The sequence below is a fragment of the Musca domestica genome, unplaced genomic scaffold (genome assembly GCF_030504385.1).
Source record: "Musca domestica strain aabys unplaced genomic scaffold, Musca_domestica.polishedcontigs.V.1.1 6, whole genome shotgun sequence".
Classification (NCBI taxonomy): Eukaryota; Metazoa; Arthropoda; class Insecta; order Diptera; family Muscidae; genus Musca; species Musca domestica.
The window spans coordinates 22,849,815-22,921,903 of NW_026712363.1; the positions used below are offsets into that span (position 1 = coordinate 22,849,815).

Here is a 72,089-nt window from a genome sequence, read left to right on the forward strand (position 1 = left end):
GTTACCCGTTCCAATGTTGTATTATCGTCTGCTGGTCAATAGTCAGCGTAACCAGGGCATCGTCTTGGTCGGTGTAAATAATCCCCATGCCAGTTTAAATGAAATCAGCTCGGAGTATGTAATCTGTGACGATATACAAGAGCAGGTTGCCTGGTTGCGTTGGATGAACAACAATAACAACAACAACAAGGACAGGCGGAATTTGAAAAAGGGATATTTGTATGCCTGTCATGTTGGAGATTTTGTCAAAGCTGTTGGCCACTTACCAAGTGATCTATTAAATGTTAGCGAGATATTAGCTTAATTGTAAATGACAACAAGAAATGGGAAGAGTAGAAAATAAAATTATTTGAGAGAGGGATGAGAGAAGAGAAGGATGGTAGAAAAGTATGAAATTTGTATTTAAAAATATTTTATATAAATTCAATATATTTTGAATTAAAAGAAAAACAATTGCTGCATTACTTGGTATACAATATGTGGGTGCTTGGGCGCCACTGGGAACTTTATGAAAAAATCGGTATAGCTTCTAAGCGACCCACTTACTTTAAGCAGGCTTGACATCATTCGAATATTACATGTGTTCATTTTTTATAGTTTAAAAATATACAGGGTGAGATAAAAAAAACTGCAACAAAGTCAAACGGCGTAATTTTTACATTTTTTTTAAATTTTATTGGATGAAAGCAAAAAAAAGGTCGGAAATACCATCAAATTTTGGAATAAGTTTAGATTTGTTTGGAATTGGTCACCTTTGGCACGAACTATGGCCTTCAACGAGTCAATGAAACCGTCACACGCAGCCCAAATATTGCTCTGCGGTATTTTGACCCATTCCCGGCGAAACGCTTGCTTGAGGAGATCGACACCTTGGTATTTTTTAGAGCCAACCTTGCTTTTCAAAATACTCCAGACACAATAGTCCAACGAATTGGTATCTGGAGATTTTGGTGGCCATTATGCACTGGAAATGAAGCGAGGAATCTCATTTTGTAACCATTCATGGGTGGCGAGTGCTGAGTCCTGTTGGAATGTCCAAGATCTGCGGCCAAAATGTTTGCGTGCCCAAGACATTAATACACCCTCCAGAATATTTTCACGATAATATTCGGCATTTATTCTCATGCCACGGTCAATTAATATGAGCGGAGAGCGACCTTAGGCTGTTATGGCGGCCCACACCATCACCATGGCCGGCGCTTGAGTTGTGGTAGCCAATCGAAAGTGCACATTTTCAGCTGATCTCATTTTGCTGGACAACGAATGTTTTTTCATCGGTGAAAACTAGATTTGGCATTTCACCACTTTCGGCCAAGCGCGGCTACTCTTTAGCTCTTTTGAGTCTATTTTCTTTCTGTTGCGGTGTAAGTTCTTGTACTTTTTGGAATTTCAATGGCTTTACCCTGAGCACATTTGTGAATATTTGCCGAATGGAATATTGCGATATATTCAGCTCACGAGGCATTTTTCGGCCACTGCGACGCCCGTTTCGATCAAGTCGCTTCCTTACTTTTTGAACCATTTCTGCTGATGTTGCTGTATTCTTCCGTCCACTTCCTTGACGTAAGGGCTATGCTACCAGTATCACAGTAACGAGCGATGGAACAAGCCACAAAAGATTTATTCACATTTAATAGCTGGAGTGCTCCGACGAGAGCTACTTGTGGTTTTCCAGCCAAATATATAGAGAAATCACACTATCACGCTTGAATTCCATCACGAATATCGTTTTTTTTTCCTCGAAAATTCTCAGCAAAATGCTTTTGTACGCATGTAAACAATATAATGAGCTGTCACTGGAATAATTTTACTAGCTGTCGGACGAGTGGCTTAGAAATGACAGCAGTCTGAAGTTGGTTGCAGTTTTTTTATCTCACCTTGTATATGGGAGCTGTATCCTTATCTCATCCGATCTCGATAAAAATTGTCAGATGTATTTTTGAGCTCCATAAGTTATCTGGTACCAAATATCATTCATGTCGAGTGCATATTACGCATGCGAGGGTCTTAAACCCCCACATCGGGTGAAACCTATATATAGCTATATATTAACCAAAATTCAGGAAATTTAGACTGATTTTGGTCATTTGGTGCACAAGCAACCCGAAATCGATTGGTAGATATATATGGATGGCTACTTTTGAATGTGAATCGATTCCCACCAATTTCAATAGGGTTCGTCCTTGGGCCAAACATATATTGTTTGGAAAATTTCATCTCGATCGGATGATAAATGTGACCCTCACTTTGTTCACAAAAATACATGGACAGATGGACGGTAGGACGTACTGACATGCATAAATCGATTCAGAAAGTGATTCGCTTACTTCTCATAATACCCTTACCACTATGTGATATCGCGTATAAACAGTAAGTTCCAGTAATTTGGAGATTTTCAAAAAAAGAACGTTAAACCAGTAACGAAAGTCTTAAAGTCGGGCGGTGCCGACTTTATGATAACCTACACCACTTTGCTAATTTAATAGAGCTCCGCATAACAATTGAAAGTTCTTATGGGAGAATTCAATCATACACGCTATGATTATAATCATAATTTAAAGTTTAAAAGACTAAATATGCCGAAGCATTTGTATCTTTTAAATTCGGACTTGTATTGGCAATTTTATATATGTGGGAGTTATATCTAAATCTGAACCGATCTTGATAAAATTTGGCAAAGATATTTCCGAGCTGTATAGCTGTATATTTCCCTGTATATCGTTGTTACGGAGTGCATATTACGGCTGTGGGTAACAAATATAACAAATCGGATGAACAATACATATGGGAGCTATAGCTATATCTGAACCGATCTTCACCAAATTTGACATTCTAGCTTCTAGACTTAATTCGGTCGTAAGTGTCAAATTTCATCCCATTTGGGCAAATATTAGAAGTTTGGTGCACAATAAAAAGTAAACCGGACGAAGTTATATGCATATTACGGGTGCGGAGGACTAAAATAACAAATCGGATGAACAATGTATATTGGAGATATAGCTATATCTGAACCGATTTCGATCAAATTTGGCATACTTATTTTCAGGCCTAATTTGGTTGTATGTGCAAAATTCCATAATATTCGGGCTAATATTACACGTTTGGTGGTCTATCTCGTTTCCTTTTGCCTGTTACAAACAAATGCACAAAGACATAATACCCTGACCACCTTGTGGTGTAGGTTAAAAAATACTGTTAAAATCATTAAAATACCGAATATAGGAAGGTACAGCTGTATGGTGGTGGTCATGCATACGCACTTTCTGTCTCAGACTATAGTATACACTACGAAGTGCAAATACGAAACATGAAAAAATGCCGGTTAATAATGCCGTAAAAAATCATCAAAATACCGAAAACAGGGAGGACTATATGTAAACGTGGGCCGAAATGACCCATTACGAACTTAATCTACTGCCTACTGGCAAAATACACACGTTTGCAAATTTTTAGCCTTCTATCTCAATTCGTTCGAAAGATAGCGTGATTACAACAGACAGACGGACAACGCTAAATCGACCTAGAATCTTACGCTGATCCAGATAATATATACTTCTTTGTAGGGTCTGTCATGAGTAGTTCGAGGAGTTACAAACGTAATGACAAAGCTAATGTACCTTCCATAGAATGGTGGAGGGCATAAAAAGGAATTAAAAATTACATTCAAAATCAATTTTCGACTTGAAAAATTCAATATTTGGAGTATGACTTTCACACACACACACACACACAATTCAAGCTCACAAATACACATATATACAGCAGTTTTATATTTCCTGCCAAAAATTTGCTGTCATATCATTTTCATACAAAAAAAAAAAGTCATTAGAACACCCTCAACCGAAAGAGTTACCACCTGAACCAATTTATGACCTCAATAAACCCATTCAAGTACGGGGTATATAATCGAATAGCCTTGCTACTGATTAGTCAAACGACAGCTGGTCTGGTGAAATGGGGATTTTTACTTTCAATAAAATTCTAAGAAATGTCAATTTATCAAATTGTCAAATCAAAAATTTGCAAATTTGATAATGACATAGTCAGTGGCAGTTGATAATCGCTGCGATTAACATTTAGTATACTGTAAGGTATAAGGAATATATTATTTGATACGTCCAAAATGTTACTCATCAAATAATGGTTTAGACCCCATGTGGCCTTGGGTGAAATTGATGTTGGCAAACTAAAGTCAATCTAGGCAAGTTATTTTAATATTTTTATTAACGTTAGATGGAGTTCCAAAATGAGCAATACAGGTACACTCGTGGTACATCCCTCTCGTCCCTCTCCCATACTAGCAAGTGCCCCCTAATTCGTCAGCGAAAAGTCGCCTGAAAATGTTGGGTTCGTTCCAACAGTTCTTTTTAGGACATTATATGACGCCCATAATAACTCTTTCATTCCGTTTTTAACTCCTCGAAATAATCTTGATAGACCCAACAAAGTAAATATATTATGGATCCGCGTAAAATCATAAGTCGATTTAGCCGTTCGTCTATTGTAACCACGCTGTCTTTCGAACGAATTGGTATAGAAGGCTAATATTGCACAAATGTGTATTTTGCCTGTAGGCAAGATAAGTTCCTAAATGGACCATGTCGGTCCTCCTTTTTGTATAGGCCCCATATAACGGTACCTCCCAAATTTCGTTTTTGAAGATCTTAATGGGTATTTAAGCCTATGACAAAAAATCACATACTTCGTATAGCCCCCATAAAACGATACGTCCCGATTTCGATGTTTTGATTATTTTATCGACATTATTCACATGAATTTTTAAAATTTTCATATTTGATGTTTGCAATAGGTACTGCAAGCTATGACAGAAAATTTTCTATGTCCACGTTTTTGTACAGCTCAAATGAACCGGTACCTCCCTTTATAGGTATTTTTATAATATTAGCGACATTATTCATCGGAATTGTTTTAAATATCGTATTCGAAGTTCGGAATCGGTACAACAGCATATGACAAAAACAGCATATGACAAATTTAGTACCATTTAGTACTTTTCGTACAATTATAGCACACATTTTCCAAAACACCTCTATATCTCTGTCCCAGATATCATTTCCACGCAACCACTGCCAAATTTCAAACACAGATACAATCAGTTACCTAAAGATTAAATTTCAGAATTTTATCTCTATCCCTTCACTCAATACCAAATATAGCACCATTTAGTTCTTTTCGTATAGTTATAGCACACATTTTCCGAAACAACCTCCATATGCGCAAGCTACACATGAACAGCGACCTTAATACCAAATGTCAGATTTCAAGCCCTCTCTGTTCACCCAATATCAAATTGTGCCAAATGAAGTACTATTTAGTAAAGTTCGTGTATACGTGTATATATACCCTTCATACTAAGAATCGTGGAGGGTATAAAAATGTCACATTGTTTTGATTTTGAAAAACAAAAAATTCGTAAAAATTGTTTAAAATCCACGTCAATTGGCCTTGCATAATTCCTTGAAAAGTCATGTTTTTAGGTTATGAATAATTCTTCAAAATATGTTCGTTGGTTGGTTCTTGGATTTTTCTTTTGAAACTCCAAAAGAAAATTCCTGAAAAAATTGTTGAACATTTTCTTAAAAATCTTAAATTTCAGACATTGAAAAGTTCTTCAAAAAAAAAAAAAAAAAAAAAAAAAAAAAAAATAATAATAATAATAATAATAATAATAATAATAATAATAATAATAATAATAATAATAATAATAATAATAATAATAATAATAATAGTAATAATAATAATAATAATAATAATAATAATAATAATAATAATAATAATAATAATAATAATAATAATAATAATAATAATATAATAATAATAATAATAATAATAATAATAATAATAATAATAATAATAATAATAATAATAATATAATAATAATAATAATAATAATAATAATATAATAATAATATAATAATAATAATAATAATAATAATAATAATAATAATAATAATAATAATAATAATAATAATAATAATAATAATAATAATAATAATAATAATAATAATAATAATAATAATAATAATAATAATAATAATAATAATAATAATAATAATAATAATAATAATAATAATAATAATAATAATAATAATAATAGTAATAATAATAATAATAATAATAATAATAATAATAATAATAATAATAATAATAATAGTAATAATAATAATAATAATAATAATAATAATAATAATAATAATAATATAATAATAATAATAATAATAATAATAATAATAATAATAATAATAATAATAATAATAATGTTGCTTTAAAAATGTTTCCTTTTGTTTGTTTTTCGAGGAAGATCCTCTCCATCGTTGGTCCTTAGAAATTTCTCCAAAAAATCCTGGAAAACTCCCTATAAAATTAGTTGTCGAATCTTCAACAACTTTTCAAAAATTTATAACCCTTGAACAACTTCTAAAAAGCTTAATTTTTTGTTTCTGAAATGTCAAGGTTTTTTGTAGCAGAGCCACGTCGAAATAAAAAAAAAAAAACTAATTACAAATATATTTGACTTTGGAAAAAATCATGAATCATGAATTGAATGCTGGCTGTCCAAAGATCCCACCTGCTAGCACAATACCTTTGCATGGAAGTACTTTGATCATTTAATGTTCCATTTATGTACCTTGACATTTTAAGACGAAAATAAATCAAAAACCTCCAAAACAAGTGACACGTGTGTGTGTGTAATCACACGAATATTAAATATGACCATTGATTATAGACTGCACTTGCCGAGAACTTAAGTTCTTCAAATTTTAAAACAAAATCAAATCAGCAAATCATCATTAGCTTTGATAATGTCAACATTAATGAGAAAATATGTCTGTGACATGGAGAATTGACTAAATTTGAACTGAATTCGAAGAATAGGTACTTATAATATTTTGATGTGTATTTTAATAAAAAAATTGAAGGGGGCTACTATCTGACAGAATATTTTAAAGTGGGAAGAAGGTTTCTATGAACTAGGTTATTGTTCTAAGACGTAGTTTTTTTTTAATTGCAAGTGATAACGGATTTTTGCTCAGAAATGTGTGGGACAGTACGCTGAACGTAGTATCATTACAGTGGCGCCCGAGCAGGGACCCGAGTGAGTACAACCAGATTTTAAGATTATTAGAAAGATTGGTCTGTAAAAATTAAGATACCGCCATCTTTGTGAGTTTCCTGGGAGTATACCCTATGGACGGAAGACGTACGACCTCCGGCACGGTCGATCAACTGAATATTTGAATATTTGCTCAATTTTTGGCAGAAGAACATGGCCCAGAGCTACTAAAGAGGATGCTTATACTTTAAGAGCAGCACGAGAGGCCGTCGACGAACCAGGAAAAGAAAATTCTTAAGCCCCTTAAGACAACTTTACTCTCGGTAACTAGCCCCAGCATGCCGTCCCCCGAAATCCATTGCCGGTAACTCGTGTTTTGACCTCTGAGGTGTTCGTAACCCTGGGTCCACATACTTAATCGTCTGAGGTGTTCGTAACCCTTGGGTCCCATACCCAGTACCTTGTGTTTTGACCTCTGACCTCTGAATCGACGTGCTTAACCATTTGAGGTGTTCGTAACCCCTGGTTGCACATAACCAATATCGTTTGTTTCGATCTCGGTGGTGTCCGAAACCCTGGGTCCACGCACCTATCCCTTTGAGGTGTCCGTAATCTTTGGGTATCAGTAGCCTATGTCACGTGTTTAACCCTCTTAGGTGTTCATAAACCGTGGGTCAACGCGCTTAACCCTTTGAGTTGTTCGTGACCTTTGGGTACCAGTAGCCTATGTCCCGTGTTTAACCCTCTGAGGTGTTCGTAACCCTTGTGTCCTCGGGTTTAACCCTTTCAGATATCCGTATCCCTGGGGTCCCAATAGCCTATGTCTCGTGTCTAACTCTCTGAGGTGATCGTAACCCTTGGATCCACGCGCTTAGCTCTTTGAGGTGTCCGTAACCTTTGGGTCCCAGTAACGTATATGGTTTTCGTAATCCTTGTGTCTACGCGCTTATCCTCACGGGATCGTAGTTAATTCCCTATTCCGCCCCGTATTACTTATCTAGGTCTCCATGACTCCAACAAGGAAGACGCTCAACCAAAAGTACTTATACAGGTCTTGAAGGATATATTTTTTTAGAAAATTGGCGACGAAACCTTTTAAATATCGGAAATCAGGATATATGGTGATATAGGGACAATTCAAAAAGGGATCATTCGCGGAGTTCTACTACTAAAGAGAACTCGAAATGTCTGATTACTGCTGTTTTGGTTAGAAATTTTGACCAAAAAGAAGGTATCGCTGTGCCAGGAAGTGGGACTACAAAGAATATCTTTGCCGGACGTTGGTGGGAAAATGAAGTCGAAACCCTTAAAAATGTCGAAAAACAGGTGGCAGCATTAAATGGGCTTATATGAGAATATATGGGAATAGTGCTAGCTCGATTGTGATTCAAACTATGTATGGACATGGCTAGATCGAATATTTCAAAGTGTTCTAATGACAAATTTCGGAATGACAAATTTAATATACCTTCCAATTTTAGGTAGAGGTTGCAAAAATGCCCAATATATCGAGTGTAATCGTTAAAATCATCACAGATTTTGTATCCAGAATAGACATATATCCTGAAATATACCTACATCCCGACTAGGAAGTGGCCTCTATTTCTTCAACAAAAATCCACCTTCTAATTTTAGATTATTTCCACTAGTTAATTACAACCTCAGTCATATGGCTAGTGAGAGTATATATCATTCGATACAACCAAAACGTACCTCATCGAAATAACGGATTTAAGCCCTAGGTCTCTTTGGACCAAATCCATTTCCGGACATTTGAAGTCGATCTAGCGATGTCCGTCCGTCCATCTGGCTGGCTAGTGCGTACGATAACTCTCGAAGGGAGTATCCGATTTGATCTAAATTTGGTACATCGTAATATTAGTGTCATACTTAGATCGAGTTCGGGTATGGACAATATCGGACCACTCTTCTGGTACCTCCCACACAAAGCGCCAAAATTTTGAATATCCATATCCAAAATCAGCTCATTCCCTAAAGCAATATCACATTTAGTACTACAGAGTGAGATTAAAAAAAAACTGCAACAAAATCAAACGCCATAATTTTTAGACTTTTTTTTTAAATTTTATTGAATTAAAGCAAAAAATGTCGGAAATAGCATCAAATTTTAGAATAAGTTAAGATTTGTTCGAATTGGTCACCTTTGACACGAATTATGGCCTTCAAACGGCCAATGAAACAGTCACACGCTGCCCGAATGTTGCTCTGCGGAATTTTGGCCCATTTCCGGCGAAGCGCTTGCTTGAGGTGATCGATACTTGGGTATTTTTTTAGTGCCAACCTTGCTTTCCAAATTACTCTAGACACAGTAGTCCAATGGATTGTTATCCGGAGATTATATGGTGGCCATTGTGCGCTGAAAATGAAGCGAGGAACCTCATTTTGTAACCGTGCTGAGTGCGATGGTGCTGAGTCGTGTTGGAATGTCCAAGGTCTGCGGCCAAAATTTTTGCGTGCCCAAGGCTTTAATACACCCTCCAGAATATTTTCGCGATAATATTAGGGATTAATTCTGATGCCACGGTCAATTAATACGAGCGTAGAGCGACCATCGGCTGTTATGTCGGCCCACACCATCTACATGGGCGGCGCTTGAGTGGCTAACCGAAGGCCAAACTCCAGGACAACGAATTTGTTCTCTTCTAAGAAAACCAAATTCGGCAGTTCACCACTTACGGCCAAGCGAAGCAACTCCTTAGCTCTTTTGAGTTTATTTTCTCTCTGTTGTGGTGTAAGTTCTTGAATTTTTTGGAATTTCAATGGCTTTACCCCGAGCTCATTTTTCAATATTTGCCGATTGGAATATTGCGAAATGTTCAGCTCACGAGCCATTTTTCGGCCACTGCGACGCGGGTTTCGATCAAGTTGCTTCTTTACTTTTCGAACCATTTCTGCTGATGTTCCTGTTTTCTTTCGTCCACTTCCTTGACGTCGGGCTACGCTACCAGTATCACGGTAACGAGCGATGACACGATATACAAACGATTTATTCACATTTAAATGCTGGAGTGCTCTAACGATAGCCACTTGTGGTTTTCCAGCCAAATATAAAGAAATCACACTATCACGCTTGAATTCCATCACGAATAACTTTTTTTCTGGAAAACTCTCACCAAAATGTTTTTGTACGCTTGTAAACAATATGTCACTGGAATAATTTTAACAGCTGTCAGACGAGTGGCTTAGAAATGGCTGCAGTCTGAAGTCGGTTCAATTTTTTTCATCTCACCCTGTGTTTAGTATTTTTCGCACAAATATGGGACAAGTTTCCAAAATCACCTCCATATCTCAACTCCAGATACCAACGGAGACCTCAATATCAAATTTGAGGATTCCAAACCTATACCTTCACCCAATTCTAAATTAAGTACCACTTAGTACTTTTTGTACAATTATAGTACACATTTCCGACATATGTGCAGGCTACATGTGAGCAGCAGTCCTCATACAAAATTTCAGATTTCAAGCACTATCTGTTCACCCAACGACAAATTGTGCCAAATATAGTACTATTTAGTACTTTTCGTGCACTTGTGGTATACATTTCCGAAACCACCTACTCATCACAAACCTACAACCGACAGGGACCCCAATAAACAATTTCAAAATTTCAGCTTCATCTGTTCACACTAAACCAAACTGTTCCAAAATTAGTTGAGTACAATTCGCATACTTAGAACACATTTCCAAAACCAACTTCATATATCAAACATACTTACGAAAGATCAAAGGACGATCCATGTAAGATATTTTAAAATAATTTTACTTTTAATGGTAATAGAATATTAAAGATATTCCAATTACTATTGCATACTTTCAGGAGTAATTTAAGATTATGCCAATAACTCTCTTGCACACAGAACTAGTGGCTTGTTATGTTTTACGTTACAGCGACAACAATAAAAACAACATGGATTCGCCCTTTTCCCATCGTTTTCGTGGGACAATCAAAGCCCATAAATATCTAAGGAAAGACTATCTTGCATTTCTCACACACACACATACACACAAGAGGTTCTCTAGTTTACGCTCAATTTTTCCTGGTAATATTTTCCTGTCTTTCGCCGTTGTCAACGATGACCAAAAGATTAACGGTCTGAAAACTGGCAGCAGATCTACTCAACATAACGTTACGCAAATTGCAAACCAAACCAAAGGATGTTGCAAAAAAAAAAAAAATAAATAAACACACGCATTTAGGCAGTTGCCTCTATTGAAAATAGCCTTTAAGTTGTCAACATGAATGGCCATGTAGTTGTTTATTGGTGTGTGTGTGAGTGCAGCATTGGCTTGGTATTCGTAACGAAACGGAAATATGCAAATTTGTTAAGAAGCTGCGGGAGCTAACGATGAAAACAAAGACCCAAAGTAGAAACAAAGGAATGAAAGAGCAAAAAAAAAAAAAAAATAAACGAAAGTTGCATCCAAGTGTATCGCCATAGGGCTTTGTTGCCTATCTTCATGTCCTGACTGCCTTGTGCCTTTCGGCAAGGCATGGCAAGACAAGGCTCTGCGTTACAATGTTGCTGTTGCCTGGGAGGTAACGTTGTTGCATTGGTAAACAAGTGGGCATTTTTAGTTTCTGAGCAATCACTGTAGGCTTTTTTCTTTGTTTCCTCCTTTGGCAAGAGGAGGAAAAACGCACTGCCATCACTCTTCGACCACCCAATAACGAACGACAGCAGAAAATTTGCAAGTGGACACCAAATCACTACTAAAACTCAGTAATGTTTCCTGAGTTTTATAAAGGATAAAGCTTGAAGGTGATACCGTGGTTTCGGAGGGGAAAAACATTTTCAGAATTTTGTTTCGATGAAATAACAAATAGGGGTTCTGTGTTATATAATTCTCCAATCGATTTATCTAAAAAAATTAAAACTTTTTATCCTCGGCCATATGGCTACAGAGGGTATATAACATTTGATACGGCGAAAACGTGCCTCATCGAAATAGCGGTTTTAGACCCTAGGTCTCTTTGGACAAAATCCGTTTCAGGACATTTGGAGTTGATCTAGTAATGTCCGTCCGACCATCTGCCTGTCTGTCTGGCTGGTGCGTACTATAACTCTCGAAGGGATTATCCGATTTATTCCAAACTTGGTACATCGTAATATTATTATCAAACATAGATCGAGTTCGGAGATGGACAATGTTGGCCCAACCCTTCTGGTACCTCCCCCACAAAATTTCGATATTTCAAAAAAAAAAAAAATATTTTACTGTACAAAAAGAGAAAGGATAATCCGATTTTGCTCCAACTTTGCAAATCCTAATATTTGCATCAGTGCTAGGTCAAGAGCGAAAATGGACAATATTGGTCCATTCCATTAATTACCTCCCCCACAAAGGGTCAAAATTTGAATAATTATAACACCTATAAAATGCTTTGTATGTGTCCGATTGTCTTCAAATTACTCACATCACAATATTTTTATTATCTCAAAGTCTGTTGTGAAGATGGAATGTATCGGTCTACTCCTTCTGGTACCTCCCCCACAAAAAGGGTCAAAATTTTGAATATCCATGAAGCTCATAAAACGTGAAATTAATATCCGATTCCATTCAAGACTTGGTACATCTAAATACTTTTATCAACAGAAGATCTGTTATAAATATGGTAGAGTTCGTACCATTCCTTTTGGTACTTTCCCCACAAGGGGTCCAAATTTTGTATAAGCCAAACGATTATAAAATTCGAAATAAACAACCCGTTCTCTTCATATTTTACACATCCCATTATTTCTACTAACACAAGATCTACTGTGATGATGGGATATATCGGTGCACTCCTTCTGGTACCTCAACCACAAAGGATCAAATTTTTTAGTATCCATGAGGCTCATAAAACGGGAAATCAACGTCCGATTTTATTCAGACTTGGTACATTTCAATATTTCAATCAACACAAGATCTATTATAAAGATGGTAGAGATCGGACCATTTCTTCTGGTACCTCCCCCACTATCGGTCAAAGTATTAAATAAAACAATAAAAATATAAAAAATAAAATAAGCATCAGGTTCTCTTTAAATTTTACACATCGCAATATTTTTATTAACCCAAGGTCTGGTGTGAAGATGGGATATATCGGTCCACTCCTTCTGGTACCTCCCCACAAAGGGTCAAATTCTTTAGTATCCATGAAGCTCATAAAACAGGAAATTAACATTCGATTCATCAGACTTTCTATATTTCAATATTTCAGTCAATACAAGATATGTTATAAAGATGGAAGAGATGAGACCATTTCTTCTGGTACACTCAAAGAAAGCTAAATAAGTATCCAACTCCGACAACGAGTCACAATTTGTAATACTTTTATCTGTCATATCTTGCGAAACAAGTCAGCGATTCCTTACAACTTGTTTTATCTAAACATTTCTCTTTTTGCCACATTTTCCCACCAATTTGTCTAAAAATCGGTACGTGTAGTTCGTGATGGGTATATATAGGTCCACGTTTTAGTATAGCCTCCATAAAATGGTACCTACCGATATTCGGTGTTTTGATGATTTTTCCAACATATTTACACGGATTTTACAAAAATTGTATTTGTAGATCTAATGGGTTCTAGCTAATGTGTCTGAATATAGTATGTATAGGTCCACATTTTCGTAGAACGGTACGTACCGGTATTTCGATGATTTTTGACACATTTTTCCACGGATTTGTCTAAAAATTGGTATTTGTAGTTCGCAATGGGTTCTTGCTTCGGTGGAGGAACATATTATAAATAGATCCAAGTTTTGGTATATACCGCATGTAGTGGTACCTCCCAATATTCGGTATTTTGATTATATTCGCCAAATTTTATCACGGATTTATCTGAAAATTGGCATTTGTAGGTCATGATGGGTTCTAGCTTCGGTGGCGAAACTTTGTATGTATAGGTCCATGTTTGTGTATAGCCCTCATATAACTGTTCCTCCCGATATTCGGCATTTTGATGATTTTTGCCACATTTTTCCAAGGATTTGTCCAAAAATTGCTATTTGTCGTTCGTAATGGATTCGAGCTCCTGTTGCGGAACATAATATGTATAGGTCTACGTATCACCGTATATTTTGATGATTTTTTGCCACTTCCGAAATGAGAACAAATTACTAGATTTTTTCCATGGCGACATCGGCAACACAAACACTTACGAGTTGAGACTGATCACTTGATTACTTCGAAGTCGAGAGCATCTTACGAACCTACCTACAAGTCAACGGCTTCCCAGATACATCCAAACCGAGAGCATTTTTTTATTTTCCGAGCCGTCAACAACACCATTTTTGATGAGCTGGAAAAAATCACCACCAGTTTATCTCCCATCCGAATTACGACAATTTCGATTTTTGAGCCGTAGCTAGTATCAGTAATTACCGCTCTCTATAATGTGTCATTGACTATAAATTTTTAAAAAAGTGAAGTAGTTCTTCCGGAGAGCTACCATACACCTATTTGAAATTTCGTCCTAGATTTGACTCATTCTGCGAGAGCTCTTGCATTCTATGTTCCATTTGTTCATTTTAGGCGCTCAACGATGTCCATACGACCAGAGTTGGCATCATTACATTCCAACCATATTTGTTTCCAATTGGTCATACCAAGACGATAAGCAGACGCCTATTTTCCTCACGAATTTCTGCTTTAGACCGGACTTTGGATTAGTCGACTTCAGGAATGTAAGATCCTAAGCAATTAATTTTGGTCGTTTAGTTTGAACAAATTTTAAAGTTAATTGTATATAGTCGTATTACGAGCCCGTCCCTGCAGGTTATACATTATTTTGACAATTTTTGCTTTACATTTTCCAATCCGAGTCCCCTGAAGGTTGTCAAGGTTATTATATATATTTATACCTAACACCACAGGTGGTCAAGGTATTATGTCTTTGTGCATTTGTTTGTAACATGCAAAAGGAAACGAGATAGACCCATAGTTCCTTTTGATGATCTGCATAGAATCACTTTCTGAGTTTATTTATGCATGTCAGTCCGTCTATCCATGTATTCTTGTGAACAAACTGCAGGTTGAGATGAAATTTTCCAAACAACATTTGTTTGGCCCAAGGACGAACCCTATTTAAATTGGAGATAATCGATAAAAAATTAGATATAGCTCCCATATATATCTTCGTCCGATTTGCCTTTTATTGTACACCAATCGTGTAATATCAGCCCGAATAGTATGGAATTTTGCACATACAACCAAATTAGCCCTAAAAATAAGTATCCCAAATTTGATCGAAATCGCTATAGCTATAGCTCCCATATATATAGTTCATCCGATTTGTTATTTTTGTCCTCCGCAGCCGTAATATGCACTCTGTAACAACAATATTTGGGGAAATATATCAAATGCAGCTCAGAAATACCTTTGCTAAATTTTGTCGAGATCGGTTCAGATTTGGATACAGCTCCTATATATAACTTCGTCCGATTTACCTTTTATTGTGCACCAAACGTCTAATATTTGCCCAAATGGGATGGAATTTGGCACATACGATTGAATTGAGTCTAGAAGGTAGTATGCCAAATTTGGTGAAGATCTGTGCAGATATAGCTATAGCTCTCATATATATTTTTCATCCGATTTGTTGTATTTGTTACCCACTGCCGTAATATGCACTCCGTAACAACGATATTCAGGGAAATATATCAAATACAGCTCAGAAATATCTTTGCCAAATTGTATCGAAATCGGTTCAGATTTGGATATAGCTCCCATATATATTTTTATCTGATTTCTAATTAATTTTGCACCAAATTGGCAATACAAGTCCGAATGTAAAAGATACAAATGCTTCGGCATATTAAGTCTTTTCAATTTTAAATTATAATTATAATCATGGGGTGTATGATTGAATTCTCTCATAAAAACTTTTAATTGTTATGTGGAGCTCAACTAAATTAGCAAAGTAGTGTAGGGTATCATAAAATCAGCCCCGCCCGACTTAGGACTTTCTTTACTGGTTTTCATTTTTGGCGCCCAACATTGTCCATTTGTCCATACGCCCTGAGTTGGCATTATTCCATCTCCACCGTGTGGGTTTTCAATTTGTCTTTTCAAGATTACAACAGTGTCAATTGAAAATGTCATCGGCCCAATTAAAAGCGACTTCTGGAATGAAAATCCGAAGCAATAGCAATATGCTTTCAGTTTACAAAATTTTAAGGCTAATTGCATATAATACGGCTATACGAGCTCATTTCTACAGGTGATACATTTTTTTCCAAATTTGTCTTTACTTATGCACACCACTGTACTTCTAAGAATTCTTGCACTTTACGAATGTGGTGGTGGTAAAATAAAGGACAAAGGATAGGGGATGGTCTTACCAAACGGATAACAAAGGACATTTTATGGCTACATTGGATAGAAACGAAGCATTAAATGCTGATTCCCACTACATGGATGGCAATGACGATGATGAAGGTAGTTGTTGCAGTTGTTGTGCTGTATTGCAGTTAGCTTTTGTGTTTTGGTTGTTGTCGTTGTTCTTCTCGAGAAATAAAAGAAGCTAAGGGTCTATTTAAGCCTACGTACGTACACTGATTACACATTGTTACGGGCAGTAAAGGTATTGTGTTCTGCTGAGGTATATAATCGGCGGTGTAATTTGAAAAAGGATTAAACTTGGTTTCAGACAATTTTTCGAATGATGTTCTGGGAACATTGATCTCTTCAGTTTTTTTCTTGATGTTGATGAATGAAGTTATGGAAACATTGGTGGTTCTCTTGGTCTTTTAGAAGGTGAAAAATTATTTTTTAATGTAGACTTAATCACTTTTATCGTGTAATCATCGAAATATACACTTTTCCAAGCCATGACAAAAAAAAAAAAAAATCATAAATTGCAAAGACGTTACTGTCGCTGCCATGGAGAATTGTCCATGCCATGGTATTATGTAAAACGACTAACCAATAATAGAAAATTAATTCAAATTAAAATTGTCGAGAAGCAGAAACGGAATATTCTTTTCGTTTTGAATTACAAACTCCGATGGGCAACTCAATTAGGTGTAGGTTGGATGATTAATGGATAGCGTAAGCTTGATTCGAAAATCGATCCAATTAGGAGTTTAATTTGTTGATATTTAATATGAAAAAAAAAAAAAATTAGTTCAATTTGTGCTTATATTACACATATGGGGAGCAATGACCATAAAATCGGACGAAGATGTATATCGAAGCTATGGCATGTAAGGGATTTTGACTCTATAGCTATATCTGAACCGGTTTTCATTCAATTTTATAAATAAATTCAGTCGGATGTGCCAAAATACAGTACAATTGGGCTGATATTAGCCATTTGGGACACAATAAACGTCAATCGAATAAAGATATATGGGAGCTCTATCCAAATCTAACCCGATCTCGATAAACAAATATTGTTTGGAAAATCTGAATTGGATAATAAATGCGTCCTGCATTTTGTTCACAAGAATACATGGACAGACGGACGGACGGGCGGACATGCATAAATCGACTCAGAAACTGATTTAATGATGATCCTCAAAAGTAACTGTGAGTCTATCTCGCTTCCTTCTACATGTTACAAACAAATGCACAAGACATACCACTATGTGGTAAAGGGTATAAAAAGGAAAATTCTAACGAAAGTTGCAAAATGTTCGAATGTGTGTTCCGAAATTGGGAAAAAATTTGTTCTATTTTATTTATCTGAAAATCATTCGAAAATCGGAGAAATATTCTCGGATGTTTGATTAAAATTTTCGGATGTTTGATTAGAAATTCGGAAGAAATATGGATATTTTTGATAGTTTTATTCGAAAATCGGAAAAAATTGATAAATTGGATTTTTCCGAAATTGCTTCATGTTAATTTTTATAGTGCTTTCTATAGTTCCAGAAGTATGTTCCAATAAATAATAAAAATAAAATTGTAAATTAGAATAGAGTCCAATCTCCCTCTTCGATTGTCAACTCTATTCAGTTTTCAGTGAGAAAAGAATACAACCGCTTCGCTTGGGTGTAGATTCAATTCTATTTTGGATCCTGCTCGGAGGATCAATGTTTTTAATGACAAGAATAGAGTCCAATCTCCCTCTTCGATTGTCAACTCTATTCCGTTTTCGGCTCGACTGGAACAATATTTAGTGAGAAAAGAAACACCAACCGAAAGGTTAGGCTGTAGATTCAGTTCTGATTTTATTTCTAAATATATTCCTTACGTACTACTGGAACTAATCTAACTTGACCTAGTCGCAGCCACACAATTGTTCTTATCTATTCTAATATTGAATGGAGAACATTGCAGGGCTGCTTGTAATTTCATTCAAGTGGTCTTGTGCATCTACTGAGCGCATCGATATCTGTGCCTGTGGGTCATAACCTTTATTATCTCACACATTATCGTATGCGTCAGCGCACGAGATCACTGAATTCTTCATATGTGATATTTTATGGCGGCTGGGAAATATTTAATTTTAGAACATTTATTTTTTATTGCTACATTTTCCCAGCGCCTCAATCGCACTCAAAAGTATGTACAAAGTATTTTGTACAAAAATAAAAATAATTTACACTTTCAACTATTCTTAAACAAAAGCAAATACACTTTTAAGGAGCCTTATTTACGGCACACGTGTTCCTTTGAAATGTTGAAAAAAAAAAAAACTGATCATAAATAAACAAGTAAAAAAGCAGTAAGTTCGGCCGGGCCGTATTTTGAATACCCTCCAACGAATTTGAAAATTTTCGAAAAAGATTACATTTACAAAAAATTCTGTTAACATTTTAAAAATACCGAATATAGCCGTTATATTAGGGCCTGTACGACGTGTACCTACATAGGCATTGATTGTCACAAGCCATTACCATATTCAAAGACCTGGACCTGTAGTTCTCATTACGAACTCTAAATACGTAATTTGAAACTACTACGGTGAATAATGACGCTAAAATCATCAAAATACCGAATATAGGGAGGTGCAGTTATATGGGGGCTATACGAAGACGTGGACTTGCACAGATAATTTTCTGTCTCAGGCTGTAGTATCCATTTCGAACTTCAAACAACAAATTTGAAACAATTCCGGTGTCGCTAAAATCATCAAAATACCGAATATAGGGAGGTACCGTTATATGGGGGCTATATGAAAACGTGGACGTACATGGCCCATTTACGAAAAATGGAATAACGTGGATGGTGGGCTTACTGACGTCGGCGTTCGAGATTTTGCGATTCAGAGGTAATCGGAAATGTTAGTGACTTGTCATCGGGCTTGGAATGTTGATGTCCAGGTCTTCGAAGACGGGTTGAGGTCACGGTACTTAGAGCCTAGGAACAGCGAGCTGAAATTCCTGCGGAACAGCGAGCCGAAGTTCCAAGTGAATGCTATTAAAGCATGTTCTCGTTGGTTTTACTGTTGTCGCTGCTGTTCATGTTACTATCGCTGGAATGATATCGGTTATATTTATATATTTTTTTTATTGTTATACCCTACAACACTATGTGTTGAGGGTATTATAAGTTTGATTGGGTCAAAAATTATGTCACACCTCGAAATATTGATTTCCCACATAGGAAATTTTATATGGACCTTCCTATCTCACCGAGCTGAGTCGAGCTATGTATGTCCGTCCGTCCGTCTGTCTATGTTAATTTGTAACCACTCTACAAGTCGCAATTATTGCCCAATCTTCACGAAACTTAGAATGGAGGTGGGGCTAGGGCCAGAATAGAAGCCTATTGCTTTTGAAGATGATCGCATAATATTTAGGAGTTGAAATGGACCAAAAATGGACCAATAGACCAATCGAAGTGGAAGTTAGCATGGGGCTAGAGCTTAGGGCTGGGCAGAAGCCTTCCAATTTTGATGGTCATCGGGTAATATTTAGTGTCTGAAATAGACCCTAACATTTGAGATAAATAAATGTCAAATTTTTAATTAAACCGCGAATATTTTTAATTCAGGCGAAATCACAATTAGACGAACAGGTCAATTCTGACCGTTACATAAATGCCGACAGAAAATATATCCGATATATATATATAGCGAAATAAATACATTGCATATATGCAAAGGAAGGGAATCTTAGCTATCTAATGGGTGGACCGATTTTGACAAATTTTGTCAATTCAGAATGCCCTCTTGGCATAAAAGAATAAAACCTTACAATACAGGTTGGGGACAGATTGCAATTATCGTCCGATCCTCACGAACGTTTGCATAAGCGTAGGGTTAGGGTCAGAAGGGCTAGGTCTATTGTTTTCAAAGATGTCCCCAACATATTTAGCTGTTGAAGTGGACCCACAACTAAAAATATTCCTGATTTTGCAGCCTTTATAAACGTCACAAATAGAAACCGAAGGACACGAAATCTCGCACGAACTTAGAGTTTAGGACAGCGGGTAGAATGGACCACTACTTTTGTGTGAAAAAATACTAACATTACTTATAGGCGATATCCGTAATACACAAAAGGCGAACTTCAGGCTTTCTTATGCTGATTTCGTTGACGAATATAGCCAAATATCGTAGACAAGCAAATCATATGAATGAGTCTAAATTTGGAAATACAAAGGGGCCTCTTGCTTTTGGAATTTATTGGATCAAATGAACCAAAAACAGAAAAAATTTCCTGATCACACAATTGAAGCCAATCGACATGCCTGAGAAGGGAGTTAAAGACAGGCAAGAATTCTAGCATTTTGGATGACCATTGCATTATATTCAGCTGTAAAATGAACCACAACGACTGACATCACGACTGAGTGCGAAAATATTGGGCAAATGTCCCGGTTCAAATTGGTTAGGGTAATATCTGGGCTGTCCTCCGTGACATATTTTCAAAAGCGAAATCATCCAAAATGGATTTGGACATAAGGGGGCTTCTAATATATTGTAGTGTTGTAGGGTATTACATGGTCGGTCCTGCACGACTATAGCCTTTCCGTACTTTTTATGTTTTTATATTTAAACATATATTATTTATCTCTTAACATATTTTTTACAACGAGTCCTTCTTCTACTTTCATTCCAAAAATTTGCGTTCGGAGGGAATTTCAATATTGCTTTTACACACAATCTGTTTATTTTTATACCCTACACCACATAGTGGTAAGGGTATTATGTCTTTGTGCATTTGTTTGTAACAGGCAAAAGGAAACGAGATAGACCCATAGTTCCTTTTGATGATCTGCATAGAGTTACTTTCTGAGTTGATTTATGCATGTCAGTCCGTCTGTCCGTCCGTCCGTCTGTCCATGTATTTTTGTGAACAAAATGCAGGTCGCATTTATTATCCGATTGAGATGAAATTTTGCAAACAACATTTGTTTGGCCCAAGGACGAACCCTATGGAAATTGGAGATAATCGGTAAAAATTTAGATATATCTCCCATATATATCTTCGTCCGATTTGCCTTTTATTGTGCACCAAACGTGTAATATCAGCCCGAATAGTATGCAATTTTGCACATACAACCAAATTAGGCCTGAAAATAAGTATGCCAAATTTTATCGAAATCGGTTCAGATATAGGTATAGCTCCCATATATATTGTTCATCCGATTTGTTATTTTTGTCCTCCGCAGCCATAATATGCACTCTGTAACAACAATATTTGGGGAAATATATCAAATACAGCTCAGAAATATCTTTGCTAAATTTTATCGAGATCGGTTCAGATTTGGATATAGCTCCCATATATAACTTCGTCCGATTTACCTTTTATTGTGCACCAAACGTCTAATATTTGCCCAAACGGAATGAAATTTGGCACTTACGACCGAATTGAGTCCAGAAGCTAGTATGTCAAATTTGGTGAAGATCGGTTAAGATATAGCTATAGCTCCCATATATATTGTTCATCCGATTTCTAGTATTTGTTACTCACAGCCGTAATATGCACTCTGTAACAACGATATTTCAGGAAATATATCATATACAGCTCAGAAATATATTTGCAAAATTTTTTCGAGATCGGTTCAGATTTGGATATAGCTCCCATATATATCTTTATCTGATTTTAAATTAATTTTGCACCAAATGGTCAATACAAGTCCGAATTTAAAAGATACAAATGCTTCGGCATACTTGGTCCTTTGAACTTTAAATTATAATTATAATCATAGCGTGTATGATTGAATCCTCCCATAAAAACGTTTAATTGTTATGTGGAGCTCTACTAAATTAGCAAAGTGGTGTAGTGTATCGTAAAGTCGGCCCCGCCCGATTTTAGGACTTTCTTTACTGGTTTAATTATGAAAATATAAAATTTTCCAACAAAACTTTCCAAGGATCTGAACCATCTTCCCTTTTGAAAAATTTCGGTCTTACAATTATTTCCGTTTCACGTATTGTCATGCTCTGGTCATGACCACTGTTAAAAATCGAATTCCATTCCACTGAAAATCCCAGCCTATGTTTCGTTTGTTCGGTATCATTTTTCAGTTATTTTTCTCTGCTACAGGAAATTAAAATGCAAATGAATAATAGCGAATTCAGTGAGATATGAAATGAATTCGAAAACGAATAAACATAGAAATACAATTTCCCAATATATTTCCTGATATTAAATACAATATTTCCATAATACGTGATGTTATTAACGAGGATAATGATGACGGTGATTATATTAACGAGATGATGATCCCAGGACCATCATTGCATAGAGGTTGACTGATTTATTTTGTGTGGGTGTGTGGTTCAGATCCTTGGAAATACCACACACCCACACAAAATAAATCAGTCAACCTCTATGCAATGATGGTCCTGGGATCATCATCTCGTTAATATAATCACCGTCATCATTATCCTCGTTAATAACATCACGTATTATGGAAATATTGTATTTAATATCAGGAAATATATTGGGAAATTGTATTTCTATGTTGGTTAATGATAATGTTTTATTTTCGAAAATAAGAAATTTCCTTAAAGTGGGAAATAAAAGAAGAAGAATTACACAAATAAAGTATATTTGGTTATGTTTTCAAAATATCCCAGAAAAATATAAAAAACCATTAAGGAACCGTGAATATATAAAGTATATTTGGTTATGTTTTCAAAATATCCCAGAAAAATATAAAAAACGATTAAGGAACCGTGAAAAGTCGGGCGGGGCCGTTGGTATAAAAAATATTTTTTATTTTCAGAAATTTTTTCCGAATTTTGATGGAAATTGTACCATTATAGGGAAGCTATGTCATGTTGATCCTCATTACTTCCACTTTATATGCAGAAGCACTGACTAAAGACACGGCCAGGGACATGTTTTCAAATGAGGTTGGGAACAAGACTTTGTTGATGTACCGTAACATGTGAAGGCATACAGAGGCAGAGTGAACCATTGCCGGCCCTCCTTGAAGAAATCAACAAGAATAGTGTGCCATCTGGTTGTGGAAATGACTCGCTTTTCTGATGAGGAACTCGACGTTGCCGTCATACCCTTATCTTAAAAAATTGAGTCGAGCCAAAAAACCATTGGAATTATCCCAGTTTAATATCATCAAAATACCGAATATCGGGAGGTACTGTTATATGAGGGCTATACCAAAACGTGAACCTGCACAGACAATTTTTTGTCATAGGCTGTAGTATTCATTACGAACTTCAAATCTCAAATTGAAACAATTCCGATGAATAAGATCGCTTAAATCACCAAAATATCGAAAATAGGGAGGTACCGTTATATGGGGACTATACGAAGACTTTAACCTGCACAGACAATTTTCTCTCTAAGGCTATAGTATTTATTACGAACTTCAAATGCCAAATTTGAAACAACGCTGGTTAATAATGTCGCTAAAATCATCCAAATATCTAATATCGGGAGGTACCGTTATATGGGGGCTATACGAAGACGTGGACCTGCAGAGACAATCTTATGTCATAGGCTGTAATACCCATTCCGAACTTCAAATACCAAATTTGAAACAATTCTTGTGAATATTGTCGCTAAAATCATCAAAATACCGAATATCTGGAGGTGACGTTATATGAGGGGCTAAACCAAAGCGTGGACCTACATGGCCCATTTTCAATATACCAAAAGTCCTGCAGACATAATATGCATTTTGGTAAAATTTTATCAACCTACTTCATTTCGTTCATTTCGACATCGCTAAATCGACATAAAATTTTATGCTGATCAAGAATATATATAGCTTGTGGGGTCTAAAGTGTATCTGTCGAGGTGTTACACACGGAATGACAAACTCGAAATACCCTCCATACTATGGTGGAGGGTATAAAAAGGGGGAGCCCGAGATAATTAATGCCTCGCTGGCTCCGAAGGATACCGAACCTACTTCTGGTCTAACAATGAATAGTGGATTGTCCAGGAAACTAACTGCAGGTCAATGCCGCCTGCCACCATCTGCGTTTTCAACCCCTACCGTCAACAAGGGAATTGTGACTGGTCTTGTCCCTAAAGGCCCTAGGCCTAATAAAGGCAAAAACAAAACCACCAAATTTCAATCCTCAAGCCAAAGCGGCAGCAGGAGTCTCAAGACCGTCGGCATGGGTTCCACCAACCTTGGGACGGACAACTGGCGAAAAGTCAGTTCAAGTACGGAAGGTAGGGGCCTGGTAAAGTATGTATCGACACCGCTGGCCAGAAATATCTTCAAGAAGGTGGGGGAAAATTGCACTTCGGAACGGAATGGATTTGACTCCGTCTAACGCCGCTGTAGTAGCATAAAGGAAGCAACAGCTATTTAGCATCATGCAGATTAATCTGCATCACATCAAAAAGGCTGACGCCGAGCTTATGATATCCCTCACGAAGGCTGAATTTGACATAGCTCTAGTCCACGAAACTTATGTCTACAAAAATAAAATGTCTGGGCCGGGGAGTTATCGGTACATCACGTATGTCACCTCCAACGGAGATTAGGTAAGGGAGTGTATCGACGTTAAGAAGAATTTAAACTTAATCTTCCCTAATAATTTTAGTGGAGGAGATGCTACGGCAGGGAGAATGGAGACGTATTCCGGGAGAGTTATAATCTTAATCTCTATTTACCTGTCGCTTGAGCACCACGGCCCTCCAGGCCAAGTAGAAACTGTTAACGAAACTAGGAAACAAAGGTAATTTCATTATTAGATGTGATTCCAACTCTCCCCATTTTCAATGCTGCAGTAAGGACACACATGCCGGAAGTGAGTCCATTTTTGATTTTATTCCTAAATATATTATTATCCTCCACCATAGTATGGAGGGTATATTAAATTTGTCATTCCGCTTGTAACACCTCGAAATACACATTTTAGACCCACAAAGTATGTATATTCTTGATCGGCATAAACTTCTATGTCGATTTATCAATGTCCGTCCGTTTGTCCGTCTATCCGTCTGTGGAAATCACTCTAGTTTCCGAACGAAATGAAGTAGGTTGACAAAATTTTACTCAAATATGTATTATGTCTGCAGGACTTTTGGTATTGAAAATGGGCCATGTAGGTCCACGTCTTCGTATAGCCCCCATATATCGGTACCTCCCGATATTCAGTATTTCCATGATTTTAGCGAATTTATTCACCGGAATTGTTTCTAATTTGAAGTTCGAAATAGATACTACATCCTATGACAGAAAATTGTCCGTCCAGGTCTACGTGTTCGTATAGCCCCCATATAACGGTACCCCCGATATTCGGTATTTTGATGATTTTAGCGACATTATTTATCGGAATTATTTTACATTTTGTATTTGAAGTTCGTAATGGATACTACAGCCTATGCCAGAAAATTGTCTGTTCAGGTCCACGTTTTATAACCCCCATGGTACCTCCCTATATTCGGTGTTTTGATGATTTTAGCTACATTATAAATATTTTTTTTTCAGGTTTCGCATTTGAATATTGTAATAGCTTGTGACAAAAGTTGCCTATGCAGGTCTACGGCGTCATATAGACGCTAATATACAGCTATATTCGGTATTTTTAAGATAATAACAAAATTTTTAATGGATTTTATTTTTTTGAAAATTGCCAAATTTGCACCATATGATGGAGGGTATTCAAAGTTCGGCCCGGCCGAACTTACAGGTTTTTTATTTTTTTTTATAAGAACTTCAAAGATAATATTAAGAATTTCATTTTAAAGAATTTTATTTACAAAATATTAAGATCGAAATAAAACAAAAACAATAAGGTAAGTACTTTAATACAAACTTTGTAACAAAAATTAGTCATTTAAAAGTCCAAGGCACCGCGATTCAAAAGCCATGGCAGTATGACATTGACATGTTGGATATAACGTTTATTGGTGAACATCATCAGCTTGAATTTATCGCCATCATCACTGTCACCCAAAAAGTTGTCAAATGTGGACATTTCTGAAGAATCCAGTAGGGCAACAGCCAAGACACCAACTGTGGTGCAATAACCTGAAAAAACAAAATTGAAAAAATATCAATAAATTTAAATTTCTACTTCTTTTACAACTAATTTACCCCAAATCCGATATTTATGCAATAGAATATGAAGTTCTTTAAGCGTTGGCTTGGCCTTTGGATATTTAAGTAATTCTAAATTTTCCACCAGATTCTCATGATAATATTGGATCAAATGGTCAAATTGTTTAATTTTGATATCAGCTTGCAATGATGAGAGTATAAAATAAATTAAATCCTGGGCAGGACTGCCATATTTAGGCATGGCAAGATCTACAAAATAGGTATCCAACAATTGGCCCGCCTCGCCATATTGGAACATAATATTGTTGGTCCAGCAATCACAGTGATTCAAAACATTGAAATCCGCATCATCCACCTTGGTTGCCTTCCACAGCTCATCGATGACTGAGTTTAATAGTTTTTCCTAAACGAAAAAATTAGAAGTTTTTCAAAATATTTTTTAAATGTGGTTTCCTCTTCCTTACAATTTTCTCCTTATAATCCTCGGAATTTTCATACAAATGCAAGCAGCGCAACATGTACTTGGTCATGCCCTCAAAGAATGTCGTAATGCCTTTGCGCAATTGATCGTTGTAGGCCCCAATGATTAACGCCTCATCATATTTTCCAATATTTTCTTTGTGTACCGCCGATACGGCATGCCATTCGGCCATTTTCTTAAGTACCTGTTTGGCATGTTTCATATCGAGGCACTCCAAACGATTGGCATTCTTAAAGTTGCGTTGACACAAATCCTCCAACAGCAGATGACCTCGGCTAATGGGCAATTTGTAGTATTTAGCTCCAAAGCTGATTTCTTTGCCAGCCTCATGATATAGTTTTTCAAAGGCCGGAATAAGTTCCTCATACGTTACATGTTCGAATTTGAAGCAGTCAGCTCCCTCCGTTAGTTCTTTGTAGAGATCTGATTCATGCTCCGTTTTGAGAATAAAGAATTTTTTGACTGTGGAACCATCTGGGAATAGAAAGAGGGAATTATAGGGTCAAAAAGGGCTTCACACAATTATTAATATTAGTATTACGAAAGTAGAGCTTGAAGAGAAGTGTATTGACGTATTAATAGATAAATCAAAGGATCCCTCCTCTTCAAAGAAATTATTTACATTGAAATTCTACTATGGGTCCCAGAAATCATCAAAACTCTTGACTTCATATAAAATTATCCCACAAAACATCATTTTAGAAGGAAGTTCGGCGGTTCATACGATTTGGTGTTTGTGTCCCTTACATTCGCAATATCCATTCGACAACAATGATATTTCGTACCAGATATCTTATAGAGCTCGGAAAAGCCTCTGCCAAATTTTATGAAGATTGGTTCAGATTTGGATATACCTCCCATACACAGGGTGAGATAAAAAACTGCAACAAAGTCAAACGCCATAATTGCATCAATAGCATTTTAGAATAAGTTTAGATTTATACAAATTGGTCACGTTTGACATGAATTATAGCCTTCAGACGGCCAATGAAACCGTCACACGCTGAATGTTGCTCTGCGGTATTTTGGCCCATTCCCGACGAAGCGCTTGCTTAAGGCGATCGACACTTCGGTATTTTTTAGTGCCAACCTTACATTCCAAAATACTCCAGACACAATAGCCCAACGGTTTGGTATCCGGAGATTTCGGTGGCCATTTTGCGCTGGAAATGAAGAGAGGAACCTGTGTACCTATTGTAACTATTCTTGGGTGGCACGGGCTGAGTGCGATGTTGCTGACTCCTGTTGGAATGTCCAATGCCTGCGGCCAAAATGTTTGCGTGCCCAAGGCTTTAATACACCGTCCAGAATATTTTCGCGATAATATTCGGCATTTATTCTGATGCCACGGTCGATTAATATGAGCGGAGAGCGATCATCTGCTCTTATGGCGGCCCACACTATCACCATGGACGGCGCTTGAGTTTAGATTCTAAACAAAACAAATGGTGAAGAGAAAGAGAACAAGAGAGCAAGCTGATGTTTTTTTTATAGATGAGCGCAAAGTTTAAATGAGAATGGGCTCCCAAATGACGCTATCTTTTCTATGCTTGAATTTAGTTTTGTTTGTTTAATTGATAGATTAGCGATATTAGCTGTGTTCCGGTCCACGTAAGAATAATTTTAGACCCAACAAGGTATATATATTCTTGATCAACATCTTGATCGTCCGTTCGTCAGTCCTTCCGTCCGTCTGTTGTAATTACGATAGAGTAAAAAAGAATAGAGATGGGAAACTGAAATTTTTGCACCTATCTGCCTTTTGTTGCAGGCAGATCAAGTTCGCAGATGGGCCACGATATCGTATAGCGCCCATATAAATATACCACCGATATTCGGTACAAAGAGTTCTTTGTGACTACTTTACCACCTGGAAAAGAATTGTTTATAGGTCCACGATATGGTATAGCCCCATACAATGGTGCCCCCCGATATTAAGCATTTTGATGATTTTAGCCACATTTTTCAATAATATTGGCTTAAAATCCACAGAAGGAGTTCCTTCTGAGTACTTCATCCCCTGGAAGAGAATTGTCTATATATGTCCACGATATCGTATATCCCCCCATATGACTGTGTCTCCCGACATTCGGTTTTTTGATGATTTCAGTCTCATTTTTCAATGAAATTGTCTGAAATTTTACATAAGGAGTTCTCTGTGAGTAGTTTACCACCTGAAAGAAAATTTTCTATATACGTCCACCGATATTGGGTATTTTGATGATTTAGCCACATTTTTCAATGGAATTTGAATAAATAAGTACAGGGAGTTGCTTTATGAGTACTTTATCCCCTGGAAGAGAATTGTCTATATATATGTCCACGATATCGTCTATCACCCCATATAACTGTGCCTCCAGACATTCGCTATTTTGATAATTTTAGTCACATTTGTCAATGAAATTGTCTGAAATTCTACACAAGGAGTTTTCTGTGAGTAGTTTACCCACTGAAAGAGAATTTTCTATATTGGTCCACGATATCATATAGCCCCCATACAATGGTGCCCCGATATTCGGTATTTTGACGATTTTACCAATATTTTTCAATGGAATAGTCTGAGAATCCACACAAGGAGTTCCTTCTGATTCTTTTATCCCTTGATAGAAAATTGCCCATACAGGCCTACGTTTTAGTGTAGCGCCCATATAACACTACCCCGAGATATTCGGTATTTCCAGGATTTTCGCGAAATTATTCACCAGAATTGCGTCCAATTTCGTATTTTAAGTTCGTAATGGGTAGTACAACCTATGACGGAAAATTGTCTATGCAGGTACACGTCTTACAACGGTAGCTCCCTTTATTCGGTATTTTGATGATTTTAGCGTCATTATTCACCGGAATTGTTTCGAATTTCGCATTTTAAGTTCGGAATCGTTTCTACAGCCTATGACAGAAAATTGTCTGTGCAGGTCCACGCCTTAGTATAGCCCACATATAACGGTAACTCCAGATAATAATTTTAGCGACATCATTCACCGTTTCGAGTTTCGTATTTTAAGTTCGGAAACGTCTCTACAGCCTATGACAAAAATTTATTTATCCAGCACTACATCTCCGTATAGCCTCCATATAAAGGTTTTCATTTGAGCGGTATTTTTAAGCGGATTTTTTTTGTTGCAAAATGGTCAGGCTTAATCCCTTTATTGTTGTTTTTATAAAAAACAACGTTTGTTTATTAGTGGAACGATGGTAATGTTTACCAGGGGGTAAGGCAAGGAATACCTAGGTTTCGGAACGAGCCACCAATCCTATTCAGTTCCTTTGTTTTTTATACCCTACACTACATAGTGGTAAGGGTATTATGTCTTTGTGCATTTGTTTGTAACATGGAGAAGGAAACGAGATAGACCCATAGTTACTTTTGAGAACCTTCATAGAATCACTTTCTGAGTCGATTTATGCATGTCAGTCCGTCTGTCCGTCCGTCCGTCCGTCCGTCCGTCCGTCTGTCCATGTATTCTTGTGAACAAAATGCAGGTCGCATTTATTATCCGATTGAGATGAAATTTTCCAAACAATATTTTTTTGGCCCAAGGACGAACCCTATTGAAATTGGTGACAATCGGATCAAATTTAGATATAGCTCCCATATATATCTTCATCCGATTTCGGGTTAAATGTGCACCAAATGTCCACTATCAGTCTAAATTACCTGAATTTTGGCACACCCAACCGAGTTCGGCCTAGAAGCAAGTATATCAAATTTGGAGAAAATCGGTTCAGATATAGCTATAGCTCCCATATATATCTTTCATCCGATTTGATCTTTAAGTCCCTCACATTCCTACTATGCACTCCACAACCGTGATATTTGGTACCAGGTATTAGATGGAGCACAGAATTAGCTGTTTTAAATTTTATCGAAATCGGTTCAAATTTGGATATAGCTCCCATATATATCTTCATCCGATTTCGCGTTAATTGACCACCAAATGGCCAATATCAGCCCAAATGGCCCGAATTTTGGCACATGTGACCGAGATTAGCCTTAAAGCAAACACAACAAATTTGGAGAAAATCGGTTCAGATATAGCTATAGCTCCCATATATATCTTTCATCCGATTTGATCTTTAAGTCCCTCACATTCCTACTATGCACTCCACAACCGTGATATTTGGTACCAGGTATTAAATGGAGCACAGAAATAGCTGTTTTAAATTTTATCGAAATCGGTTCAGATTTGGATATAGCTCCCATATATATCTTCATCCGATTTCGGGTTAAATGTGCACCAAATGTCCACTATCAGTCCAAATTACCTGAATTTTGGCACACCCAACCGAGTTCGGCCTAGAAGTAAGTATATCAAATTTGGAGAAAATCGGTTCAAATATAGCTATAGCTCCCATATATATCTTTCATCCGATTTGATCTTTAAGTCCCTCACATTCCTACTATGCACTCCACAACCGTGATATTTGTTACCAGGTATTAGATGGAGCACAGAAATAGCTGTTTTAAATTTTATCGAAATCGGTTCAGATTTGGATATAGCTCCCATATATATCTTCATCCAATTTCGCGTTAATTGACCACCAAATGGCCAATATCAGCCCAAATGGCCCGAATTTTGGCACATGTGACCGAGATTAGCCTTAAAGCAAATACAACAAATTTGGAGAAAATCGGTTCAGAAACAGCTATAGCTCCCATATATATGTTTCATCCGATTTAGTGTTTTAGTCCCTTACATTCGTAATATTCACTCCACATCCATGATGTTTGGTACCAGGTATTAGATGGAGCACAGGAATAGCTGTTTTAAATTTTATCGAAATCGGTTCAGATTAGGATATAGCTCCCATATATATCTTCATCCGATTTCGTGTTAATTGTGCATCAAATGGCCAATATCAGCCCAAATCACCTTAATTTTCGTACATAAGACCGAATTCAGTCTAGAAGACGTCAAATTTGGAGAAACCCGGTTCATAGATAGCTATAGTTCGTAAAATGCACGATAGGATTAGATAGATTATGATTTTGTACCAAATATCTCATAGAGCTCTGAAATGCCCTGTATAAACCTTTTTACGAGAGCTCTACTAAATATGCATAGTGGTGTAGGGTATCATATAGTCGGCCCCGTCCGACTTTTGAGCTTTCCTTACTGGTTGTGTCTGGGATATTCTCCCCAGAAGTTATTGCAAAAATAAATTCTATGACAAAAAAAAATTTTTTTACCCAAGTGACAAGATCGTAAGCTCAATAGAAGAGGAACCAAAGAATAACATTAAATTAAAATTCTTCTAAATCTTACAACCGAGCTTATAAACATTTCCATCTTTCTCCACTTGTTATGCTTTCGTTTTACATGAACGAAGTAGCATAACCATAAAGGTAGGTTTTGTCTTCTTCGACCGGGCCTTGTCTTTTAATAGAACAGTATTGGCTTGTCACTTGGGTAAAAAAAGTTGTGTGTTATAGAAGTTATTTTTAAAATAATCTGGGGAGAAAAACAACAAGGAAACAGATGAGGATTGGTGGCTCTTTCCGAAACCTAGGTAATCGCTGCCTTACCCCCTGGTAAACATTACTATGGTTCTCTGCTAATAAACAAACGTTGTTTTTATAAAAACAAGAATAAAGATATTAAGCCTGACCATTTTGCAACAACAAATACTATGGTATTCCGAACAAACAAGCCAACACTGTTTTTATAGCCTTCACCACAAGGTGGTCAGGGTCTTTGTGCATTTGTTTGTAACAGGCAAAAGGAAACGAGATAGACCAATAGTTCCTTTTGATGATCTGCATAGAATCACTTTCTGAGTAAATTTATGCATGTCAGTCCGTCTGTCCGTCTGTCCATGTATTCTTGTGTACAAAATGCAGGTCGCCTTTATTATTCGATTGAGATGAAATTTTGCAAACAACATTTGTTTGGCCCAAGGACGAACCCTATTGAAATTGGAGATATTCGGTCAAAATTTAGATATAGCTACCATATATATCTTCGTCCGATTTGCCTTTTATTGTGCACCAAACGTGTAATATCAGTCCGAATAGTATGGAATTTTGCACGTACGATCCGATTGTATCAAAATAAGTATGCCAAATTTGATCGAAATCGGTTCAGATATAGCTATATCTCCCTTATATATTGTTCATCCGATTTGTTATTTTTGTCCTCCGCAGCTGTGATATGCACTCTGTAACAATAATATTTGGTGAAATTTATCAAATACAGCTCAGAAATACATTTACTAAATTTTATCGAGATCGGTTCAGATTTGGATATAGCTCCCATATATAACTTCGTCCGATTTACCTTGGATTGTGCACCAATCGTCTAATATTTGCCCAAATTGGATGGAATTTGTCACATACGACCGAATTGAGTCTAGAATGTAGTATGCCAAATTTGGTGAAGATCGGTTTAGATATAGCTCCCATATATATTGTTCATCCGATTTGTTGTATTTGTTACTCACAGCCGTAATATGCACTCCGTAACAACGATATTCAGGGAAATATATCAAATACAGCTCAGAAATATCTTTGCCAAATTTTATCGAGATCGGTTCAGATTTGGATATAGCTCCCATATATATCTTTATCTGATTTCAAATTAATTTTGCACCAAATGGGCAATACAAGTCCGAATTTAAAAGATACAAATGCTTTGGCATATTTAGTCCTTTGAATTTTAAATTATAATTGCAATCATAGGGTGTATGATTGAATTCTTCCATAACAACTTTTAATTGTTATGTGGAGCTCAACTAAATTAGCAAAGTGGTGTAGGGCATCATAAAATCGGCCCCGCCCGACTTTAGGACTTTTTTTTTACTGGTTTTAAAATGAATTTATGGCGAATGTTATCTTTTTCGAAAATTTTCAAATTTGTTCTAAATGGTGGAGGGTATTCAAAGTTCGGCCCGGCCGAACTTACCGCTTTTTTACTTGTTAAATTTTCAAGTTCCTTCCAAATGGTGGATGGATGCAAAAATAGCGTTTTCGACCAATTGTACAACCATAGACGAAGAGCTGCTATATTTCACTTTTGTGTTTGGAACACACCCATTGTTTGGGAGAGTATCTGATATGAACACAAGCAAGTACCTCTCTGTCTTCAATGAATTTAATGTAGACATTGTATGTTATGTAGATAAGATACCAATACATAAAGTACTGACAACTAAAACAAATAAGTGCAAAGAAGAAAAAATGGAATTAACGAAAGTAAATAGCAGATCTTCAAAGGTAAATATTTTCTAGTTAAATATTCGTTACAGAAAGATCGACATTTAAATGGTTAAATTTCAACGAATTTGAGCTTAACCTACCGCCTTCTTTCTTTCATCTTGGTTCTTTCGAGGTTGAGTGTAATGCCGCATTCTTAATTGTGTTACATTTTATTTCATCAAACAATTTTTTATTTAATTGATTCTTTTCGTTATAGAAATGCAATTTTGTCTCTTTTACAACCACACACTTATGGAAATATAACCACTTCAGATCCTTGTTTCACCTTTAAACACCTATGAGCGTATCAAAATTTAAATTTCACACGCCTTTCCATATCTTACCTTGTAACTCTGCATCAATTTCAATGCGCGTAATAACCGTTGAATAATTTTCACCGGCCGGTAGTCCCGCATAAGCTTTGAACTCTTTAATTTCCTTATAATTTGGAACATTTTCCTTTAAAACACCCTCGAATAGTCGGGCTTCTAACCATTTGGGAACATTGCTGGTATCTTTGTTAGCTGACATTATTATTATTATTTATTTAATTTGTTTTCTTTTTCATTCACAAAAAAAGTAAATAATTTTATCCGCCCGGTATGAGCAAATAGCACGCTACGGTTGAACTAACAGCAGCAACATTAGAAATATTTCAAAAAACAAAACAACAACTTGTTGTTGTTTGTTTACTCAATACAAAGAGATAATGAGGGAGAGAGATAATGGGAGAGCAATTTAGAAACAAATTGTTAGATATTTTGGGGTTCTCCTATGACTATACAGACGAATCTAGATAAATACTATTTGGTTAGGTGGACAAGTTCTGTTATATGGGAACTATTAGATTAGGCTGTGGTAGGGTAGCAAACAAGGCTATAATTTCAAACAAAAATTTAAGAAGGGGTCAAATAAATATAATACATTCAAAAAATATTCCAAAAATAACAAAACCATACCCCTTGTTCATATATCACTCGTATCCATTAGAGAGAATCACACAAGATTCTTCGACGAAATTTCAAAAATTGTCTTTCCTGACTAGGTGCAAGACCATGTTGCATGCCTCTTTAGGTCCAAATCCATTTTTGAAGATTTCGCTTTTGAAATTATGTCACGGAGCACTGCCTAGATATTACCCTTAGCATTTTGACCAGAGACATTTGCCCAATAGTTACGCATTCCGTCGTGCTGTTACTTGTTGTGGTCAATTTTAAAGCTAAATATAATCCAATGGTCATACAAAATGCTAGAATTCTTCCCTGTCCTTAACTCTCCTCTTAGGCCTGTCGATTGGCTTCAATTGTGTGATCAGAAAGATTTTTTCTGTTTTTGATTCATTTTAACCCCTAGATATTTTGCAATCATCTCCAAAAGCAAGAGGCTCCTCTGTATCTCTCTGAAAATAATAGGCATAGCCCTTGTGAGTCTTACCCTACCCTTGTGAAAATTTTCGTAAGGATCGGACGATAATTGCATTCTGTACATAATGACCCCAAACTGTGTTGTAAAGTGAAAAAATATTACAAAATGTTCACTTCAATATTATAAGTCGAATTAAAAAACCAGTCAGGAAAGCTCAAAAGTCGGGCGGGGCCGACTATATGATACCCTACACCATTATGCATATTTAGTAGAGCTCTCGTAAAAAGGTTTATACAGGGCATTTCAGAGCTCTATTAGATATTTGGTACAAAATCAAAACCTATCTAATTCTATCGTGCATTTTACGAACTATAGCTATCTCTAAACCGGGTTTCTCCAAATTTGACGTATTAGCTTCTAGACTGAATTCGGTCTTATGTACGAAAATTCATGCCATTTGGGCTGATATTGGCCATTTGATGCACAATTAACACGAAATCGGATGAAGATATATAAGGGAGGCATATCCAAATCGGAACAGATTTTAATAAAATTAAAATCAAATATTTTTGGGCTTTATCTGATATCTGGTACCAAATATCATTCCTGTGGAGTGCATATTACGAATGTGAGGGACTTAAAGACCAAATCGGATGAAAGATATATATGGGAGCTATGGCTATATCTGAACCGATTTTTACTAAAATTGGTGTACTTGCTTCTAAGCTGGTTTCGATCGGATTTGCCAAAATTGATGCTATTACGGCCATTTGGTGGTCAATCACCCGAAATCGGATGAAAATCTGAACCGATTTTGATAAAATTTAAAACAGCTATTCCTGTGCTCCATCTAATACCTGGTACCAAATATCACGGTTGTGGAGTGAATATTACGAATGTAAGGGACTAAAACACTAAATCGGATGAAACATATATATGGTTGCTATATCTATATCTGAACCGATTTTCACTAAATTTGACATACTTGCTTCTAGGCTGAATTTGGTCCGATGTACTAAAATTCAGTCCATTTGGACTTATATCGGCCTTTGGTGCACAATTAACCCGAAATCGGATTAAGATATATATGGGAGCTATATCCAAATCTGGACCGATTTCGATAAAATTACAAACAGCCATTTGGTGGTCAATCACCCGAAATCGGATGAAGATATGTATGGGAGCTATATCCAAATCTGAACCGATTTCGGTAAAATTTAAAACAGCTATTCCTGTGCTCCATCTAATACCTGGTACCAAATATCACGGTTGTGGAGTGAATATTACGAATGTAAGGGACTAAAACACTAAATCGGATGAAACATATACATGGTTGCTATATCTATATCTGAACCGATTTTCACTAAATTTGATATACTTGCTTCTAGGCTGAATTTGGTCCGATGTACTAAAATTTAGTCCATTTGGACTTATATTGGCCATTTGATGCACAATTAACCCGAAATCGGTTGAAGATATATATGGGAGCTTTATCCAAATCTGAACCGATTTCGATAAAATTACAAACAGCTATTTCTGGGCTGTATCTTTTATCTGGTACCAAATATCATTCTTGTGGAGTGCATATTACGAATGTGAGAGGCTTAAACACCAAATCGGACAAAACATATATATGGGAGCTATAGCTGTTTCTGAACCGATTTTCTCCAAATTTGTTGTATTTTCTTTAAGGCTAATCTCGGTCACATGTGCCAAAATTCGGGCCATTTGGGCTGATATTGGCCATTTGGTGGCCAATGAACCCGAAATCGGATGAATATATATATGGAAGCTATATCCAAATCTGAACCGATTTCGATAAAATTTAAAACAGCTATTACTGTGCTCCATCTAATACCTGGTACCAAATATCACGGTTGTGGAGTGCAAAGTAGGAATGTGAGGGACTTAAAGATCAAATCGGATGAAAGATATATATGGGAGCTATAGCTATATCTGAACCGATTTTCTCAAAATTTGATATACTTGCTTCTGGGCGGAACTCGGTTGGGTGTGCCAAAATTCAGGTAATTTGGACTGATAGTGCACATTTGGTGCACATTTAACCCGAAATCGGATGAAGATATATATGGGAGCTATTTCTAAATTTGATCCGATTCTCACCAATTTCAATAGGGTTCGTCCTTGGGCCAAAAAAATATTGTTTGGAAAATTTCATCTCAATCGGATAATAAATGCGACCTGCATTTTGTTCACAAGAATACATGGACAGACGGACGGACGGACAGACGGACTGACATGCATAAATCGACTCAGAAAGTGATTCTATGAAGGTTCTCAAAAGTAACTATGGGTCTATCTCGTTTCCTTCGCCATGTTACAAACAAATGCACAAAGACATAGTACCCTTACCACTATGTGGTGTAGGGTATAAATATATATCTATTTGTATGAAAATTTCATAAGATATTTGTGAAAAATTTTTGTTGATAAATATCTAGAAAAATATTTTTCACAGCAGGAAAAGACTATAGCAGTGTATTGTTATCAGATTGGCCTTTCCAGAAAAATATTTATAGAATAAATACTTCCGTTTTTGTAATTATTAAGTGTCGATAAAATTATCCATTAATTATTTTATCAATTCAATTAATTATTAAGTATCAATTAAAATAGCTCATGCATGAATTCGTACATACCCAAGGACTGTCCGAATACATTGTAGACGTTTTGTGAATTTTGAATGTTAAGTTAAAATTGTTAGCCTGGAAGAAGTCGAAGCATTAATAATTTTTAACGTAGAATTGTTGATCCCCAGCATTCTATAAAAAGTAGCACTAAATTAGCATTGCTGAAAAAATGGAATGCACTCAAGGCCTATATAAGAATACCAATTTATATCCTCACCACCATATTATGGAGGGTAAGTTTTTCATTCCGTTTGTAACACCTCAAATTAAAATTCTATGTCGATTTAACGATGACCGTACGTCCCTTAGCTTCCGAACAAATTGAAGTTGGTTGATAAAATTTTACTCAAATGTGTATTTTGTCTGCAGGGCTTTTTGTATTGAAAATGGGATATAAAGGTCCACGTTTAGTTATAGCCCCCCCATGTAACTGTAGCTCTGTATATTCGGTATTTTGTTGATTTTAGCGAGATTGTTTACCGGAATTGAAGTTCCTAATGGATACTTCTGTCTATGACAGAAAATTGTCTATGCTGGCCCAGGTTTTCGTATAGCCCCCATACATCGGTACCTCCCCATATTCGGTATTTTGCTGATTTCAGCAATATTATTCACCGGAATTGTTTCAATTTTCGTATTTCAAGTTTTTAATAGATACTACAATCTATGACAGAAAGTTGTCTATGCAGGTCCAGGTCTCCGAATATTCGGTATTTTTATGATTTAAGCGACATTATTTATCGGAATTGTTTTAAATTTCGTATTTGAAGTTCCTAATAGGTACTACAGTCTATGACAAAAAATTGTCTATGCAGGTCCAGGTCTTCGTATAGACCCCTCCTAATGGGTACTACAGTCTATGACCAAAAAATTGTATATGCATGGCCTGGTCTTCGTAGATCCCCTTAATATCGGTACCTCCCTATATTTGGTATTTTGATGTTTTCGCGGCATTATTCACCGGAATTGTTTTAAGTATCGTATTTGCGGCTTATGACAAAAATAATAATTATGCCTTTGTGCATTTGTTTGTAACATAGAGAAGAAAGCGGAATAGACCCATAGTTACTTTAAAGGATCTTCATAGAATCACTTTCTGAGTTGATTTATGCATGTCAGTCCGTCTGTCCTTGTATTCTTGTGAACAAAATGGCAGTCGTTCGAGTTTGGCCCAAGGACCGACCCTATTGAAATTGGTGAGAATCGGTTCAAATTTAGATATAGCTTCTATATATATCTTCATCCTATTTCGGGTTAATTGTGCACTAAACGACTGATATCAGCCCAAATGGACTGAATTTTGGCACTTCCGACGGAATCCAGCCCAGAAGCAAGTACTTCAAATTTTGGTGAAAATCGGTTCAGATATAGCTATAGCTCCCATATATATATCTTTATCCTATTTTGGTGTTAAAGTCTCTCATATGCTTATAATGCACTCCACAACAATGATATTTGATACCGGACTTCCGATACAGCTCGAAAATACCTAAGCCAAATTATATCGAGATCGGTCCAGATCTTAGTATACCTTCGATATACGTATTCATCAGCTCAAATTGAATAGATTTGTTTCATATTCAACAGAAATTTTCCATTTTGAAATATAATTCGTATCGAAGTCATATCACGCACTAGGCAGAAATATTATTTGGTACTAAAGGCACAATGTGACGTAGGCTCATTTGTTAAAAATCGATTCAGATTTGGATATAGTTCCGAAAATGTGACTACTCCAAAGCCATGATACGCATTCGAATAAGGTTTATAGTTGGTATGATCTACTTCACATACATTTCCAATATAAACTTTTTAAACCGATGTAGTGTTTATTTTCTTTGTGTAGGTAAGCTTCGACTTTATGTGAATATTCGTGGAAAGTAAAAAAAAAATGTTTTTTGTCATAGAAGTTATTTGTTAAAATAACTTCTGGGGAGAATATCCCAGACAAGAAACAAGGGAACTGATGAGGATTGGTGGCTCTTTCCGAAACCTAGGTATTCCCTGCCTTACCCCCTGGTAAACATTACCATCGTTCTCCACTCATAAACAAACAACGAAAGTAAAAAATGTTATTTTTTTAGTATCTAAGTGTCAAGAATGAAGAATTATGCACTCCTGAGTTTGTTGGTACAATACTGCAGCGCTCCTTATGCCCGACGAGACTTGTGGAGTAATGAATATCTAGCGAGTATGCGATCCGGAAGCTGCAGGGGAGAGTTAGGGGAGAGAACGGAGCTCCTAAATTTTTCTGCGCCTACCGAACAGCACTAGTGTTCTGCAAGCGGAAATCATTACTAACAGTAGACTAACTACCATAAATGTCCTAAAGGACAGCAAATTCGCCATAATGGCAGTAACAGCCAATAACGCACAACATAACGGGGATCAAAAATATTCTTAACAAGGATCAGTTCGAATCACATGGGTACCAGGCAATAATGGGATTAGAGGTGACGAACGGACAGACTCACTGGCGAAATATGTCAGAAGTTTAAGGGACACCTCCCTGAGAACGTTCCTCTTTGACAAACATCTAAAATTCCAACACATTTCTTAGGCTGGAATCAAACATTTCTACGAAAAACTGCGATTCCCGGGAATAGCCAAAATTGTTTACAAATATGTCTCAGGCGAATTCTCTTCGATTTGGTGTTTTGGATCTCATAACTTGACATAGATTTTAAATAAGTCGTTAGAGTTTTTTTCTGAACAATTGTTTATTAAAAGAAATACATTAAAAAAATTTTAAAAACACAACCTTGCCGAATCATTTAAAAGTCCAGCGCACCCCGATTCAAAAGCCAGGGCATTATGACATTGACATGTTCGATATAACGTTTATTGGTGAACATCAGCAGCTTGAATTTATCGCCATCATCGCTGTCGCCCAAAAAGTTATCAAATGTCGACAGTTCTGTAGAATCCATCAAGGCAATGGCCAGGACACCAACCGTTGTGGCAAAACCTAAAAGGACACAGATAAATTCTAATATTTTTCCAGTTGTGACCCTTTTCGCTTTGACATACCCCAAATATTATATTTATGCAGTGCTACATGCAGGTCCTTAAGACTTGGCTTAGCTTTTGGATATTTCAGTAATTCCAAATTTTCCACCAAATGTTCATGATAATATCGTATTAAATTGTCAAATTGTTTAATTTTAAAATCAGTTTGTGCCGACGACAAGATGAAATAGATTAAATCCTGAGCTGGACTACCGTATTTGGGATTGCCAATATCGACAAAGTAGTTATCCAACAATTCGCCATTGGCGCCGTATTGGAACATTATATTGCTGGCCCAGCAATCGCAATGATTTAAGACATTGAAATCGCCATCATCCACCTTAGTTGCCTTCCACAGCTCATCGATGATGCGGGGTAAAAGTTTTTCCTAAAATGATAAAGTTCGATTTTTTCCGCAAAATTTTAATTAACTGAAATTTTATCTTTAACTTACAATCTTCTCCCTGTAATCCTCAGAATTCTCATACACATGCATACAACGCTGCATATACTTGGTCATACTCTCAAAGAACACGGTGATGCCTTTGCGCAGCCGCTCGTTGTAGGTTCCCACAGTAAACACTTCATCGTATTTCCCAATATTTTCTCTATGCACCGCCGATACAGCATGCCATTCGGCCATTTTCTTGAGAACCTGCTTTGTATGTTCCATATCGAAGCAATCCAAACGACTGGCATTTCTAAAGTTTAGCGGACATAAGTCCTCCAACAGCATGTGACTCTTATCGGTGGGTAGTTTGTGGTATTTAGCAGCGAATTTAATTTCCTTTCCAGCATCGCGGTATAACTTTTCAAATGCTGGCATAAGCTGCTGATAGACTATATGTTCCGTTGTGAAACAATCCTCGATGCCTTCTGTTAGTTCTTTATAGAGCGCGGATTCGTGTTGAGTTTTGACAATGAAGAATTTTGGAATTGTGGAGCCGTCTACAAGAAAGAAATGGGAGGATATTAATGTTTCCATTGGGGAATGTATTCAAAGATTTTAGGAGTATATTTAAAGATTATGTGTGGTTGCATCTATATACAGGGTGAGATGAAAAAAAAGACGCAACATAGTCAAATGCCATATTTTTTTTTAATTTTATTGAATAGAATCTAAAAATTTCGGAAATAGCACCAAATTTTAGACTAAGTTTAGATTTGTTTGAATTGGTCACTTTTGCCACGAATTATGGCCCTCAAACGGCCAATGAAATCGTCACACGCTGGCCGAATGTTGCGCTGCGAAATTTTGACCCATTCCCGACGAAGCGCTTGCTTGAGGTGATCGACACTTTGGTATTTTTTAGTGCCAACCTTGCTTTCAAAAATATTCCAGATACAATAGTCCAACGGATATTTTGGTGGCCATTGTGCGCTGGATATGATGCGAGGAACCTCATTTTGTAACCATTTTTGGGAAGCATGTACTGCGTGCGATGGTGCTGAGTCCTGTTGGAATGTCCATAGTCTGCGTCCAAAATGTTTGAGTGCCCAAGGCTTTGGTACACCCTCCAGAATATTTTCGCGATAATATTCGGCATTTATTCTGATGCCACGGTCGATTAATATGAGTGGAGAACGACCATCCCCTGTTATGGCGGCCCACAACATCACCATGGCCGGCGCTTGAGTTCTGGTGGCCAACCGAAGTTGCACATTTTCAGCTGACCTCTTTGGCAAGTAAACACATTGATTTTGTTTGTTTGCAAACTGCTGGACAACGAATGTTTCTCATCGGATAAAACCAAATTCCGCAGTTCACCACTTTCGGCCAAGCGAAGCAACTCTTTAGCTCTTTTGAGTCTATTTTCTTTCTGTTGTGGTGTAAGTTAAGTAAGCACTTTTTGGAATTTCAATGGCTTAACCCCGAGCTCATTTTTCAATATTTGTCGAATGGAATATTGCGATTGTTCAGCTCAAGAGCCATTTTTCGGCCACTGTGGCGTGGGTTTCGTTTAAGTCGCTTCCTTATTTTCGAACCATTTCTGCTGATGTTGCTGTTTTCTTCCAAATTAGGTCTGAAAATAAGTATGCCAAATTTGATCGAAATCGGTTCAGATGTAGCTATAGCTCCCATATATATTGTTCATCCGATTTGTTATTTTTGACCTCCGCAGTCGTAATATGCACTCTGTAACAACAATATTTGGGGAAATATATCAAATAAAGCTCAGAAATATCTTTGCCAAATTTTCAGATTTGGTTATAGCTCCCATATATAACTTCGTCCGATTTACCTTTTATTGTACACCAAACGTCTAATATTTGCCCAAATGGGATGGAATTTGGCACAAACGGCCGAATTGAGTCTAGAAGCTAGAATGCCAAATTTGGTGAAGATCGGTTCAGATATAGCTATAGCTACCATATATATTGTTCATACGATTTGTTGTATCTGTTACCCACAGCCGTAATATGCACTCCGTAATAACGATATTCAGGGAAATATATCAAATACAGCTCAGAAATATCTTTGATAGATTTTATCGAGATCGGTTCAGATTTGGATATAGCTCCCATGTATACCTTTATCTGATTTCAAATTAATTTTGCACCAAATGGGCAATACAAGTTCGAATTTAAAAGATACAAATGCTTTGGCATATTTAGTTATGTGGAGCTCAACTAAATTAGCAAAGTGGTGTAGGGTATCATATAGTTGGCCCCGCCCGACTTTAGGACTTTCTTTACTGGTTACATGCTAAACCATTGAAACATTGGCTCTGACGGGCTCAAGCTAAAATTAGGAGTTTTAAGTTTTCGTCGGTTATAAAGCTCAAACCTCATTTTGGCCTTCCTTCCGTGGGGTCTTCATTCAATGTACCATATAACACTAAATCAAATCCCCTGGAGGAAAATATCTATGTTGGCTACAGACACTTATGATTGCTGAAAATTTTAAACATTATCTACATGCGAAAATAAATTTTTTGTGAAGTGAATGAGTTAACAAAAATCACAATTAACGATCAGTACCCCACACACGTTCTACAAAAGCTATTAATAAATCTAAAAAAACATTTAATTTAAAATTTATTTAACAAAAAAAAAAAACTCTTTGCGTAGAGTACACATTATTGACGAGTCATTCTCTTCATGTGAGTCATATTTTGAAGCATCGACAGAAAGGAAAACTTTGATATTATACTAACGTAAGAAGACGAAGAATTATACTAATTTAAGAAGATAATCTTCCCATTAAGTAGCTGAAGTTACGGTTTAAGACTGCCAAGTACCCAGACTCTGGAGATACTAAGTTATATGATCCAAATTACAATTTAAAAGTAAGTTCTGAATAATACTATGAAAGTTTAGTGGAAGTAATTTTTATCATTCTCTATTGAACTTGCCTCCTGAATTTATATGTTTAAGCCAATTATTTCAATTTTATATAGTTCATCTTCGAACTTGATCTTAATTCAGATCGCAAACGCATGTGTACCAAATTTAAGCACTCTATCTCAATTCCATCGGAAGATACTTTGTTGGATCAAAAATTATTACTTCGATGAGTTACAAACAGAATGACATGTTATGGTGGAGTATGCAATATTGCAGATCGAATTATTTTCTCCTAAAGCTGCTTTAACGGGTAAATTTCGATTATACCATCAAAAAAAAAAAAAAACACCATATATTTTGGGAATTTTCAAAGCAAATAGCCACTCTAAAACTTGAAATTATTCATCTTCCTCCATAAAAAATAATTTATCCAGAACCCCTATTTAAACTTCAATAAGAAGAGTCGTTTATTCGAATATTTTTCCAGCCCATTATCCCATTCTTTTATTATTTTTCCATAATAATTCCAAAATTCCCCCCGCAACGAATTACCTTGTAATTCGATGTGAATTTCAACGCGTGTTATAACCGTTGAAAAATTTTCACCGGCTGGAACTGCGGCATAGGCTTTAAATTCCTTAATAGCTTTATAATTTGGAACATTTTCTTTTAGGATATTCTCGAATAGCTGAGCCTCCAACCATTTGGGAACGTTGCTCGTGTTCGCAGTTGAAGACATTGTATGTAGTTCGAATGCAAAACTGAAAAAAGTGACAAATAAATGTATCCGCACAAAGTGACCAATGCAAACCCGGCAATTGAACTAACATAACTTTGGAAGTTTCAAAATAAATTCAAATGAGTTAATATCTTATCAAGAGAGATGTTAAATTTTAAAGTACTTGAGAGAAAGAGAGGGAGAGAGAGTGAGAGAATGGGAAAATATGAGAAATATACCACGGACCTCATAAAAACTATCAATTAGAAACTTTACTGTCGAATCAATACAGTCGGCTCTGGATAACAGGTATTTTGTTAACGGAAGTAAGCTAATCTGATATAACAGTATTTAGCAGTACACATTTAGATAAGATACCCGCTGTCAACGGAGATGAGTCTGCTGCAGTCAAAAAGAATGGTCTAAGTAACCGAATAATGTGGAGTAAAATATGATATGAACAGTTGGAGTTATATGGGTCGCATATGAAAACGTGGACCTATATTGACTATTTGTTGATAGATGCGCCAGTGTCCATTTCGAATTTCCTATACCAAATTTCAAAGAATTCCTTTGGAAAATATAGCTAAAATAATACAAATACTGAAGATATATTACTACCGTTATATAAAAACTATATGAAAACTTTGATTTTTTTAGAAAATTTTGGGTTACGAATAAGTGGTTAATTTTTAAAATTCGTTTATTGCAAAATTTGTGACACAGATAAATCTCCCTTGATACCTCTCTCACAATTTGCCAATATCATAAAATATTCAAAATTTGTGCCTAGAAATATTGAACTGAGTGCAAAATTAATTTTTTTTTCAAATCCCCAAAAATATTACGGAAATGGAGCTAAACATAAGGGATTTTTCAATCAGTGTTTGAAAGTATACGCTTGGAGGTGACCAAAATTAGGCGAGAAAGCTCCACCTATTTTTGACATTTTTGAAAATGTTAATGTTAAGATTCTTTGAAATTCATGCGCTTTAGTTATATGGTGCCTTAGGCAATATTAATGGCAAGAATCCAAGGAAATTTTCAAGTCAAGACATTAAAGAGCTATATTACGTCCATTTCTTCAAAAACGTTCAAACTCAATTAAGATGTGATTGTATCAAAATGTTAAGGAGTTCTGGAGTGTTGGTGGGTTCTGAGAAATATGGTAAAATTTTATAAAGGACAATTTTGTGGAATAGGTTGATATTCCACAAAATTGTCTTTTTATAAAATTTTACCATATTTCTCAGAACCCACCAACACTCCAGAACTCCTTAACATTTTAATCTTTTATTCTAAATAACATTGCTATAGAGTGCATGATATCACTTCAAGAAGGATTATATTATAAACAAGTAAAAAAGCTGTATGTTCGACCGGGCCGAACTTTTGATACCCCCCACCAAGTGGAACGAATTTGGCAATTTTCAAATAAAAATTCGAATTTTGTTAAAATCTTAAAAATACCGAATGTAGCCGTTATATTAGGATCTATACGACGACGTTGACCTGCAGAGGCAACAAAAATATATATATATATATATCGGTGAATAATGTAGCGAAAATCATCAAAATACCGAATATAGGGAGGTACTATTATATGGGGGCTATACAAAAAAGGTGAAACTGCACAGACAATTTTCTGTTATAGGCTGTAGTAACTATTTCGAACTTCAAATACCAAATTTGAAACAATTCCGACTAATAATGTCGCTAAAATCATCAAAATACCGAATATCGGGAGGTAACGTTATATGTGGGCTATATGAAGACGTGGACCTGCACATACACTTTTCTGTCGTAGGCTGTAGTATTCATTACGAACTTCAAATACTAAATTTTAAACAATTCCGGTGAATAATGTCGCTAAAATCATGAAAATACCGAATATCGGGAGGTACCGTTACCGTCATGGACCATTTTCAATACCAAAAGTCCTGCATACATAATATACCTTTGAGTAAAACTTTTTATCAAAATACTTTATTTCGTTCGGAAGCTAGAGTGATTTCCACAGAAGGACAGACGGATAGATGGACGTATATTGCCAAATCGACATAGAATTTTATGCTGATCTGGAATACATATACTTTGTGGGGTCTTAAATCTATATTTCGAGGTATTACAAACGGAATGATAAACTTAATATATCCTCCATACTACAGTGGAGGGTATAAAAATATATATCGGAGCCGAATTCCACAAAATGGAAACATTCGTCGGGAAATTCACTCCATTTGGTCTTATATTAGCCATTATTTGCACAGTAAACCTGAAATCGAATTGGGAGCTACATCCAAATCTTAGGCGATCTCAAAACAATTTGGCAAAAGGTATTTCTGAGCTCTATAAGATATCTGATACCAAATATCATTGTTGTCGAATGTATATTATGAATGTAAGGGACTTAAACACCAAATCTGTTGAAACATATATATGGGAGCAATAGCTATACTTGAAGCGATTTTCTCCAAATTTTATGTACTTGCTTTCAGATTGAGTTAGGTCATATGTGCCAAAATTGAGGTCATTTGAACTGATATTGGCTATTTGGTGCACAATTAACCCGAAATCATTTCAGGGAGCTATATGGGAGCTATATCGAAATCTGAACCGACTTTGATACAGTTTGGCTGAGGTATATCTGGGATGCATCTGGTTGTGGAATGCATATTACGAATTTGAGGTACTTAAAACCCCAAATCGGATGAAAAATATATAAGAGCTATAGCTATATCTCAACCGATTTTTTCCAAATTTGATTTACTTGATTCTAGACTGAATTCGGGTCATTTGGACCATTTTGTACACCCGAAATTGGTTAAAGATATATGGGAGCTATATTTAAATCTGATCCGATTATCAGATTATCTTTGGGTCAAACTTATGTAGTTTGGAAAATTTCATCTCAGTCGAATAATAAATGCGACTTGCATTTTTCCACAAAAATACTTGAACGGACGGACTGACATGCATAAATCGACTGAGAAAGTGATCTATAAATATCCTCAAAACTAACTATGGGTGTGCCTCGCTTCCTTCTCCATGTTATAAGCAAACACACAAAGACATGATACCCTTACCACTATGTGGTGTAGGATATAGGAGCATGTCTGTTTGACTTTTAAAGACATTTTATTAAAAACACAATAAATGTTTAATTTATTCCGTGTCGCTAAGTGGAAAATTTTCAGAGCCCAATATGAATGAGATCGGCAATTTATGTACACTTTTCCCAGACATTTGCTTCAGAGACTTCATCAGATCCAATAGCTTGGGTAATTGCTTTTCATGATTTTCCAGCTTCACTTGATTGGCTTTTAATTTTGCATTGACATCGTTTAGTAGTTCCATTTGTTGTTTCTCTGCGTCTTTTGTTTTAGGTTTCAATTCCTTTTGGAGAGATTCGATTTTTTCGAATTCTTTTTCGAATCCATTGATTTTTCCATTGATATCCTCCAATAATTCTGATAGTATATCCACAGCTGTATTAGTAGGACATTTCTTGATGTGTTCCTTTTGTCTTTGCAAAATCCCATTGAGATTGGAATTTTGTTCATTTTGACTGGTTTTTAGGCTGGCTAGCAATGTGTCCTCCAGGACACTGTACTCTACTTGGGTTTTATTGAAGAAGACATTTAATGGCTCGCATACATTTGTGTTTCCCTCGTTTGTTAGCTTTTGGGTCCTAAGTTGCTGCAACAACTTAGCTTCTCGAAATGCTCTACAATACAGTGAATTGATATCAATATTTTTTTCTTTTGGATTTGAAATCAAATTGAGATTTACTTACTTTTTATTTAAATATTCCACATCGCGTAGCAGACGATTAACACCCTCCTGAAGCTCGAATATATAGCCACGAAATTCATCGGCAGACTGGAGATTATTGTCGGAATTTCCCTCAACAGCAAGCGACAAAATAACGCTGATAATAGCAGCAAAAGACAAGAGAGGTTTCATGTTTTTCTTTCGATTTCAAGATGTGTACTGTCAAGATGTCCGTACTGTGGCTTGTGTATATAAACATAAATTGGGAACAATATTTGCTGATAAGCGGTATTTCACTGCCGATTATGGCGTTGAATTAAGTCGAATTTTGTTGACACTTCACGCAATTTTTCGAAGCCTCATAAACCAAACGTTTTGTTATTTTCATGTATAAACTCGAAAAAGGCGGCGATAAAAAATACATACAAAAGAGAAACAAGTAAAAAAGCTCTAAGTTCGGCCAGGCCGAACTTTGAATACCCTCCACCATTTGGAACGATTTTGCGAAACTTAAAAAAAACGGTGAATGATGTTGCAAAAATCATCAAAATGCCGAATCTCGGGAGGTACCGTTATATGGGGGCTATACAAAGACGTGGACCTGCACAGTCATAGGCTGTAGCATCCATTACGAGCTTCAACTACTGAATTTGAAACAATTCCGGTGAATAATGTCGCTTAAATCATCAAAATACCGAATATCGGGAGGTACCATTATATGCGGGTTATACCAAAACGTGGACCTACATGGCCCACTTTCAATACCAAAAATCCTGCAGACATAATATATATTGAGTAAAATTTTATCTATCTACTTCAATTCGTTCGGAAGCTTGAGTGATTTCCACTGACCGACGAACATCGCTAAATCGACATGGAATTATATACTGATCAAGAATATATATACTTTGTGGGGTCGAAAATGTATATTTCGAGGTGTTACAAACGGAATGACAAATTTAATATAGCCTCCATGCTATGGTGGAGGGTATAAAAATTTTGGTACAGAGGGTTTATATCCATATTCATATAAGGGCTGTACCAAAACGTGGACCTATATTGAAATATTTTTGCTTATAGAATATATTTATATCCTACACCACATAGTGGTAAGGGTATTCTGTCTCTGTGCATTTGTTTGTAACATGAAAAAGGAGGCGAGATAGAGCCATTGTTAATTTTGAGGATCTTCATAAAATCACTTTCTGAGTCGATTTATGCATGTCAGTCCGTCTGTCCATGTATTTTTGTTTACAAAATGCAGGTCGCATTTATTATCCGATTGAGATGAGAATTTCCAAACCATATTCTTTTAGCCCAAAGAGGAAACCTATTGAAATTAGTGAGAATCGGTCCAAATTTAGATATAATTCCCATATATATCTTCGACCGATTTCAGGATTATTGTACTCCGGATGGTTAATGGTCATTCAATTGAATGAATTTTGGCACTTCCGACCAAAAACGCTAAATTCATGAAAATATCGAATATCGGGAGGTACCGTTATATGGGGGCTATACAAAAACGCGGACCTACATTGCCCCACTTACAAAGTCAAACGCCATAATTTTTATTTTTTTTTTAATTTCCTTGAATGAAAGCAAAAATAGTCGGAAATAGCATCAAATTTTAGAATAAGTTGTTGCTCTGCGATATTTTGGCCTATTCCCGGCGAAGCGCTTGCTTTTGATGTGATCGACACTTTGGTATTTTTTAGTGCCAACCTTGCTTTCCAAAATACTCCAGACACAATAGTCCAACGGATTGGTATCCGGAGATGTTGGTGGCAATTGTGTGCTGAAAATAAAGCGAGGAACCTCATTTTGTGAGCATTTTTGGGTGGCGCTTGCTGAGTGCGATGGTGCTGAGTCCTGTAAAAATGTCCAAGGTCCAAAATGTTTGCGGGCCCAAGGCTTTAATACAGCTTCCATAATATTTTCGCGATTATATTCGGCATTTATTCTGATACCACTGTCGCTTAATACGAGAGGAGAGCGACCATCGGCTGTTAGGGCGGCCCACATCATCACCATGACCGGCGCTTGAGTTCTGGTGGCCAACCGAAGGTGCACATTTTCAGCTGACCTCATTGACAAATAAACACGATCATTTTGTTTGTTCTACTGGACAACGAATGTTTTCTCATCGGAGAAAACCAAAATTCGGCAGTTCACCACTTTCGGCCATGCGAAGCAACTCTTTAGCTATTTTGAGTCTATTTTCTTTCTGTTGCGGTGTAAATTCTTGCTCATTTTGGAATTTCAATGGCTTTACCCCGAGCTTATTTTTCAATATTTGCCGAATGGAATATTGTGATATGTTCAGCTCACGAGCCATTTTCGGCCACTGCGACGCGAGTTTCGATCAAGTCACTTCTTTATTTTTCGAACCATTTCTGCTGATGCTGTTTTCTTCCATCCACTTACTCGACGTCGGGCTACGTTACCAGCATCACGGTAACGAGCGATGTTACGAGACACAAAAGATTTATTTACATTTAAATGGTGGAGTCCTCTAACGATAGCCACTTGTGGTTTTCCAGCCGAAGATAAAGAAATCACACTATCACGCTTGAATTTTATCACGAAAAACTTTTTTTCTGGAAAGTTCTCACCAAAGTGCTTTTGTACGCTTGTAAATAATATAATGAGTTGTCACTGGAATAACTTTAACAGCTGTCGGACGAGTGGCTTAGAAATTACAGCAGTCTGAGGTTGGTTGCAGTTTTCTGTATATATCCGTCGGGACATCGTCTTTTTAATTTTTGCCTTAAAATTATTTGAAATCGCTTGAAAGTTATGTACATCAGCCAAATAAATATTTCAACGATTTCAGATTTTAAAATCTGGGGATGGGGAATCCCCTTCTGCCACATATTCTGATTGAGCCCCACAGATTTTTCTCCCCTATCAATAATGTCCATTATTTTTGTAAGTCACCGCTAGACTTTCCCCGTTTGCTTCCATTATCTCCCAGATTCTCTTATCACTCGACTTGGTCATGTTATCAACGACTAGAAGTTAAAACTGACACTGACACTGCGATTTTTTAATTCGTTTTAATTTCAGTATTGACTTTTAATCTGAGCAGAAGTGTTCAGGTCAGATGGCCAACATCAATACAAATGACCTGAATGTTGGTACATCTGACCGAATTCAGTCAAATTTGGCAAAATTCGGTTCAGATATAGCTATAGCTCCCATATTTATATCTCATCCGATTTAGTGTTTTTTGAGTCCCTCAAATGCGTAATATGCACACCACAGAAATAAGTGCCTAACGTTTTGTCAAGATCCCTTCAGCTTTGTATATAGCTCCCATGTATATCTTTATCCGATTTCAGGACTAAATTTTGGCATTTTCGACGAAATTCAGACTAGAAGCAAGATCATCAAATTTGAAGAAAATCGGTTCAGAAATAGCTATAGCTCCCGTATATATTCTTCATCCGATTTGGGGTATTAAGTCCCTCATAAGCGTAATATGCATTCCACAACAATGATCTTTGGTACCAGATATCAGATTCAGCTCTGAAATAATTGTATATCATATCACTTATATATTTGTCAGGATCGGTTGAGATTTGGATATAGCTTCCACATATATCTTCATTCAATTTCAGGTTTTTTTTGTGTACCAAATGGCTAATATCAGCCCAAATGGACTGAATTTTTCCACTTCCAAGCACTACAGTTCAAAATTCAAACACATCCATCAAATGTGGTGGAAATCGATTTAGATTAAGATATAGCTTATATATATTGTCTTCATCCGATTTCGAATACCAACCCTTCTTTTACGCATTCAAAACCTATCCTATTTCGTCTGATTTACTTCACACAAATTCCCAATCTTAAGGTATATTTATTAAGGGTAGAACTGCTCAATAGGTGACAGTGGTGTAGGGTATCATATGGTCGGTCCCGTCTAATTGTTGCCCTCTGCTTATTGTTAAAGTCCTGGTCAAATGGGATTTGAAGTGGACCCTATTTAGGACTAAATTCCCTTTTAAATGTCCTGATAAAGATTATTAAATACCATAAAGACAATGCCAAATTTAATATGCCATACACCTTATGGAAGGCGATACGCGCTCTCTCTCTCTCTTTTATTAATACGCTCTCTCTCACACACACTTTTACAAATCCAATTCTCTTTATTTCTTAATTTCATTTTGTTTTTGTGTCATACCCAAAATAAAATCGATTGGTAACACCGCATGATGTGGTCGCGACACATCCTTCGAGGATGATACTGCCTCCTTGACAACTGTGGGTACCTCCTTTCCGAATTTCTCAAATTTCACTGTATGCTGCAACAACTTTTCAACAATTTCCGTGATCAAATTCATTTGTTCGACCTGCTGTTGCTGTAGCTTTGCCTGTTTAGTCCCCAATTGCTGTATTTGTTTTTCGAAATGCATTAACTTTTCTGAGATTTCGGATAGAGAAGCCGTAGATGATGATTCCGCAATGGAGGACACATGGTTTGGTGGGGCACAATTTTTGCGATTTAAAATATTCAATGACAGCTCATTTTGTTCGTCTTGAATTTCATCCAGTTTCTGGGCCAGTCGAGTTTCAAAGGATTGATGTTTGCGTTTGGTGGCCTCAACAAAACGCGACATTTGATCACAGATCTCATCGTTTTTGTTGGTAGCTGCAGCCTCTTTGGCTGTTCGGAGATCTTGGAGTAATTTCAGCTGCTGCTGGAATCTGAAATAAATGGAAAAAATTTAATTGTAATTTTTATATTGTCGGGCCCATCGGGTCACCAGGGACTATTACTTTTTCTTGACAATTTCCACGCCACTTTGTATTCTTTGCATTTCTTCTTTGATTTTGTAAACATTGGTGTAATGCTGTACCAATTCGTCATCACTGCGGAGATCGGCCTCACATTGCACCCGGCCACAAATGACGAACAACACACAAACACAGGCCACAGCAAAAATATTTGAAAAATGAAGCATTCTGCCGACTATAAAACACTTCTGCACAGATTAAAAGTCAATATTGAAATTAAAACGAATTAAAAAAATCACAGTGTTCGCCAGGCTTTCAGTTTGACTTCTAGCCGTTGATAACATGACCAAGTCGAGAGATAAGAGAATCTGGGAGAGAATGGAGGCAAACGGGGAAAGTCTAGCGGTGACATACAAAAATAATGGCTAGTATAGAGAGGGGAGAAAAGTCAGTGGGGTTTCAACCAGAATATGTGGCAGATGGGGATTCCCCATCCCCAGATTTTAAAATCGAAAATCATTTGAACTATATATTTGGCTGATGCATATAACTTTCAAGCGATTTAAAATAATTTTAAGGCAAAAATTACAAAAGTTGGTGTTTCGAAGGATATATACAGGATGAGATGAGAAAACTGCAACCAAATTTAGACTGCTGTCATTTCTAAGCCACTCGTCGGACAGCTATAAAAATTATTCCAGTGACAGCTCATAATATTGATTATAAGCGTTCAAAAGTATTTTGGTGAAAACTTTCCAGAAAAAAAGTTATTCGTGATGGAATTCAAGCGTGATGGTGTGTTTTTTTATATTTGGCTGGAAAACCACAAGTGGCTATCGTTAGAGCACTTCGACATTTAAATGTGAATAAATCTTTTGGGTCTCGTACCATCGCTCGTTACCGTGGTACTGCTAGTGTAGCCCGACGTCAAGGAAGTGGACGGAAGAAAACAGCAACATCGGTAGAAAAGGTTCGAATAGTAGGGAAGCGACTTGATCGAAACCCGCGTCGCAGTGGCCGAAAAATGGCTCGTGAGCTGAACATATCGCATTATTTCATTCGGCAAATATTGAAAAATCAGCTCGGGGTAATGCCATTGAAATTCAAAACAGTGCAAGAACTTACACAGAAAGAGAATAGACTCAAAAGAGCTAAAGAGTTGTTTCATGGTCGTCGAAAGTGGTGAAGTGATGAATTTGGTTTTCTCCGTCTCCGACGAGAAAACATTCGTTGTCCAGCTGTTTGTAAACAAGCAAAATGATCGTGTTTACTTGGCAAAGAGGTCAGCTGAAAATGTGCACCTTCGGTTGGCCACCAGAACTCAAGTGCCGGTCATGGTGATGGTGTAGGCCGCCATAAGAGCCGATGATCGCTCTTCGCTCGTCCGTGGCATCAGAATAAATGCCGAATATTATCGCGAAAATATTCTGGATGGTGTATAAAAACCTTGGGCGCGCAAACATTTTGGCCGCAGACCTTGGACATTCCAACAGGACTCAACACCATCGCACTCAGCACGCGCCACCCAAGAATGGTTGCAAAATGGGGTTCCTGGCTTCATTTCCAAAATCTTCGGATACCAATCCGTTGGACTATTGTGTCTGGAGTATTTTGGAAAGCAAGGTTGGCACTAAAAGATACCAAAGCGTCGATCACCTCAAGCATGCGCCTCGCCAGGAATGGGCCAAAATACCGCAGAGCAACATTTAGGGCAGCGTGTGACGGTTTCATTTGTCGTCTGATGACCATAGTTCGTGCCAAAGTTGACCAATTCGAACAATTCTAAACATAAACATAATTTCATTAAGTAAAATTAAAAAAAAAATGTAAAAATTATGACCTTTGACTTTGTTGCAGTTTTTTTATCTCACTTTGTATATCTTCCACCGATTTCCGGGAAAGTGTGCACCAAATTGCCAATATCAGTCCAAAAGGCCTGAATTTTGATATATCCGACCGAATTCAGTCTAGAAAAAAATACATCAAATTTGGTGAAAATCGGTTCAGATATAGCTATAGCTTCCATATATATGTTTCAACCGATTTGGTGTTTAAGTCCCTCATGTGTATTCGACAAAACTGATATTAGGTACCAACTATCAGATGCAGCCCAGAAATACCCTTGTCAAATTGTATCAAGACCGGGTCAGATTTGGATATAGCTCCCATATATATCTTCAACCGATTTCGGTTCAGATATAGCGCCCATACATAGGTCTCATCCGATTTGGTGTTAAAGTCCCTCACATTCGTAATATGCACCCCACAAGAATGATGCTTGGTATTAGATATCTGATACATCCCAGAAATACCTTTGCCAAATTGTATCAAGATCGGTTTAGATTTGGATATAGCTCCCATATACATCTTCCATCGATTTCAAGTTAATTGTGCACCTAAAGTCCTGAATTTTGATACATCCGACCAAATTCAGTCTAGAAGCCAGTATTTAAAATTTGATAAAATCGTTTCAGATATAGCTCCCATACATAGGTCTCATCCGATTTGGTGTTTACGTCCCCCACATTCGTAATATGCACCCCACAAGAATGATGCTTGGTATCAGATATCAGATACAGCCCAGAAATACCCCTGCCAAATTGTATCAAGATAAGTTCAGATTTGGATATACCTCCCATATATATCTTCGACCGATTTTGGGTTAATTGTGCACCAAATGGCCAATATCCGTCTAAAAAACCAGAATTTTGGCACATCCGACTGAATTCAGTCCTGAAGCCAGTATTTCAAATTTGGTGAAAATCGATTCAGATATGGCTATAGCTCCCATATATATGTTTCATCCGGTTTGGTGTTTAAGTCCCTTATATTTGTAATATGCATTTGACAACAATGATACTTGGTACTAGATATCTTAAAGAGCTCGGAAATACTTTAGCCAAATATTATCGAGATCTTCTAAGATATGGATATAGCTCCCATAGATATCCTTAATCCAATTTCTGGGCAGAGGGTGGGAAAACCGGGTATGGCCAAATGGGCATATCAATATGCCGTCTCCTCATACAAACGTATTACGGCACAACGCCACAATACCCCACTCCACAGTATGACATAGGGTCCATGTAGGTGTGTGCATGGATCCATGTATAAATCTCTCATTTACTCTTGCAATCGGGAAAGTACCAATAAGTAATTGCGAGATGAATTCAATTAATTTCATGGAAGTCCAAGAATAACAACAAACACCTCTTGCTTTTATTGGAAAATATGCAGTGAACCTGACTCTCTACTATCAAGAATCTGATGTTCTTATCAGCAGAACGTAGTCGGACTCAAATGAAAAAAATATATTATTATTTTGTTTTTTTTTATTTTAATAATTCAAAATAATAACATTTTCAGTTTGAATTGAAATTTTGAGTGGTGCAGAGCAAAGCGTTTTGAGTATTTTTCCTATTTGAAATGTTCGGTATTTGTAGCTCCGGTCTTTTGACATTTCTTGTATTACTCTCTTCCCATGGATTATCGCAGGGCGAGGTCGATGTAAATGTGGCCCTTAAAAATTGGCGAGATCACGAGGGTCATGTCTTTGTTATGAATGAAATCGTTGTCGATTTGCAGCGTGATCTGGAAGATCTGATAAGCTAGTGAGTAAAAATCGGGTTAAAATATAAAAAGGGTAGACAAAAAGTTGCAGAAGTTGTGGAGGGAAATTAAAATCAAAAAATAAAAATTTGCCCAAATTATTCCCAAAAGCTTACAGAAAATAATTTCATTGTTCCATACCCTGCAAAAATCTAGCAGTTTTATTTTTTTTTTTTTATTATTTTTATTTTTCGTACGGCAAAGTCTATATATTCTAACCCTTTTTTCGCATTTACTGCCCCTCTCTTCCAGTTCCAATAATCAATTCAGAATACTCAAAGAAATGCGTCTGGAAAGCGATGTGGCTCCCTTGGCCGAGGTTGATGTGTGCGAACGCATCACCATTTCATTCAATTCCACCCATCGCAAATACAATATGGTTGAGGAGCGTATCATCAACAAATTGGATGACATCCACGAAGAACAGAAGACTAATTTGAAACAGATAATGGACAAGAGAAATTGTAATGCTGCCGTTGTCGCCCTAACAGCCGCCACGGCCGATGTAACACCGGAATCTGTAACAAGTGTTAAGGAGAAAATCTCCAGCCTGGAGGTGGAATTGCAAAAATATGAAAATCAACAGAAAAGGCTGCAAGAAAAAAACGAAGAACTTTTGAAAATGCTAAAAGATGTTAATACGAAATTGAGCAGCCACCAAGGTGAATTTGAGAAATTCGAAAAAGACTTAAGGAGTGTGGTGGAGAATGTCAATAAAGCTGTTGCCAAGGAGAAGGATAGCAAACAGTCTACGATACCGATGGGCGTGGTTTTGGCTTTGACACAAAATCAAAAGAAAACTAAATAGAAATGGAAAACATTTTGAAATGAAATAAAAAAAAAAACAATAATTAATTTGTGTTTTCATTTTGAAACACTCACATGGATAGGTGGTAGGAGGTATTATATCTTGGTGCATTTCCAGCAAGAGTGTAATTATTAAATGAAGTATCCCATTCTCAAAACTACTTACAAAAGAGCATCCTTGACCGTTATTTCAACAGGAAATTGTCATAAGATAGGATGCTCCAGTGATAAGTTCAACGATCTGCCATTCAAGACTAAAAACAAGTAAAAATGCTGTGAGTTCGCCCGGGTCGAACTTTGAATACCCTCCACCATTTGGAACGAATATGGCAATTCTCAAAAACAATAAAATCCGTTAAAACTTCTGTTAAAATCTTAAAAATACCGAATGTAGCTATTATATTAGGGTCTATACGACGACATGCACCTGCGTAGGTAACATTTGTCATAAGCCATTGCAATATTCAAGTGCGAAACTTAAAAAAAGCGGTTATAATGTCGATAAAATCAACATACCGAATATAGGGGGTACCGTTATATGGGGGTTATACGAAGACGTTAACCTGCACAGACAATTTTCTGGCATGGGCTAAAGTATCCATTACGAACTTCACATGCGAAATTTGAAACAATCCCGGTAAATAATGTCGCTAAATCATCAAAATATCGAATATCGGGGGTTACGGTATATGGGGCTATACGAAGACGTGGACCTACATGACCCATTTTCTGTTTTATGCTACAGTATCTATTACGAAGTTCAAATACCCCCATACCGTTATATGGGGGGCTACACGAAGACGTGGACCTGCACAGATAATTTTCTATCTTAGGCTGTAGTATCCATTACGAACTTTAAATACCAAAATTTGAAACAGTTCTGATGAATAATGTCGCTAAAATCATCAAAATACCGAACATCCGGAGGTACCGTTATATGGGGGATATACGAAGACATGGACCTACACAGACAATTTTCTGTCTTAGGCTGTAGTATCCATTACGAACCTCAAATGCCAAATTTGAAACAATTCCGGCGAATATTGTCGCTAAAATCATCAATATACCGAATATCGGGAGGTACCGTTATATGGGGGCTATATGATAACTTGGACCTACATGGCCCATTTACGAACTTAACCTGCCTACTGGTAAAATATACATGTGTGCAAAATTTTAGCCTTCTATCTCAATTTGTTCGAAAGATAGCGTGATTACAACAGACAGATGGACAGACAGACGGACATCGCTAAATCGACTTAGAATGTAAATACTTTGTTGGGTCTGACATGAGTATTTCGAGGAGTTACAAACGGAATGACAAAATTAATATACCCTCCATAGTATGGTGGAGGGTATAAAAACAGTAAGGGAAGGTCAAAAGTCGGGCAAAGCCGACTATATGATACCCTACACCACTATGCATATTTAGTAGAGCTCCCATAACAAAAGAATTAATTTGAAGTAGATCATACCACCTGTCAACATTTGGCTTTAGAGCAGTAAAAGTTTGGTTTCCGAGGGAATTAATATACGGGAGGCATATCCAATTTTGAATCAATTTTCACCAAATTTGACGGAGACATTTTAATCTTTTATACCAACTAACATCGCTATAGAGTGCATGATATCACTTCGAGAAGGATTATGCTAAAAAAATGCATATCGGAGCCTAGTTCCACAAAATGGAAATGTTCGTCGCGAAATTTACTCTATTTGGGCTTGGGCTCTTCCCCGCAGACTTTTTAGAGCGGAGGCAGATTTCGGTATGCTCTTCTTCCCCGCAGCGTTTTTAGGAAATTGCGGTTCCGTAGAACTAACCAGAGCCTTACTTTCCTTCGAGTTACAAGTTGGTACCTCTGGTTGTGGAGCTTTTGTAGCCTTCTTAGAAGACTTCCTAGATCCTGTTTCTCTCTATACCACCCTTCCAGGTGAACAGAAGCTTCCCAAAACCATATAGGGGATCTTACCCACTTTGCGTTATCATAGTTCCTCTAAATCTCCCTAACGAACTTCAGCTTATTTCGAATAAACTGTAACTTCTTACAAGAGATCATAGTTCCTCTAAATCTCCCTAACGAACTTCAGCTTATTTCGAATAAACTATAACTTCTTATCAGTGAGTTTGGAAGGATCCCCATTTTCATATCTTCTACAGTAATTTACCACTCTATACGCTTTCTTGTTTTTTGCTTCTTTGGACTTGATGATTTTGATGTCCGGAGAAGTCAGCGACACCTACATTTTTCGATAAAGCTGACACTCCGTCTCCCTCAAGCGCCACTTTCCTAGAGAACAAGAACACATCGGTACTAGCTGGCGATACAATTGTGAGACCACCAGAACTTACTAGGTCAACGAGACTAGCTTCATTCAGGGGAGTCATTCCTTGACTGGAGGTCGAGGCATGGATTGCTCCTCAGTAGGGGAGTGGGGTTCTTCTTTCTTTTGAACTTCAGGTCTGTTCTAATAAGCTGTCAGTATGCTTAGACGGTTTCTATTGACTAATCGAATATTGTAATAAACCTCGTTTATATGTTTTTCTATTTGAACTTGAGGCTTGTAGCGTCCACAGAAGTCTGCGACAACTCCATTCTCAACTTCATAGAAAGGTGTTAACGCTTGACTTGAGGTGGAGTCATGGATTTGTGTAGTATCCTCTTCCTCGTCAGTCTGAAAGGACTTCAAGAAATTCGCAGGAATTCTGACCTCACTCAGCTTGAGTGGCCCCATATCCATAATAAATTGGCAAATCTTCTTCTGTTGTCTTAACTCACATTTCTTAATTAAATTCAGCGTCAGAGCATTGCCCCTAGTTTTCCGTCCATTCTGTTCTTTTGGTGCTACCTTATATTGATATCTTCCATACGTCATCGATTTGTGAAGGGGAGGTCGACCATGCCATAGCCGTTAACACTTTCTTTTAGAAAATAAATATATATTTGAAGCGGCCACCCTTGTTAAAATAATGAGTTGGAAAATCGATTTGTAATGCTGGCTTTTTTATCGCCCATACATCAGTGTGTGCCACGATTACTTTGTGAACCTATATATCCTGCCGAAAATGATTATCCATCGTACACCTCACGTAAAAAACCCACGAAGTCTCCAAACACCAAAATGTTGTCAATATTGGTAGTCTGTGGGGAATTCCTCAGTAATAGATGGTTGATGATACTGACAAGGGGAACTACAAAATTGATTAATTTTTTTATGCAAATATTTTTTTATTTATAATCTGTTGAGGTTATCGTATAGAGGTTATCATTTTAAATTTCCATTTCAAAAGAAGAAGAACAACAAATAATTTCGACGAAGAATTTTTATTCGATTGACATTTTGCCAGTTATTTGTTGATTTTACGTTTTTGTTTTACAAATTATGGTCACAACAATTCTTTTTTCCCCTCTCTGCACCCTATGCAATTCAACCACATTACTATCAATGCAATTGCCAAAAATAAAAACAATCCCTCTCCATTCATTCAAATCTCTAAAATAATTATTGGTATTTGTTTACACATTTGAAAATTGGACAATCAGCGTGACATTTTGCGGCAAGCCAACCAGCCATACCGGTGTTCAGCACAACTTTTGTGTGTCTGTTAGCGCTTCAGTGGTGATTAAAATCTCATTTGTGGTTCCAAGGTTAGTTTACACATTATATTGGGGTCATATGTAAGAAGACTTTTTAACATTTAAATTTAGAATTTGCAGAGCATACTTTTAGGAGCTACACATAGTTTAATGATAAACCAGTAAAGAAAGTCTTAAAGCCGGGAGGGGCCGACTTTATGATACCCTACACCACTTCGCTAATTTAGTAGAGCTGCGCATAACGATTAAAAGTTTTTATGGGAGAATTCAATCATACACGCTATGATTATAATTATAATTTAAAGTTAAAAGGACTAAATATGCCGAAGCATTTGTATCTTTTAAATGCGGACTTGTATTGCCCATTTGATATATATGGGAACTATATCCAAATATGAACCGATCTCGATAAAATTTAGCAAATGTATTTCTGAGCTGTATTTGATATATTTCCCCAAATATTGTTGTTACAGAGTGCATATTACGGCTGCGAAGGGCAAAAATAACAAATCGGATGAACAATATATATGGTAGCTATAGCTATATCTGAACCGATTTCGATCAAATTTGGCATACTTATTTTTGGCATACTATATTTCAATCTGATCGTACGTGCAAAATTCCATAATATTCGGACTGATATTACACGTTTGGTGCACAATAAAAGGCAAATCGGACGAAGATATATTTGGGAGCTATATCTCAATTTTGACCGATTATCTCCAATTTCAATGGGGTTCGTCCTTGGGCCAAACAAATGATTTGTGCAAAATTTCATCTGAATAGGGCATTAAATGCGAACTGTACTTTGTTTACAAAAATACATGGACAGACGGACGGTCAGACAGACGGACATGCATAAATCGACTAAGAATGTGATTCTATGCAGATCATCAAAAGGAACTATGGGTCTATCTCGTTTCCTATTGAATGTTACAAACAAATGCACAAAGACATAATACCCTGACCACCTTGTGGTGTAGGGTATAAAAAGTTATTTTTAAAATTGCTTGAGGACTACTTATGGGATATAAGATGGGAGAGAGACCAAATCACCATTATGACCTATAAATACCAATTTTTAGACAAATTCTTGGAAAATGTGCCAAACATTAATACCGACCATCGGGGGGTACCGTTACATGGGGCTATTCCAAAACATTGCAACCTACCTCAGACTGCTGTGATTTCTAAGCTGTTCGTCCGACAACTATTAAAATTATTCCAGTGACAGCTCATTATATAGTTTACAGGCGTACAAAAGCATTTTGGGGGAGAATTTTCCAGAAAAAAGTTATTCGTGATGAAATTCAAGCGTGATAGTGTGATTTCTTTATATTTGGCTGGAAAACCACAAGTGGCTATCGTTAGAGCACTCCAGCATTTAAATGTGAAGAAATCTTTTGTGTCTCGTACCATCGCTCGTTATAGTGATACTGGTAGAGTAGCCCGACTTCAAGGAAGTTGACGGAAGAAAACAGCAACAGCAGAAATGGTTCGAAAAATAAAGAAGCGACTTGAACTAAACCCGCGTCGCAGTGGCCGAAAAATGGCTCGTGAGCTGAATATAAAGCAATATTTCATTCGGCAAATACTGAAAAATGAGCTCGGGTTGAAGCCATTGAAATTGAAGAAAGTGCAATAACTTAGACCGCAACAGAAAGAAAATAGACTCAAAAGAGCTAAAGAGTTGTTTTGATTGGCTGAAAGTGGTGAAATGCCGTAGACCTTGGACATTCCAACAGGACTCAGCACCATCGCACTCAGCACGCGCCACCAATCCGTTGGACTATTGTGGCAAGGTTGGCACTAAAAAATACCAAAGTGTCGATCACCTCAAGCAGGCGCTTCGCCGGGAATGGGACAAAATACCGCAGTGCAACATTCGGGCAGCGTATGACGGTTTCATTGGCCGTTTGAAGTCTGTAATTCGTGTTGTACAAAATACTTTGTACATACTTTTGAGTGCGGTTGAGGCGCTGGGAAAAACTAGCAATAAACAATAAATATTCAAAAATTACATATTTCCCAGCCGCCATAAAATACCACATGTGAACAATTCGGTGATCTTGTGCGCTGACGCATACGATAATGTGTCAGATAATAAAGGTTATGACCCACACGCACAGATATCGATGCGCTCAGTAGATGCACAAGATCACTTGAATGAAATGTAAAGCAGTCCTGCAATGTTCTCCATTCAATATTAGAATAGATAAGAACAATTGTGTGGCTGCGACTAGGTTAAGTTAGATTAGTTTCAGTAGTACGTAAGGAACAAATATTTTAAATAAAAACAGAATTGAATCTACAGCCTAACCGTTCGGTTGGTTTTCTCTTCTCAATCACGTGTCAAAGGTGACCAATTGGAATAAATCTAAACTTATTATAAAATTTGATACTATTTCCGACATTTATTGATTTCATTAAATAAAAAAGTTGTTTTTTATCTCAACCTGTATTCTTTAACTGATTTCGGGTTAATTGCGACAAAATGACCAACATCTGTCAAAAATTCCTAAGTTTAGGTATATCCAACCGAATTGAAGTGAATATCGGAACGTACGTTCCTATTTTGTGCAACTCGGTTCCGGTACATATTTTTTGAATATAATCCTTCTCGAAGTGATATCATGCACTCAATAGCAATGTTATTTGATATAAAAGATTAAAATGTCTCTGTCAAATTTAATGTAAATCGTGATAGGTGATAGGTGGTATGATCTACTTGAAATAAATTCTTTTGTTACAAAAGCTCTACTAAATGTGTATAGTGGTGTAGGGTATCATATAGTCGGCCCCGGTCGACTTTTTACTTTCCCTTACTGGTTTAGCTATATTTTCAACCATTAATTTCCTATTACTATATTTCTTATAGTGCATTCTCTCTCTCTCTCTCTCTGCACGTTCTCTCATCTGAGTTTTGTACAGCATTGCTTTAAAGCGTTGTTCATTCCAAGAACGCTGATAAGAAATTCAATTGAATTAAAAACCAAAATTCAAGCCATCATAGCTATCATTTGCCCAGCTAAAACCCGCTTGAGTAGATCGCAGGCAAAACAAAAAAATCCCAATGTATTGGAAATTTATATTTATTCTCGTTATTTCTGTTGCTGGAATATCAGCGGGCGGAGAACATAATCATTTGGAGCAGCAACTAATGGCCGATTCCCATCTCTTGAGGGAATCACAGTTTGGTTTGGAAAATGACATCAAGCAGCTGAAAAGAGGGTAAATATTAAAAAAATATATATATTCACAGACATAACAACTTCCCACTTCTGTATTTTCAGTTTCGACATTCTCTCTAGAGAAATTAACGACGTTAAATCCGATCTTCTGGAAACCGATAACCCCGTGGAAAAATGTAAATTGGAAAATCTCTCAACAACGACAGAAAATAAACTCAAACAAATCGCCAGTCAACTTCAGTTGATGATCAATGTCAACGATGCCGATCAAATGGCGAAATTCAAACAAATTTCACAAAACCTGGGCGAGCAGTGCGAAAATGATCCGTTGATGGAAATGAAGCTTAAAATCCAAGAAAAATTGTCGCAATTTGATAAGTTTTCGGAGCGTCTGCAAAATTTAGAAACTGCCTTGCAACAATCCGTTTCCACTGCCGAAGATAATGAAAGGCGTGCAAATATATCGAAGCTGCTAACAGAAAGTGTTGAACGGTTACAGGAGCAGGAGCAAAAATTGCAATATTTTGATAATGTTGTACTACAATTGCTAACGTTGGCCGAGGAGATTAAGGCGAAGGCTGAAAAAAACTCGGATTGTGAAACGGGTAAATGTTTGTCGAGGAAAATTTTAGATGCCATCAAGAAATAAGTAGTTGTTCTTTAAAAATTACGGAGAAAATGGAACTGGGTTCACAATAAAAGTTGAATATGTTAAGATATATTAAAAATTATCATTGAAAATTTTTCTTTTATCCCTTGCGGAATTGTAGCTTTTATTCCTTTCCTTTATACTTGCATTTGGTTCGAATTGTCTCCTTGAATTGATTTATACCCTCCACCATAGTATGGTTATGCCCTCCACCATGACAGAAAATTGTCTGTGCAGGATCGCGTCCCTGGTATTCGTAATTGTTTCAAATTTGTTATTTTAAATTCGTAATGAAAACTACAGCCTATGACAGAAAATTGTCTGTGCAGGTCCACGTCTTCGTAAAGCCCCCATATAACGGTACTCCCCGATATTCGGTATTTTGATGATTTTAGCGACATTATTTACCGGAATTGTGTCATTTGAAGTTCGTAATGGATACTACAGCCCATGGTACAATAGCAGGTAGAACAGCTTCGAAAAACGAGGCATTACACTCACTCTCATGTTTGTTGTTGTTTTGTGATTCTAGTAAACACTCATGATCTGTGCAACGGTTTGCGCATTCCAAACTATTTGGCATTCTTTGTTTTGTTTATGAGTTGGTTGAGTGTGCGCACGTTGATGAGAAACAGCTTTTACTCATTGATAAAGCTCACTACAAATTATGTAGAGCTTTCTGCCTATAAAAGGCGTGCGCTCGATAAGAGTTTATTCATTATTGCAGATCACTTGGTTGAGGTAAGAAGTACTTAGCATTAGATACGTTCTGGTTGTCAGTGCGGTACTCTGAAAATTATAAAATTCAAGGAAGTTCTTATAGTGGATTGCTAGATACGTTCACAGTGTCGGTAGTGCCCATAAGAAAATAATTGAATGTACCAAGTGTTCTGACTGTTGCAATCATTGTTTCTTTTGTTTTAAAATTATAAATAAAAGGCTTAAAGTAAAGCGGAGTTTTTGTGTCTTATTATTTGGAAAGGCAACTATATAGCTGGTCCCTGGAGGCACGGACTCTCCTCCCTTTACAATTTTTAATTTAGATGGGTCCATTTGTCCTCTTTTCAAAACTTTTTTATATTGCCTTCTTGGCTTTTATCTATTTTTTTTTAATTTGTTTCTTTTTTATTTTGGACTTTTGATGTCCTCTTTTCAAATTTGTATTTTTTTTTTGTTTTATTGGGACTTTCGTTGTCCTCTTTTCGTTATGTTTTTTTTTTTTTTTTTAATTTGCCCCGTGGGTCTTTTTTTTTAAATATATATGTTTAAATTTTGCCGTTATGGCTCTTTATAATTGTATCCCTCAACGGATTTTTATTGGTAGCTATTCTCCTCTCTTTTTGAAGAATAGCTACTTCTGCCTGTAGTGAGTCTCTTACCACTGGTGGGGGAAAACTCCTACTATTTTCTTTGTGTGGTCGCTAATTCGTTTCACTTTGACAAAAGTGAAGGCTCGATTGACCAATGAGTGAGAAGAGAAAACCAACCGAATGGTTTGGCTGTATTTTCAGTTCTATTTCAGATCCGGCTCGAAGGACCAATGAATGAGAAGAGAAAACCAACCGAAAGGTTAGGCTGTTGTTTCAATTCTGATTTTATTTTTAAAATGTGTTCCTTACGTACTACTAAAACTAATCTAACTTAACCTAGTCGCAGCCACACAATTGTTCTTATCTATTCTAATATTGAATGGAGAACATTGCAGGGCTGCTTGACATCTCATTCAAGTGGTCTTGTGCATCTACTGAGCGCATCGATATCTGTGCGTGTGGGTCATAACCTTTATTATCTCACACATTATCGTATGCGTCAGCGCACAAGATCGCCGAATTCTTCACATGTGATATTTTATGGCGGCTGGGAAATATTTAATTTTAGAACATTTATCTTTTATTGCCACATTTTCCCAGAGCATCGATCGCACTCAAAAGTATGTACAAAGTATTTTGTACACAGAATTGGCAGAAGTCGGGCACACTTAGAAAAAAAATTGTAATCAGCTGGGAGCTCTACCTTACCTTTTTATTGTACCATGCTACAGCCTATCCCCGAAAATTGTCTATGCGTTTTATAACACCCGTGGTAACTTCCTATATTCGGTATTCTGATGATTTTAGCTACATTATAAACCATTTTTTTTTTAAGTTTCGCATTTGAATATTGTAGTGGCTTATGACAAAAGTTGCCTATGCAGGTCCATGTCGTCATATAGACCCTAATATAATGGCTACATTCGGTATATTTAAGATTTTAACAGAATTTTTAACGGATTTTATTTTTTTTTGAAAATTTTTAAATTCGTTTCAAATGATGGAGGGCATTCGAAGTTCGCCCCAGCCGATCTTACAGCTTTTTTACTTGTTCAATAATAAATTCTAAAAGTCTGCATCTCTTGGTTTCTCGGTATTTTAGGTATAATCCATATACCTTGGGTTCACGGTGCTTTAGTGAAGCTCTTATGGAGTTCATATCTTTTGGGTACTTGGTGTCTCTGGTATAACCCATGAGTTCGTATCCCATGGGTACTCCGCGTTTTAGGTGTTACCTTTGAACAGTTTGTCTCCTTTGTGTTCTCCCCGATTTAGGTATAGCCCTTAAGGTGTTTGTATCTCTCGCGTTTTATTTATAACCCTTGAAGAGTTCGTATCTCTTGGTTTCCGCATGTTTTAAGAAGAGTTTGTATCTCCAGGGTTCATACCGGTTATTAAAATGCTGGGAACCTCCTTTGGGAGTCCGTTTCTTTTGGATCCCCAGGTATATTATGTATAAACCCTTTCAAATTATCTTGATTTTCATTGTGGATTTACAAGCTAGGCTAGATTGCCATCAACAGACCACCCGACTTCATAGACCCTGAACGTCACACTTTCCTTAACTACGGAAAAGCCATTTGACATGAATTCGGAGAATATACCAATCGTCGCTTCAGAAAACTTCCTAACACATCTGTTGTTCTAATAGTAATTGCGGGACATCAACAAAGCTGTAGCCTCTCGTTATATACTGGTTGAGTAGCTGAAATAAGACCAAACTTCCCAGCAGGGTTAGGTATTATTAGGGTCTGCCGTACTAAACCCAATAGTCCCAGAGTCAGGGAACTTGCTCTTAAGGTAAACAGGTTAGTTGGTGAGCATAAGCGGAAAAAGTGGCTAGAACATCTGAAGCATTAAAACATCAGTACCTCATGGAGTAAATTATAGACAACGTTAAAGTCGCTCTCGAACACTGAAAAGAAGGATGATCGGACATCTGTCCATTTAACGGCGTAGAAGTTACAGATACGAAGAGGGGCGCGAGTTATTTTGACCGGTAATTTATAGAACACCCTCCCCCTCAAATTGACAGGGCTAAGAAAGGTATTCTAAGACGTGTACGATCTCTCCCAGTACAGGAGGTACCACCACAATTTCATAAAATCGAAGCAAGTAGTGGGAAAAACTGCAATAAATTTCAGACTGCTGTCATTTCTAAGCCACTCGTCCGACAGCCGTCAAAACTATTCCAGTGACAGCTCATTATATTGTTTACAAGCGTATGAAAGCATTTTTGTGAGAACTTTCCAGAAAAAAGTTATTCCTGATGGAATTCAAGCGTGATGTCGTGATTTCTTTATATTTGACTGGAAAACCACAAATGGCTATCGTTAGAGCCCTCCAGCATTTAAAAGTGAATAAATATTTTGTGTCTCGTACCATCGTTTGTTACCGTGATACTGATAGCGTAGCCCGACGTCAAGGAAGGGGACGGAAGAAAATAGCAACATCAGCAGAAATCGTTCGAAAAGTAAAGAAGCGACTTGATCGAATCCCCCATCGCAGTAGCCGAAAAATGTCTCGTGAGCTGAACATATCGCAATGTTCAATTCGGCAAATATTGAAAAATGAACTCGGGCTAAAGCCATTGAAATTCCAAAAGGTGCAAGAACTTACACCGCAACAGAAAGGAAATAGACTCAAAAGAGATAAAGAGTTGCTCCGCTTGCCCGAAAGTGGTGAACTGCCGAATTTGGTTTTCTCCGATGAGAAAACATTCGTTGTCCAGCAGTTTGCAAACAAACAAATTTATCGTGTTTACTTGCCAAAGAGGTCAGCTAAAAATATGCACCTTCGGTTGGCCACCAGAACTCAAGCGCCGACAATGGTGATGGTGTGGGCTGCCATAACAGTCGATGGTCGCTCTCCGCTCGTATTAATCGACCGTGGCATCAGAATAAATGCCGAATATTATCGCGAAAATATTCTGGAGGGTGTATTAAAGCCTTGGACCACAAACGTTTTGGCCGCAGACCTTGAACATTCCAACAGGACTCAGCACCATTGCACTCAGCACGCGCCACCCAAGAATGGTTACAAAATGAGGTTCCTCGCTTCATTTCCAGCGCATAATGACCAACAAAATCTCCGGATACCAATCCGTTGGACTAATGTGTCTGGAGTATTTTGGAAAGCAAGGTTGGCATTAAAAAAATACCATAGTGTCGATCACCTCAAGCAAGCGCTTCGCCGGGAATGGGCCAAAATACCGCAGAGCAACATTCGGGCAGCGTGTGACGGTTTCATTGGCCGTTTGAAGGCCATAATTCATGCCAAAGGTGGCCAATTCGAACAAATCTAAACTTATTCTAAAATTTGATGCGATTTCCGAGATTTTTTGCTTTCCTTCAATGAAATTTAAAAAAAAAAATGTAAAAATTATGGCGTTTGATTTTGTTGCAGTTTTTTATCTCACCCTGTTTGAATTCCTGGCATTTAGGTAAGATTTAGACCCTTGATGTCTTCTTTTTTATTCCTCACTAATTTTTGCAAATTTCCTTACAAACCACCCGCCAATTCAAGCCAATATTCTACTTGGAAAAACTATTTTCGAACAATACATCGCATGGCTAGTAGCTAACTAACATCGGAAAACAAGCCTACTTATTGTATTTTTCCATTGAACCGAATCCCGAAGCGAATGATGCTCGAAACACTTTAACAACATAATATGCAGTGCAGTTGAATTGTTTTGTGGCCAGTTCATTCAATCAAATTGTAAATCAATCAGTTTTGAATTTCGATTTTTTTTTGGAATAAAGCTTATTGTCCGAAACCCACATCTCCCTTTTGCGGGGTACAACCACTCCCTTCTCGGACATAAATGAATAAACGATTGCTCAAAGGCTGAATGCCATGTTTTGCCTTCTTTTATTCTGGCCTGTTTTTTTTTTTGTCGGCCATTGTTGTTGGGTCATAACATTGTTGAAAGCAACAATTTCCTGATGGGAAGTTTTTGGTTTGAAGAGAATTTTTCGGGTATTTTTTTTCTCCCAATTCACTCCCCCACCCATCTCTATTTCGCTATAAAAATAACAAAAAAAAAACCTTTTAACCCCAACAGGGGTTCCCGGTACATGAAGAAAAGACTAGCGGAACTCAATACCACAAAAAAAAAACGGAAAATTTTATAAAAATAACATCAACGAACCGGAGGCATGATTTCTGATATTTGAGCTTACAAAAAATACAATTTTATTTACATCAACAACAGTAATAAAATTTTTTAGGTCTTACCATAGAATTATTCATTGTTCCCCACCAAAAAAAGGGTCACTTTAAGAAGTGATTGAAGTGATACGTTAATGTAAATATCCGCTTCAATACCACACTGCGTGGCAAATAATAGATTGACAATGTAACAAAAGCTTTTACTGCCCATAAAAAAGTGTCAATCTGGGCTATGAAATTACATTCTAATCCATAAAATGGAATTTTTCAGATAATTATTACGCAATCCTATTATGTGGTGGAAACTCCAGGAAGAGGAAATATATTCTGCTCTTTCTTCCTATTATCTAGGTTGCTTTGTTGTCCTTTCCATTGTGCAAATAATGGACAAAGGGATAAAATACCAAAAATTCACATACAGGAGCAATGAATAAACCGCGAAAATCCGTGATGACCTGAGGACGGTTTTTTAATAATGAACAAGTTAAAAAGCAGTAAGTTCGGCCGGGCCGAACTTCGAATACCCTCCACCTTTTAAAACTAATTTAAACATTTTCAAAAAATAAAATTCTTAAAAAATTCTGTTAAAATTTTAAAAATACCAAATATAGAGGTCTATTGGGGTCTATACGACGTGGTCCTACATAGGCATTGTTTGTCATAAGCCATTACTATATTCAAATTCGAAACTTAAAATAAACGGTTAAAGTAAACGGTAATGTAGCTAAAATCATCAAAATATCGCATATAGGGAGGTACCGTTATATCGAAGCTGTGCGAAGACCTGGACCAGCCAGACAATTTTCTGTCAGAGGCTGTAGCATCCATTACGAAGTTTAAATACGATATCTCTAACAATATCGGTGGATATTGTACCTAAACTCGTCTAATAATATAGATAATATATATTAGTATATGGGGCATATACGAAGACGTGGACCTGCACAGACAATTTTCTCCCTTAGGCTGTAGTATCCATTACGAGCTTCAAATACCAAATTTGAAACAATTCCGGTTAATAATGACGCTAAAATCATCAAAATACCGAATATAG

The 72,089-nt window shown here is 36.8% G+C and overlaps 7 protein-coding genes across 7 annotated transcripts in view; 3 read left to right on the forward strand and 4 right to left on the reverse strand.

Moving 5' to 3' along the window:
* Positions 1–328, forward strand: part of LOC109612016 (uncharacterized) — an 8,551-nt gene extending 8,223 nt beyond the window's left edge. The window contains 1 exon segment of the mRNA XM_020035588.2: positions 1–328. This exon segment is cut by the window's left edge and continues 1,084 nt beyond it. Within this exon segment, the coding sequence (XP_019891147.2) occupies positions 1–304 (304 nt within the window). The 3' untranslated portion in view covers positions 305–328.
* A 25,875-nt stretch (positions 329–26,203) lies between these two features.
* On the reverse strand, positions 26,204–34,786 carry LOC101888759 (uncharacterized). The gene is made up of 4 exons (XM_005180078.4): positions 34,494–34,786; positions 26,938–27,428; positions 26,510–26,876; positions 26,204–26,443 (listed from the first exon to the last, which is right to left on the reverse strand). The coding sequence occupies exons 1-4, from the start codon at positions 34,678–34,680 to the stop codon at positions 26,250–26,252; spliced, it is 1,239 nt and encodes a 412-aa protein (XP_005180135.2). The 5' UTR covers positions 34,681–34,786; the 3' UTR covers positions 26,204–26,249.
* Positions 34,787–40,927: 6,141 nt separating this feature from the next.
* LOC101888938 (uncharacterized) lies at positions 40,928–45,308 on the reverse strand. Its single transcript, XM_005180079.4, has 4 exons — positions 45,015–45,308; positions 41,629–42,122; positions 41,196–41,562; positions 40,928–41,133 (listed from the first exon to the last, which is right to left on the reverse strand). The coding sequence occupies exons 1-4, from the start codon at positions 45,199–45,201 to the stop codon at positions 40,940–40,942; spliced, it is 1,242 nt and encodes a 413-aa protein (XP_005180136.2). The 5' UTR covers positions 45,202–45,308; the 3' UTR covers positions 40,928–40,939.
* A 2,991-nt stretch (positions 45,309–48,299) lies between these two features.
* Positions 48,300–49,188, reverse strand: LOC101889118 (uncharacterized). Its single transcript, XM_005180080.4, has 2 exons — positions 48,977–49,188; positions 48,300–48,907 (listed from the first exon to the last, which is right to left on the reverse strand). Exons 1-2 carry the CDS (start codon positions 49,144–49,146, stop codon positions 48,346–48,348), a joined length of 732 nt encoding a protein of 243 aa, XP_005180137.1. The 5' UTR covers positions 49,147–49,188; the 3' UTR covers positions 48,300–48,345.
* A 3,903-nt stretch (positions 49,189–53,091) lies between these two features.
* On the reverse strand, positions 53,092–53,989 carry LOC101887730 (uncharacterized). The gene is made up of 2 exons (XM_005180073.4): positions 53,743–53,989; positions 53,092–53,670 (listed from the first exon to the last, which is right to left on the reverse strand). The coding sequence occupies exons 1-2, from the start codon at positions 53,925–53,927 to the stop codon at positions 53,112–53,114; spliced, it is 744 nt and encodes a 247-aa protein (XP_005180130.1). The 5' UTR covers positions 53,928–53,989; the 3' UTR covers positions 53,092–53,111.
* A 3,063-nt stretch (positions 53,990–57,052) lies between these two features.
* LOC101887894 (uncharacterized) lies at positions 57,053–58,160 on the forward strand. The gene is made up of 2 exons (XM_005180074.4): positions 57,053–57,311; positions 57,562–58,160. Exons 1-2 carry the CDS (start codon positions 57,127–57,129, stop codon positions 58,115–58,117), a joined length of 741 nt encoding a protein of 246 aa, XP_005180131.1. The 5' UTR covers positions 57,053–57,126; the 3' UTR covers positions 58,118–58,160.
* Positions 58,161–64,687: 6,527 nt separating this feature from the next.
* Positions 64,688–65,634, forward strand: LOC101888063 (uncharacterized). Its single transcript, XM_005180075.4, has 2 exons — positions 64,688–64,943; positions 65,006–65,634. The coding sequence occupies exons 1-2, from the start codon at positions 64,786–64,788 to the stop codon at positions 65,550–65,552; spliced, it is 705 nt and encodes a 234-aa protein (XP_005180132.1). The 5' UTR covers positions 64,688–64,785; the 3' UTR covers positions 65,553–65,634.
* The last annotated feature ends 6,455 nt before the right edge of the window (positions 65,635–72,089 follow it).

Excerpts from the sequence above, each read along its gene's own strand:
- LOC101888759 (XM_005180078.4), bottom strand. The coding sequence starts at position 34,680 with ATGTCAGCTAACAAAGATACCAGCAATGTTCCCAAATGGTTAGAAGCC. Across the intron at positions 27,429-34,493 it reads AATTGATGCAGAGTTACAAG|ATGGTTCCACAGTCAAAAAA; the intron begins GTAAGATATGGA and ends TTCTATTCCCAG. Across the intron at positions 26,877-26,937 it reads AGGATTATAAGGAGAAAATT|GAAAAACTATTAAACTCAGT; the intron begins GTAAGGAAGAGG and ends TTTTTCGTTTAG.
- LOC101888938 (XM_005180079.4), bottom strand. The coding sequence starts at position 45,201 with ATGTCTTCAACTGCGAACACGAGCAACGTTCCCAAATGGTTGGAGGCT. Across the intron at positions 41,563-41,628 it reads AGGATTACAGGGAGAAGATT|GAAAAACTTTTACCCCGCAT; the intron begins GTAAGTTAAAGA and ends TTATCATTTTAG. Across the intron at positions 41,134-41,195 it reads GCATAAATATAATATTTGGG|GTTTTGCCACAACGGTTGGT; the intron begins GTATGTCAAAGC and ends GTGTCCTTTTAG.
- LOC101889118 (XM_005180080.4), bottom strand. The coding sequence starts at position 49,146 with ATGAAACCTCTCTTGTCTTTTGCTGCTATTATCAGCGTTATTTTGTCG. Across the intron at positions 48,908-48,976 it reads GTGGAATATTTAAATAAAAA|AGCATTTCGAGAAGCTAAGT; the intron begins GTAAGTAAATCT and ends ACTGTATTGTAG.
- LOC101887730 (XM_005180073.4), bottom strand. The coding sequence starts at position 53,927 with ATGCTTCATTTTTCAAATATTTTTGCTGTGGCCTGTGTTTGTGTGTTG. Across the intron at positions 53,671-53,742 it reads GTGGAAATTGTCAAGAAAAA|ATTCCAGCAGCAGCTGAAAT; the intron begins GTAATAGTCCCT and ends CATTTATTTCAG.
- LOC101887894 (XM_005180074.4), top strand. The coding sequence starts at position 57,127 with ATGTTCGGTATTTGTAGCTCCGGTCTTTTGACATTTCTTGTATTACTC. Across the intron at positions 57,312-57,561 it reads CTGGAAGATCTGATAAGCTA|TTCCAATAATCAATTCAGAA; the intron begins GTGAGTAAAAAT and ends CCTCTCTTCCAG.
- LOC101888063 (XM_005180075.4), top strand. The coding sequence starts at position 64,786 with ATGTATTGGAAATTTATATTTATTCTCGTTATTTCTGTTGCTGGAATA. Across the intron at positions 64,944-65,005 it reads ATCAAGCAGCTGAAAAGAGG|TTTCGACATTCTCTCTAGAG; the intron begins GTAAATATTAAA and ends CTGTATTTTCAG.